At 48.0% G+C, this 72,089-nt stretch overlaps 2 protein-coding genes and 2 long non-coding RNA genes across 4 annotated transcripts; 1 reads left to right on the top strand and 3 right to left on the bottom strand.

The window, feature by feature from the left end:
* The first annotated feature begins 18,515 nt into the window (after window positions 1-18,515).
* On the top strand, window positions 18,516-21,645 carry LOC127327876 (strigolactone esterase D14-like). The gene is made up of 2 exons (XM_051354681.2): window positions 18,516-18,961; window positions 20,937-21,645. Exons 1-2 carry the CDS (start codon window positions 18,591-18,593, stop codon window positions 21,466-21,468), a joined length of 903 nt encoding a protein of 300 aa, XP_051210641.1. The 5' UTR covers window positions 18,516-18,590; the 3' UTR covers window positions 21,469-21,645.
* A 12,977-nt stretch (window positions 21,646-34,622) lies between these two features.
* LOC139835662 (uncharacterized) lies at window positions 34,623-35,126 on the bottom strand. Its single transcript, XR_011751216.1, has 3 exons — window positions 35,029-35,126; window positions 34,807-34,935; window positions 34,623-34,730 (listed from the first exon to the last, which is right to left on the bottom strand). It is a non-coding gene; the product is annotated as an uncharacterized lncRNA (long non-coding RNA).
* A 1,637-nt stretch (window positions 35,127-36,763) lies between these two features.
* LOC127327939 (uncharacterized) lies at window positions 36,764-37,897 on the bottom strand. The gene is made up of 2 exons (XM_051354770.2): window positions 37,302-37,897; window positions 36,764-37,039 (listed from the first exon to the last, which is right to left on the bottom strand). The coding sequence occupies exons 1-2, from the start codon at window positions 37,631-37,633 to the stop codon at window positions 37,036-37,038; spliced, it is 336 nt and encodes a 111-aa protein (XP_051210730.1). The 5' UTR covers window positions 37,634-37,897; the 3' UTR covers window positions 36,764-37,035.
* An 11-nt stretch (window positions 37,898-37,908) lies between these two features.
* Window positions 37,909-38,924, bottom strand: LOC139835060 (uncharacterized). The gene is made up of 3 exons (XR_011750803.1): window positions 38,409-38,924; window positions 38,219-38,336; window positions 37,909-38,113 (listed from the first exon to the last, which is right to left on the bottom strand). It is a non-coding gene; the product is annotated as an uncharacterized lncRNA (long non-coding RNA).
* Between the last annotated feature and the right edge of the window lie 33,165 nt (window positions 38,925-72,089).

Below are 72,089 nucleotides of genomic sequence, written 5' to 3'. Positions count from 1 at the left end.
GGAGGAGATCATCGCCGCCATCACCGCCAACGCCTCTACATCAACCAGCCATGTTTCCCCCATCCATGTGTGAGTAACTCCCCCGCTGTAGGCCGAAGGGGATGGTAGGGATTGGATGAGATTGGTCATGTAATAGCATAAGATTGTTAGGGCATAGTGCCTAGTGTCCGTAGTTGGTACTTTGATGATATTGTTGCAACTTGTTATGCTTAATGCTTGTCACTAGGGCCCGAGTGCCATGATCTCAGATCTGAACATGTTATTGTTTCATCAAGATAATCATTGTTTATGGTCTTACCTATAAGTTGTATACACATGTCGCTGTCCGGAACCGATGGCCCCGAAGTGACAGAAATCGGGACAACCGGAGGGAATGGTAGCGATGTGAGGATCACATGTGTTCACGGAGTGTTAATGCTTTGCTCCGGTACTCTATTAAAAGGAGTACCTTAATATCCAGTAGTTTCCCTTGAGGCCCGGCTGCCACCGGCTGGTAGGACAAAAGATGTTGTGCAAGTTTCTCATTGCGAGCACGCACGACTATATATGGAACACATGCCTATTGATTGCTTTGTACTTGGACACCGTTTTATTATTATCTGCAAATGCCCTGCTATGATTGTTACATGAGTTTCTCTCATCCATGCAACGCCCGTCATCCGTCCCCGTGCCTACAGTATTTTAATCCTGCTGTTTACTAAAATCACTACTGCTGTCTCTGTTACTCTGCTGCTATTATTTCACTACTGCTACTGCTATAAACCTGTTACTACTGATAAACCCTTGCGAGCAAGTCTGTTTCCAGTTGCAACTGAATTGACAACTCCGTTGTTAAGGCTTCCAAGTGTTCTTTGTCTCCCCTTGTGTCGAATCAATAAATTGGGTTTTACTTCCCTCGAAGACTGTTGCGATCCCCTATACTTGTGGGTCATCATGCGTCTGAAAACTTGCGAGCTCTTCAGTACAGTGTATGCTTACAGAGTCGACTATATTGTTTTCTAAGCGTAGAAACGCCGAAGCTGCGCCACGTTCCACGGGTTTGGCTCGTCCTTCTCTGTTTTCTTGTCCTTCAATCTGTATGCTCCTCCTGGAATTACTTCAGTGACGATATATGGCCTTATCCATGGAGACTCGAATTTTTCATGGCTATCTTGCGTGAGCCGAAGAACTAGGTCGTCAACTTGGAAGGATCTAGGTCGCAATCGTCGACTATGATAATTCTTGAGGTTCTACTGGTACTTGGTTACTCTGGACAATACTTCATCCCTTGCTTCATCAAGTGCATCGACATCATCTTCCAGTGCCTTTCTCGAAGTTTCTTCGTCATATTCTGTGACTCTTGGAGAATTATGCTCTATCTCTATCGGAAGTACCGCCTTAGCTCCATGGACCAAGAAGAACGGAGTTACTTGGGTTGCTGTGTTGGGTGTTGTTCGGATGCTCCATAACACGTGGGGTAACTCGTCAATCCAATTGTGCAACGCTTTTTCCAGCGGTGTTATCAACCGCTTCTTGATGCCATTGCAGATGACACCGTTTGCTTTCTCGACTTGACCATTAGTTTGCGGGTGTGCCACTGATGCGAAATGTAGTTTGATGCCTACTTCTGCGCAATACTCCTTGAATTCTCGAGAGGTGAAGTTGCTGCCATTGTCCGTAACTATGCTGTTAGGGATACCAAACCGAAAAATTATCCCCTTCACGAAGTTTACTGCTGATGTTGCGTCTGCTGAAGTTACTGGCGCTGCCTCTATCCACTTGGTGAATTTGTCGACAGCTACGAGTAAATACACGTGTCCTCCTGGCCAGGACTTGTGTAATTTTCCCACCATATCAAGCCCCCATTGCGTGAAAGGCCATGCCAATGGTATTGGCATCAGCTCTGCTGCCGGTGAATGAGGTTTTGCCGCAAATCTCTGACATGCATTGCACGTGCGTACTATGTCTTTGGCATCTTCAACTGTTGTCAGCCAATAAAATCCTGCCCGAACTCGACTGCTTGCGTGGTGGCCGCATACTCCCTCATGTATATCTTTTAATATAACCCGCCCTTCTTCGGGTGTGATGCACCGCTGCAGTACTCCTGAGATGTTCCTTTTGTATAATTCTCCCTTAACCATGGTGAACGCTTTAGATCGTCGAATAACTCGTCGTGCTTCTACCGGATCTTCGGGTATCTCTTTCCTTGTGATGTATGCCACGTAAACCTGCATCCATGGAACTTGTATCATCATAACCTCTTCAGGTTCCTCTTCATCTTCCGATGCGTTTGTTTCTTGAGCTGTTGGAGCCCCCGAGCCTTCCTTGGCCTTTTCTTTTTTCTTCGGCTGCTTTGGTTCTTTTTTCGCCTTAGTTGATCTTTCACTTATCTCCTCCCAGAAAACGCCAGGTGGTATTGGTAAGCATTGTGAACCGATGTTTGCCAGAACGGCGGCTTCGTCATTGCTAAGTATGCTGATGTGATTGACTTCGCAGCCATCAAAGAGTTTCTCGAGTTCATTATACACCTCCTTGTATGCTATCATGCTATCGTTGACCGCGTCGCACTTGTTCATCACCTGTTGAGCCACCAATTGGGAGTCGCCGAAGATTTTTAATCGAGTTGCGCCGCACGCCTTTGCCATCTTCATCCCGTGTATGAGGGCTTCATATTCTGCCTCATTATTGGACGCATTGGGGACCGTCATCCGCAGTATATATTTCATTTTGTCGCATTGGGGTGACACAAGTATCACGCCTGCTCCAACTCCTTCCAATCTCTTGGACCCATCAAAGTTCATATGCCAGGTACTCGACAAATCCGGGGGTCCCGTGTTTTGTAGCTCCATCCACTCTGCGACGAAGTCTGGCAGAATCTGCGACTTTATTGCCTTTCTTTTTTCATATGTGATGTCCCGAGGGGAAAGCTCGATTCCCCAAAGGGAGACACGTCATGTGGCTTCTGGATTGTTTAGGATGTTCGAGAGAGGTGCTTCATTGACTACTATTATCGGGTGTGCCAAAAAATATTGCCGTAACTTTCTTGCTGTTGTGAATACTCCATATGCGAGTTTCTGATAATGCGGGTAACGTTGCTTGGACGGTGATAGTACCTCGCTGATGAAGTATACTGGCCGCTGAACTCGATGAATCTTCCCTTCTTCTTCTTGTTCCACCACAAGAACTGTGCTGACCACCTGAGGTGTAGCCGCAATGTATAGCAGGAGTGGTTCTTTCTCCTTCGGAGCCACCAACACTGGAGGTGTCGAAATTGTGCGCTTCAGATGCTCGAAAGCTTTGTCTGCTTCTTCGTTCCACTCGAATTTTTCTCCTTGCTTGATGAGCGCGTAGAAAGGCAGCGCTTTTTCTCCTAGCCTGGCGACAAACCTGCTCAGAGCTGCGACACGACCCGTCAGCTGCTGTATCTCCTTGAGCTTGGTTGGCTTCCTCATCGTCACGATGGCCTGTATTTTCCCGGGATTTGCTTCGATTCCTCTGGCTGATACCAAGTACCCCAAGAGTTCTCCCGCAGGAACACCGAAGGAGCATTTCGTTGGGTTTAGCTTGAGGCGAAACTTGTCGAGGTTGTCGAAGGTTTCTCTAAGATCATCAATCAAAGATAATCCTTGCTTTGTTGTTATGACGATATCGTCGATGTATACTTGAATGTTCTTGCCAATCTGTGTGGCGAAACACTTATGCATCATCCTCTGATATGTAGCTCCCGCGTTTTTCAACCCGAAGGGCATTGTTCTGTAACAAAACACGCCATAGGGGGTCATAAAAGCTGTTTTGACTTCATCTTCTTCTTTTAGGCGGATCTGATTGTAACCAGAACATGCGTCCAGGAAGGAAAGACGTTCGCATCCTGCTGTGGAGTCGATAATTTGATCGATCCTCAGGAGGGGAAAGTGATCCTTTGGACAATGTTTATTGAGACACGTGAAGTCGACGCACATGCGAAGGACATCAGTGTTTTTGTTCGGGACCAGAACTGGGTTAGCGACCCATGTGGCCTCTGTATGTAGCTCCTTGATGAAATTTGCTTCTCAAAGTCGATTTATTTCTGATAGCATAGCTTTGCGGTTTGGCTCCGAAAAACGCCGCAATGGTTGTCGGATTGGCCTAGCCCTTGGATCTAAATTAAGGGGGTGCTCAGCAAGTTCCCTGGGTACTCCTGGCATATCAGCTGGACACCATGCGAAGATTTCCCAGCGCTCACGGAGGAACTCGACGAGCGTGCTTTCCTATGCGCTATCCATGTTTGTCGCGATAGCTGTCGTCTTCTTAGGATCCGTCGGGTGAATCTGCACTTCCTTGGAGTTCTTAGAGGTGTCGAAGGTTTGCTCCTTGAGTGGCCTTCCTCCGTCGGGTAGCACGTCGTAGTCGGTAGTGAATCGAGAAGCTGCATACTCAGCCTGCATCCCGAAAGTTTCGTAAAGCTTATGAAAATCCTTGTCACATTTATCTGCTAGAGCAAAACTTCCCTTCACTGTGATTGGACCTTTGGGACCAGGAATCCTCCATAGCAAGTATGTGTAATGCGGTACAGCCATGAATCTGGCATACGCGGGTCGTCCCAATATAGCGTGATACTGTGATGGAAAATCGATAACCTCAAACTCCAACTTCTCCCTTCTGTAATTTTCTCGAGTTCCAAATTGCACGTCGAGGTTGATCTTTCCCAAATGATAGTTCGGCTTTTCTGGTGTGATGCCATGAAAACGCGTATCCGTTGGAGTCAAATTTGCTAGGGAGATGTTCATCTTCCTCAAAGTGTCTGCGTATATGAGATTCAAGCTGCTCCCTCCATCTATGAATATACGCGAGATCTCTAATCCTGCGATCACTGCCGGTAAAATCATGGCTGCTTGTCATGGCCGTGGTACTTGGGGTGGATGATCCGCTTGAGTAAATCCTATGTCCTGCCCCGACCAATTAAGGTACTCGATGGTTGGTGGAGGCATCTTCTCCGCCATATATACCTGTCGCGAAATTACCTTTTGCGTCCTATTGGAGGGTCTCCCTTTCTGAATCATCGACACTGCTCCTGTTGTATCAATGTAAGGGCCGTTGTTTGTTGGAGCTGCCGCCAATTGCAACTGATGTTGATTTTCGCTAGTAATTGCGGGTGGAGGTGGCAAGTGAACCTCACTCCTTGGCCCCCTGTTTCCTGCTTGTGCATTTGCGTGCTGCGCATATCTATGCAGAGCTAGGAATGTTCAGCAGTCCTTCTGAAGGTGCCCTGAATGTCTTTTCCCATCACTGTCGATGAAAAAGTGCATCTGGCACGGCCCGTTCAGAAGATCCTCGGGTGATATATTGTATGGCCTCGGGAACCTTGGCCGATTATTTTGTTTGCTGGAGCTTGGCGCATCTCGATGATCATTGCGCTGCTCGTTATCTCTGTGGTGATCGTCCCGATGATTTCCTCCACTGTTTCCTCGGAAGCCAGCCGTCACTTGGCTGAGACCGTCGTAATCTGAGTACTGATGAGAATATCGTCGCCTATTTTGGATGTTGTTTCTGTTGCGATCTTCCTCGGGTGATTGGTGCCGTTTATTATGAACAGCATCTTCACCATCCGCCCAGCGATTCGCTATCTCCATGAGATCTGCTATTGTTCTTGGCCTGGATCTGCCCAAATCCTCGATTAAATCTCTTCTGCGGATCCCCGCAACAAATGCGTGGATTGCTCTTTCGACAGATATGTTTTCTGCCGAATTTTTTATGATGTTCCACCGCTGGATGTACATCCTCATTGGTTCATCATACTTCTGTTTACAGGCCCTCAACACCTCTATTGATGCTGGTTTTTTGCGCGTTGATCGGAAATTTTTCACGAACAAGTCCTCGAAGGTTTCCCAGTTGTCGATTGATCCTTCCGGTAACTTCTTTATCCACGATTTTGCGGCTCCGCTGAGGTGAACCTGGATACTCTGCATGGCAGTTGCTCGAGTTCCACCTGTTAACTTCACCGTTTCCAGGTAATCTACCAGCCAATCCTCTGGATCTTGCAAGCCATCGAACTTTTTGTAATTATCGGGTAACTTAAACCCAGAAGGAACCCGAGTTTTTCGGACTCTTCGAGTAAAACAAGGGAGCCCGCATATATCCTCTTCGTCGACTTCTGGTGACTACCGACGTTCTCTTCTCTCCTGCCGTGCTCTATCGACTCGAGCTTGTATCGTCGTGTCTCTTGGGTCCCCAGCTCGAGGAGGACCTCGCGCTGCCGAAGTAGGTTGCGGATTATTTTGCCTTAGTGCGCTCTCGGGTTGCGGTGCACTTGCTCCTTGTATCGCTGTCCCCATGACTCCGACTCCTGCCATAGCCATGTTGTACAATGCTTCCCTGGGATCTCCTGCAGGTGGCTTAGATGCTAATAGGAAAGCATGTGTCGCCATATACCCTGCTTCCGGTGTTTTAGGGATGATGTGCCCCCTTGTGTCTATCGACATAAAGGACATGTCGAGGTTCTGTATTAGATTCTCTCTTTCATGTTCAGGCACATTAGCTAGCCACGATCTTCTTCTTGCGCGTTCTGCCCGGTGACTATCTCCCGAGGTTCCTGAGTGTTGACTCAAAGCGGCCCTGCGCGCACTCGATGCGGAGGCTGCAGCTTTTCTTTGTTCGATTATTACTCTTTGTTTTTTGAGCTCTCGTTCGGCACGGGCAAGTCTATATTGGTACGTTTGCAGCTCTTCTGATGTTGTTGTGGTGGTCATTGGCTCTGTGCCGTTCATGGCTCTTGATGCTCTATCCCAAGCTGCTTGCGGAAGTTGCTTTTTCTCGCGTGGCGTAGTCCCAACGTACGTGTTTCCTAATCCACGCGTAAGATCCGCGGGATCGATGTATGAATTGCCCAAATCATCGAAAGCCTCTGACGCCTCATCCTCTTGGCGACCTGATTCACCAATTGCACACACTTGATGATATATTGTGTCTCTGCTCAAATCGGAGCGTGCAGATGACCCGAAGGACATGCCGCCGAATAGATCGGCGAGTTCTCTGCTGATGGCGGGCTTGGTGAAGCTTGGCGATGAAATCTCCTCGTCGCTTGACTCGAACGATGACGATGACCCCGAGAAGTCGGAATCGGCTACTAACGGTCCCGAAAAAATCGGTGCCGCGAGACGATGCGATCCTTCTTTTTCGACGCGGAAGTGGAAACTCCCGAACGTCATCTCCATTGGCTCCTCCAGATCGGCATATGCATCCAAACGGGCGGGAGGGTGAGGAACAAAATCAACGGGACTAGTTTTAATCTGTTTACCTCCATCCATCGCGTTGCTTGCTACCGACGATGTTGACGATGTTGTCGATGCCATCGAGATCAGCTCCTTGTCGCCTCCAATCCCCACAGACGGCGCCAATTGACAAGGTTCTAACTTGTCAATGCCTACAGATTGTAGACTAGGGTTTCGCGGAAAGTAGAGGGCAAGTAGATCTCGAAGGTTTCAGCCGAAAAGGTGCTCGACTGCTAAAAACTAGGGTTTATGTTGACAAAGATTCGATCCTTTCTTTCGCCCTCGGCTCCCCTTTATATAGGAGGTGGAGCCGAGGTTTTCGTATCATACAAGTTACAAAGTCTGGGAGACTTATTTGAGTCCTTCCCGTATTGATACAAGTCTTTTATTCCTATTCTACCTCTATTTTCCATATCGGTGCTTATTGGGCTTCCGAGCTTCATAAACTTCGGGTCGTGGACCTTCAATTATCCCCGGGTACCTTATTCGGCAGGCCCATCCGGGATGCCTATGTCAGCGTTGTTACAGATGATGGATGTAATTGATATCTTCACGATATTAATATATGCTCTTTAACGAAAAGAATGGATGTTGATAACTAGTTTGTGGTTTAATACTTTCTATCATACGTCGGCAGATTTTGAACCGGGCGATCCGTCCCACATTCACAGAGAATTGGAGAATTATTGGATGCGGAATCAGATGTGGATTTCCAACGGAGGTGGATCGGAAGGAGACAAATTTATCAAAAAAATATATACACATGAAACATAATTTTCCTTTATGCCAAATTTGAACTTGATCCATGCCAAACACAGGTCGGAGTGGAGAACGATTGAATTCAGATTCGATGTGGATTATCGGATTCAGATCAAAAGTAGAAACAATTTAAAAAATCATGCATCAAACATAATCTGATTTCCTCTATGCAAACAACATGCCAAAAAAGTTTTTCGAAGAGTGTAACACTAGATTTTGGCCAAAGCTGGACATCTGTTCCTACTACATCGGCCTAATCTAATTTCCTAATTTCGTTTGTTTTATCTGGCGCAACCGTATTTTTTTTTGGTTTGGTAGAACAAAAGAATAAGTACGTGGGCCCAATCTATTTTCAGTTTGTTTTATCTGGTGCAACCAAAATATGTAGTTGATGTAATTTTTAATTTCTTTCAGCAAAATACTTTTGTCGATCTAAAATCGTGAGCATTAGCAGGAAGAGACTTTTCGCAACCAGAGTAGAGAGCCCAGGAAAGCTCTGCGAAATTTAATTCGCCTCCCAGATGTGTATGCTCCAACATATTTTTACATGGGCTCTAAACTGAAACAAAGAAAAAACAAAGGAAAAAGGCTCATTGCTTTCTCGTTCTTCGGCCCTATAATTCCTCTACAGCCCACACACTACAATGAAATTGGCCCGCGCGCACACATCTTTTCTCTTCTTCTCATGAGTAGAGTCGGATTATATATGGTTCGTTTATTTGAACTCATCTTGTATGGTTGATGAATAGACAGTTTTGAGCATGTACGCGCACACACGAGCGTGCGTACGTGCGTGATAGCTCAATCGACAATAGCCAACGGAGTACTCTTACGCACGCAACCATCCTTCTCCCTCGGCGGAAGATAGAGTTGTTTCAACAGTATCTACAACTTTCGTGTAGAGATTTAGGTCTTTTTCTGAACGAGAGTTGGGTCTAGAGGGACCCACATGCTGCTTACAGGCCCGGGCCGACGGGAGTGCGGCCCGTGCGGCCGCACAGGGCCCCGAAATTTTGGGGGCCCAGAATTTCGAAATGGGCCTTCTATATAGAGTATAAAATTTTACTTCAGCAGAAATTGGTTGCCGCGGGACGAGCGACTGATCCCGGTTGCCCCAAAGAAGGATGAGGCACCAAGGCGAGTATGTGACTATATTATTGCCTCTTCAGCGGCTTGGGACTCGGACAAAATTGAGGAGTTCTTTCTGCCTATGGATGCGGAGATAATCCAAGGTATTCCGTTGTGCACACGGATTCAAGATGATTTTTGGGCGTGGCACTTCGAGAAGTCAGGCATTTTCTCAGTTCGTTCAGCATATCGCGCTTTGGTGAATGTGAAACGCACGAGGGAGAACTGGATTGAGGAACGGCCAGGATCTGCGAATGCAGTTTCAGAGGGGAAGATGTGGACTAAACTTTGGAAGTGCTCTGTTCCATCAAAAGTTAGAGTGTTTCTTTGGCGTTTGGCTCAATGCTCATTACCTACGGGGGATATCAGACATCACAGGGGCATGGCACCGTCTCCATCCTGCTCGATCTGTGGTATGGAGGATTCTTGGCGTCACTCTTTGATCGATTGCACCATGTCAAGGTGCATTTGGGCTCTCTCAACCCCAGTCATAGCGGAACATGTCAGTTTGTCTACTGAGCCGTCTGCCAGGCAGTGGCTGTTCTCTATGTTTGAATCAATGGACCATGATGATTTGACGAGGATGATCGTCACTCTCTGGTCAATCTGGCACGCTAGGAGGAAGCTGATCCATGAAGATATTCAGCAGAGTCCGGCGGCGACACATGCCTTTATAGACTCCTTCCTCCGTGACTTGGGGAGCACGTCTTCGGAGCCGAAGGAGAAGAAGGGCGGGTCCACTATCGAGAAGGTGAGGGGTTGGCTACCACCGCCTGCTGACATGTGCAAAGTTAATGTGGACGGCGCAGTTGCGAGGTCGCAGCAACGTGGTGCGGTTGGTGCCGTGTGTCGCTCGCGCAGTGGCGCCTTCCAGGGTGCATCTGCAGTGGTCTTCGAGGGCATCACCCATCCAGGTTGTTTGGAGGCCCTTGCATGCCGAGAAGGAGTTGCTCTAGCCACCGATCTGAACATGGGCGCGACCATGGTCGCGTCCGACTGTTTGGAGGTGGTGCAGGGATTGCGACAGGGGAAGAACCTGGGGCTGTTCAGCCATATTCTCCAAGAGACGGAAGCTATGGCTAAGAATCATGGGGGGACGAGCTTCTGCCATGAGGGCAGGCGCTTCAATGTCGACGCTCACAAATTAGCTAGGTTAGCTACTACCCTCCCCGTGGGTCGCCATGTTTGGTTTGGTACTCCTCCGGAGGGGTTAAATCTTCCTGTAAACATTGTTCCAATTGTTGAATAAATGGTTGGAGCTTGGCTCAAAAAAAAAAAAAAAAAAAAAAACTTCAGCAGATTACCACGAAACTAGCTCGGTTCAGTTTGTTGCACGCGTGCTAAGTTGTTAACCACGAGGTTCCAAGTTCTAATCGCGAACCAGCGCGCTTCCTGTTACTATCTTTTTCTATTCTGCTTGATGATTGATGCCTATGATATACAAATACTTAACTATTAATTTTATTAGCACTGAATATTAGAAAACCTGCGTTTATAAATCACACACTATACCTGCTAGGAGGTTGCACGTTCAAAGCTGCATTTATTTATATCCTCATTGATGATTGATGCCTATGATACAAATACTGTATTGTACTACTTTTGAAAAGCTGCATTTATAAATTAAACTATACCTACTTTTGAAATAAATTTCTAGTTCACGTCTTAAAGATGTCAGAAATTTTGTACTGCGATATAACAATTAACTACCCTGCAAAAAATATTGCGTTTTTAATTTATAGAGATTGACGTAAATTTGACATATGGCTTGTATTCCTCTCGTGGGGATAGATTTTAATAGGCTTATCTACATATACTTTTTTGGGATGGTTTTGCATGCATCAAAACCATTAGACGTAGGTCTTTTTTTAGGACCATCAGCCCGGTCCAGTTTTTAAACAATATGCTTACGTTTGAAACTATTTTTAAGATAGTATTATCAGGAGTTTAAATCTACGAGCGTCGAGAGTAGTTTTTCAGCTTGGATATCCACTTAAGACATATATATATGTTATAATTGTTCATTAGTTATATTTTCCCAGTGAGATAGGGCCCCATTTTAAAGTTTCGCACAGGGCCCCAGATTTTGCCGGCCCGGCCCTGGCTGCTTATATTCAGCGGTGGGAGTACAAGTAACAGAAAGGTCAGAAAAGAAAAGAAAGTACAAAGAAGACCTTCACTTTTACAGCAAGGACCCTGAAATGAAAATGAAACAAATCCAAATCCCTAGATCCTTCTCCACCACGATGGCATGGGAAACTCTACAGCCGGAGCAGCCGGGGAAAAACCACTTAGGGAAGCACCTCTATGTAATTTTCGGCTGGAGTTGACATCCTCCAAAGTGGCCTGTGGTCTGGAGGGTGAGCATCCATTAGATCGTGGCTGGGGAGGGCCGCCAACCAGGGACGGAGCTGCTTCATTGACCCTGGTGTCAGCTCACACCAGTAATTTTTGTAAACCCCCACTAAATCTGCACTAAGCACTCATTATTTTTGAAGATGACACCAACAAATGGTGAATTGACATCGTCGCATCAACTTTCCAGCTCCGTCCCTGCCGCCAACCGGCCAAATGAAGCAAAGGCAAGACGGTTGTCGTCGTTGCACACGTCCTCCGCTGACGAAATCCTAATGATAGCAACAAGAGAACATTGTCTAGCAAATTGACATGGAGCTTCTCCCCACCCGTTCGCTCCTCCATCACCTAGGTGGCTGGAGAGAATAAGATGGGAAGCACCAACCGAGCCACCTGCACCACCAACAACATTCAGATAGACCTAGAGAACCAACAACGGCCTTATTTGTGGAGATGCCGGTGGTACAGCCCCCCGCCTCCATCTCGAACCACTGGGGCACCACAGAGAAGAGGATGACCACCGGAAACTGCCGGACGGGGCCAAGCTCCGGCAAACTACTCCAAACTGACGGCATAGAGCCAACAACACAACCTAAAACTAGACCTAAAGTACTGATGTACATGGAGGTCACCTCGCCCTACTCGTCGTCATCCGCCGCCAGAGAGGAGAGGAAAGGGGCCGTTCGGCCCTGGATCTAGAGGTGAATGGAGGGAGGAGGTGTGGTTCAGGAGCGATGGGGAAAGAAAGGCCCTCTGTGTAGAGATTTAAGTGGGATCCCCCATATATCTCAATTAGGGCTTATTTACTTCTAGTGAATTTAAAGAATATTATTATTTCGAATTTTGAAAATCTCCAACATTTCGTTTAGCTATCCGGGTTAGGACAGGATGATCCCAAAATATTCCGCGAATATTATGATTTTTTTTCTAGATTAAGAACTCTCCATCATACTAGTACTCTTTAGGGAATGGTATTTGCAGAAATTGTGGAATATTGGGTGAACACTTAACCCGCTCCCATTCGGCCATCCCAAACCCCTTAACCCCTTGTTTACTTTCTTGTTTTATCACCCCCCCCCCCCCCCCCCCCCGCCCGAAGGGTTTGGGGATGAAAGGGAATTTGTTGTTCACCCAGTCCCCTCCAATCCCATTAAATATTGTTTCTCAAAATACACTAGTATGATGGAGAATTTTAATCTAGGCAAAAGTAAGATATTTTGCGAATATCTCGTCCAATCCCGGATAACTAAACAAACTATTGGAGATTTTTCGGGATTCGGATTAATCCCTCTGATACTATGAAATACACTAGAAGTAAATACACCCTAAGGGTGAAAATATGACAGAAATAAACAAGATCCTATATTTTGTTTTATCATTTGTAGTTTAAATTATTTTCTCCAAATTTGCACTAGAAATAACAAAATAAATTAAAGTGGGAGTTAGCGGACTCCCACCTACACTTTACTTCATGCTTGTCAAACCACCTCATCAGCATGCATGATTAAATCGTGAACCCATCTCCTCGCTCTAAATATAAATGTTCATATTATGGTGGTTGGGAGGATCCATGATCAACTTAACGCATTTCTTTGTCAAACTATAATACTCCTATATATGCTGTTTATGATTCTGACAAGTACAAGGCCGGCCGGGCCGGCCGGCGAGCACCATTTTAATGCACGAAAAGTTCAGTTTTGGACGAGCGTGCATCAGCTGGATAGGCGACGACAACAACTTGCCAACTTGTGTGGACTTGCTCGATCATATCTTCTCTTAGAAACATCGAGAGACTACAGCTTTCTGTGGCTGCGCGAGACTCCCCTCTCAACAAACAACAACTAACCAGCTAGCTATGTATCTCATGGATGCACATCTTTCTTTGTCGATCTGATGCGTCAATATCCCTTCTTCTTTCTCGATCTAATAGGTACAAGTAAGCGGGAGTGGTGTTTTGGAACATGGGGGCATATACTCCCTATATTTTAAAATGCATCTTACGTACATTTTAAATTTCAAAAAAATTGAAACAAAAAATTCGTACGTACATCTTCACGTGCTACACGCTCACAAAGTCGTTTCATAAAAAATCGACTTATCATGTGACGTGTGTAAAAAAGATAAAATTCAGTGCTAAAAATAATGCTTTTCACAAGGTAAAGTTTCTCCTTTTTACATAGACCACAAAATATATTGGTTTTTCGTGAAACTTGGCGAATGCACATACATTATGGAGATGTACATGTAGAATTTTTTATCCAAATTTTTTGACATTTCGAAATATGCTTTTTTGGTAGAGGGAGCATACGCATCCGGGAACCGAATTGAAATTCCTCAAGCATGTGAACGGTTACAAAGCACATGACAGTTTTAGTCATCACCGGTACAGAATGGGGTTTCGTGTGTGGTGCGAAAGATCCTTTGCGCAGCAAAAATCCGAACCATGTGCCTGCGGCTAGGCGGGCTTTGCACAACAAAGGCATAAAACAAACGTTAGTAAACTATGGAACATAGCCCACCAGAGTTCAAACCCCAGGTTTGACATCTGTATGTCTCATAAAAGCGGAATATTCATTTAGTGGGAGGCGATGTTCTCGTCGACAGCGAGGCGCCTGTGATGACTTCGTCAATTTCAAGATCCAATCCGCCGGCCTAGTCTTCCGGAGGTGCTCATAGGGGTAGAGTGTGCGTGTGTGCGTTCATAGGGGTGAGTGTATGCGCGTGTATGTGAACGTCAAAAAAAAAAGTTAGTTAACAAGAAACCGCCAGCATACTTCAAAATTACCGCGCACGATTTTCCATTTCTAAAGTTGTGTGCATTATATATTACCTATGGTTGGCAAATTTACCCCATTTGTGTAATTGGTGACATCTCAAACAGGCGGGAAACATTACTCGTGTGTAATGTGTTTCCCACCAAGTTGCATGTTGGATTTCCATTCAACATGTGTAGCATGTTCGCCTCCTCGGGTGAATGTTAGGCGTTGGTGACAAGGGATCTTTCTAAGACGCGTCTCCAAGAGCTATATAAAGCTCCGCATTGCGCCATTGCCTCCCTTTTGGCACAAAGCAGCTCTCTGGTAGATACATCACTAGTTTCGGTATGGCTCGCAGTAAGAAGACCGCTGGCCTCTCTCGCGTGTGATAGTCCCTGGTGCTGCATCGTGTTGATCATGTGTGTTTGGTTGGGGAGGAGGAGCACTGTCTCCCACTGTTGGACCACAACAGGGATTTCTCTTACCGATCAACACGATGTCTGCGCATTGCGCTATCAAGAGTTTTTCGTCGAAAGGTTTAACGAGATTACCCGGATTTGGAAAGCCGTTGCGGCCAGGCGTATGGCCTTAAATGACGCGGGGCATAGGGATGACAATGGGTCTGCTTCCAACGGGGGAGAGCCATCTCATCCACATCCCCATTTAATAACCCGATAGACCTTTTTTCCATCCCCATTCCCGTCGGGTTTGGGGCAGAGCTCGGTTCCTCATTAAAAAGCTAAATTCAAATGATCTTCTCATAATTTTATGATCTTACATGTTTTGCACATAAAAATAAGGACCTTTGTAATACATGCAGGGTAAAATGACAAAAAAAATTAGTATCATAAGTTTTGAATTTAATATGTCATGTACATTCATTTGACGCAACATCAGCCCTTTTTTTGTTTTTGCAAATTTCATCTAAATATCCTCATTCATCTTTCCTTGGAAATTAATAAGATGAACACCTTATAATTAAGTTGTTCCATGCAACCAAAATTATATCGATTAAGGCACGGCACAATGCAATATATGCTCGACTTGTTTTTTTTTGCGAAAAGTACACCGATCTATTCATAATCCTCAACAACAATACAACAAAACCCCAAAGTAATATTTTTTTTATAAAAAAGTCTTTGGACCACCTAGCGATGACTACAAGCACTCGGACAAGTTGAAGGTGCGCCCCGTCCTCGCCCATCCCTCATTTAAGACGGTCAAAGCTTATCATAGTAGAGCTTGTTTTGGTAGATAGACCAAAGGTCGTCATGGTAAAGCCAAAAAGGATGCATGAGAGAAGCAGTCATCTACGATGAAGAGAAGCGTAAATTAGAAGGAACACATACCAAATCCAGCGAGATCCACCGGAGACAAATTTCCACACGTCCTCCGACGACACTAGATGCATCACCGGAACGGAGGCTAGACATACAGGGATGACTTTATTCCATTAGGAAGACGCCACCACCACACCTATCTAAGTAGGACAAAAACTCTAAGCAGATTGAGGAAAAAAAAATGAAGCCCTCCCACCAACAAGAATCAGTATCCAACGCACCTCCATGGCTCTAAGGCCACAGGAGATAAGGCAGATAGGCGATGGTGCCGGCGGGAGGCAGGGAAACCTAAACGCCCCAGTGTTGCACAGACGTGCAGCTAGGCGTAGCATTAAGAAGATTAATTATGGGGAGGTGGGTCCCTTCTTTAGGAATAAGAGAGGGGTGCGGCAAGGGGATCCACTCTCGCCCTTGCTCTTTAACTTCATGGCGGAGGCCATCTCGTTCATCTTATCTTTGGCGGCTCAGGCATGCCATATTCAAGGGGTTGCGTCGCACTTGATTCCAGGGGGAATCACACACTTACAATACGCGGACGACACTCTGATACTGATCCAATACAATGAGCAACACATCGCCAACCTGAAGTTCTTGCTCATGTGCTTCGAGGACATGTCAGGCCTAAGGATCAACTATCATAAGAGCGAGGTTATAGTGATGGGACAGCCAGTTGAGGTGCAGCAGAGGGTGGCTGACATGCTGAATTGCAAGCTAGGGTCTTTCCTTTTTGTTTATTTAGGCTTACCAATCTCCGAACGCAAGCTCACCATCGATCAGTGGCTGTTCCTGGTTAGGAAGCTTGGCATTAAAGTGGAAACATGGCTAGGAAGACTGCTGTTCTCGGGTGGACGGCTTATCTTGTCAAACTCATGCCTTGCCAGCCTTCCAATGTTCGCAATGGGAATGTTCTTACTACAGGATGGGATCCATGCAAGATTTGACACCCTTAGAGCCAAGTTTTTCTGGGAGGGGACGGGCCCTAAACGGAAATACCACCTGGTTAACTGGCCGGGAGTGTGTAGACCTCGGGAAGTGGGAGGGCTGGGCCTTCTCAACTCCAAGAAGATGAACATCGCCTTGATGTTAAAATGGGTGTGGAAGTTGTATCAGGACGATGGAGCCATTTGGGCGAGGTTGATTAGGGAAAAATACACTGACACGGCAGATATCTTTGCGTGTACGGGCCAAGGGGGCTCGGCATTCTGGAAGAGCTTGCATCAGATCAAAGACCTTTTCAAGATCGGGGCTAAACACGAAGTCCATAATGGTCAGCGGACTCAATTCTGGTATGATAGATGGGCTGAGGGTGGGGGGGGGGGTGCTGAGGGAGCGCTTCCCTCTTATCTTTAGTATTTGTGAGAATCAGAGGATCTCGGTAGCTCATGCCTGTGAAGGACAGGACCACCTCAGACTTAGACGGACCCTTGATGGACAGGGTAGAGCGGAATGGGAACAGCTACAGGCCCTCCTAGACAACACACACCTCCTTCCTGGTCATGACAAGGTCTCCTGGACGCTTGATCCCTCTGGAGTGTACACGGTTATCTCGATGTACAATGCGCTGTCTCGCGGAGCTTCGGTGGCCCACTTTAGGGACATGTGGGCTGCCAAGATCCCGCTAAAAGTCCGTATTTTCACCTGGCAGTTAGCTTTGGACAGAGTGCCGACTAGAGAGTTGATTGCACACCGTAGAGGGCCATCGAATGGGCGATGCGCACTATGCGGAGTAGAGGAAACTACCAGCCATATCTTCTTCGGCTGCTCTTTGGCAAAGGTCGGGTGGAGTGTGATTCGACAGATGCTGGGGTGCAGATGGAATCCCACTTCTTTCCCGCAGTTTTTTGACATTCTCTCTAGTTTTGCCGGCAGGGCCCGCCGTTTGCTTTGGTCTCTGTTTTCAGCGCGGTGTTGGTCGCTCTGGCATGTTCGCAATAGACATATCTTCCAAGCTAAGGTGCTTCGACATCCAGCTGACCTTTTATATAAATGCTCCATTTTCTTGCAGCTGTGGAAGCCTCTGGCAAAGACCCAGGACAGGGAAGGGCTGGAGTGGCTGGGGGAAAGGCTAAGGCAGGCAGGCGCGGAGCTCATCGCAAGTGACGACCTCGCTGCTCATTCGCCCGGATGATTCTCGCTCGCTCGGATGATGTTATCGTAGCTGTCGTGCTTCTTCTGTTGTTCTAGGAGTTATGTTCCGTGTTGCCTAAGCTGTATGCCGCAGCATGTATCGAATCTTGGCTACCGTAAGAGCTTTATTAATTTAAAGTCGGGCAAGTCGTTGCCTTTTATCTAAAAAAAATGTGATCCTGGTTAGAGATTAGTCCCTGGACTTTTCAACTTTAGTTGTACTTGATAATCAGGCGTCACTTTCTCAGTTGGTTAACTAGGCACATCGAGCTTTTGAAATTTAAGCGGCAACTCACCTACACACACAAGCGCTGTGGTGAATCAATCAATCAGTTGACAACTCCAAATCCGTCAGCAGTGCACGGCCGGCGGCATTTAATTATCTCTCTGGTGTATTCCCTGATTAGTAGATAGATTCGCGATGCATGTCGATCGAGTGACCATGACATGTAGCAGGAGAGAGTGACCTCGCACCAACCGATGATCACCATTGGAGCCAGTGGGTAGACGACAAGGCCGCACTTTCCAGCGGAAGCAACGGAATCTCTCTCCATTTTGTCCTCCTTCTGGATGGATGGACGCTGTGCGTGCCGTGTTCTGTTGGTTCGATCGGCCGCCGGACATGAATGCCTGCCGGTCGGATCTTACACACACACACACACACACACACACACACACATACACACACACACTTGCACACATGTTGACATTGGACAGCTTGCAAAAGTCTAAGTGATTAACACGGTGATTGTGACGTGGTGACCCGTGACCTGCACGCCCCTATAAAGTGCACGCACGGCATCAAGCTGCTTCTCACACGCACATACATTTCGCACCGCCACAAAGCACGCACGCACGAGCCAAAGTTGATTTCTCAAGTTCAGTCCGACGAACCGAGGATGCGGCGGTGGTGCACGAACGCTCGGGAGGTGGTCGTCGGCGATGGGGGCGTCACGGTGGTGCTCGCCCACGGCTACGGCGTGACCCAGGCGTCCTGGGACAAGATCCTCCCCTCCATCTCCAAAGCTGACAAGGTGCTCCTCTTCGACTGGGACTTCACCACCTCCGATCACGCCGGCGTCGACGACGAAGATGTGGGGAGGTACACGTTCGGCAGGTTTGCGGACGACCTAATCGCGCTGATGGACGAGCGGCAGGTTCGTGGCGCCGTCTTCGTGGGGCACTCCATGTCGGCCATGGTCGGCTGCATCGCCTCCGCACGGAGGCCGGACCTTTTCGCCCACCTCATGCTCCTCTGCGCATCCCCAAGGTACGTACGTCCCGTCCCGGCCATGAACCATGACGAACTCTCTTCCTCCGCCGGCGATGCATGCATGTCGCCATCCAGCGTCTGTCAATTTGATTTTGGTTGTCAACCTGCCTGCGGGCACCATCTCTCTGCGTATATGTCCTCCTCCAATAATCCTAACCCTACAAAAACTATCCTACGGAATGAGCTTACGGTCTGGCGTGGTGGCTGATGTTTGGTTCTGGTTTTTTCCATCCCTTAAATTGTGGAGCACATACTGATCTGGTGTGACTGGAGGTGGTTGTCCGTAACAATTTTTTGTAGGTGCCGTCCGTAGATGTAGCATTGTTGGTCCTCCTCAGCTATCGTACATGCACTGGTCGGTCGGTCGCGGTCGCCCTATGCCACCGGGAAATCTATCCCTCGACCTCGTCTCGATCCCGTGGGAGCCAAACGTCATATCTGGATGACTGGATCATCCCCCTGCCGTCCAATAAGAGCATCCACAATGTGTAGCTAAAAGTAGCTCTATTTGTGCATTTTGGCTTTTGGAACCGGAAATCTGTAGTAGAGCAGGTGCGCAAAGCGCACCTTTCCACTTTTTGATTTTTTCTTTTTTATATCTCGTGAATGATTAAATATTATGATTTGATTTTTTGGCAAGTCACTCAAAAATAACAAATAGAATAGGGGAAAATAGTTTGGTTTTTTTTGCAATTTAAAATTTCAAATTATTTTAAAATTCAAAATAAATTCTTGAAAAAAATATATATGTAATGACATAAAAAATTCAAAATATTTTTCCCAAATTCTAGTTGTTATTTTTATGTGATCTGCAAAATTCCAAGTTCAAAGATTGTTTGGTGTGAGAGATACAAAAATGAGAAGTTGTTTGAGAGGGAGAAAATAAAAGGTAGCACGAATCTTGATGCAATATAGATGGTACGGATACGGGTGCGCGCTGAGCACCTGCTCTAAAAGTCCACTCTCTTTTGGAACTAGTTCCCTACATTGTGGAGATAGTTCCAAAGCTAGGAAAACTAGGAACCGAAGCAACTACTTGCTCCGATGCCATCTCCCCCCCTCACAATAAAATATTCATTTATTTGTGATACTACTGACGCCATCACAATTGCACGTGCACACATATATTTGGTTGTCATAAATAAAGTTAGTTTTTTTTTGCTGGGAATAAATAAATAATAAATATAAAGTTAGTTGGGATGTTCTTATATCCGAATCGTATCCTGAACCGCAATGGAGGGATTTTTATCCCTGGTATGCGCATGCATGAGGAAAAGATATTTTCTACTCCAACCGTTCCAATAAATAGAGATGTTTTTTTTCAAAAGTGAAGCAAAATAAACTTTAACCTATTAGAATAAAATATTAACAAGTGTAATATTATGTAAATATCGTATGAGAATATATTACATGATGTATTTAACGATATTGATTTTTCTATTGTATAGGTTAATAATTTATTATATAAGCATGATCAAACTTTACATAGTTTAACTTTTTTAAATAAAATATAAGCCTAGTTCATTGGTAGGGAGGTAGTATAGACTACTCGAAACTTTTCATTTAACAAGCGGGGGCGACTAGACAATATTATGGAATATAGCCAAATTCATGGAATTGTAGTTTGCCCCCACTTGCACATTATTACACACTAATTGAAAAATAAGATGCTAAGAATTCTATTATTGTAATGTGTGTCCATATTTATTCAAACCTTTTACTTGTTGCATGATTTTTTATTTCTTAGTTTTTATTTAAAATACGTCGATACTTTTTATTTTTCCGTGCAGTGAAACATTTTTTATTAAGATGGTTGCACTTTCGATGTTATGCAACTACCATTTTATGATGTCAATTTGTGATTTTTTTTAAAAAAAATCTGAATTCAACCTTTTGTTCCTCGATTTTTCAATTGGCCAGTAGATTTTGAAAAACCCGATGCCTCACATGAAGACATTTTGGATTCAACTAGGTACATTGACTCAGAGGATGAAGGGTACGTTGGAGGATTCAAGGATGCATCCATCCATGCCATGTTGGGTGCCATGGAGTCCAACTTCCAAGCATGGGTAAAGGGTTTTGTCCCTAATGCAGCTGGCTCGGGAGCCGTGGAGGAGCACATCATGCAGAGCTTCTTGGCCATGGACCCCGATGTGGCACTCGGGGTGGCCAGGATGATCTTCTTCGGCGATGAGAGAGAGGCCCTCGATGTCGTTCCCACGTCGTGTACAATTGTCCAGGCGCGCCATGACTTCGCGGCACCACCAATCGTGGCGGAATACATGCAGGGGAGGATGGCATCTGCGGGCACCGGGGTTACCATGGAGATAGTCGAGTCTACCGGGCACTTCCCACAGCTCGTCACGTCGGCTCGTGTGGCTGAAATTCTTGACGGCGTTCTGCTCTGCTTACGTGACAAGGGTGCCTATGACGCCGTCGGGGCACCTGTGCATCCCGCATCGGACGTGGAGGTTGATGGTGGCGCCATTGACGTCATGACATAGAGCCTATATACAAGATGTACAAAGTACAGAAGTGAATGTGTATTGTATTTTTTGTTTTGTTTTGCTTTTGACATGTGTTCGCTTGTGTTGGTGCATAGGACTCTTTGTCTGCAATATGTATGTCCCTGCATGTTTGAACCTTGACATTGCAATGAAAAGATCGTTTTCTGGACATGGATATAACTTGCTCTACTTGTTTTTAAACGTGTGCGATGGCCGGATCTGCAATGATGCTAACAGAGGCTAAAATCGTTATGATAAGGCTTGCCATTGTTTACGTGGGTGTACATGTTAGATCAAAAAAGAATAGAAGCATATGCCAATAATATACTATATATTAAAGCTGACCCATTTTGCTTTAACCATATTAATCTGGATACTGTTCAATTCACCTTTTCATCCAATCAAATTTCGTCACGTAACCCTTTTGCCCTCTAGATGATATACTTCTTTACTACTCTTCACTCCTGCCATTTTGTAGTGCAGTTCTGTGACATGGTGTATAAAGGAATGATGACACGTATAGACACGTCAGGATACGATACACAACTTTTGCTCTTGCCTCAAGCATTTGAGCACTGGTTACTTACATGAACAGTGCACTTTTTCTTTTGGATTTTTTAAAAAATTCATACTATTTTCAAAAGAATCTTATGGTAACTTTTTGCAGTAGATCACCGGTATTCCTAATAATATGTCGCGTGAACAATATTTAAAAACTCAGTTTCTAATTTCTTACAGTAGATCGTCGGTTGAAATAGTTAGCTTTCGTAATAATTAGTCACGTTAACAATATAGTTAGTTTTTTTTTTGCCAGGCGGTTACTATCTATAATTTCCTCAAAAAAATTCTCGATGCAATCCTTAAATGTCAACGGTAATTTTTCGGTGTCAGCTACGAAATAGGTCATTGATTACCTAATATTTAATTATTTGAGGGCGCATATTCTAGCGACGATAATTTCTCAACAGTGCAACAATGTGGTACTTTCAACCTCAAGTTTACTTACGGCAGTAATTTTTTCGCGAGGTGGCAAGTACCTATAATTTTGTAGGAAGCAATTTTTCAGTAGACATCTTGAACACGCCGTTAACTACCTACTATTAATTATTTAAGGTCACATATTTCTCTGCCGGTCATTTTTAAACGACGCACAAGGGTAGTAATTATTACACGAATCTTCAACCTCAACCGTTGTTCTGGATAGTAATTACCCGCTGATATTTATTTAGTAGTGCATAATTTTTCAAAGATGATTTTAAAAAAAACCCAACATCCACCACCATTTTTACTCGGGGAAAATAATGTTGTTTTCTTCTACGGTAACATTGAAAAATATATACTTACTCCACCATCCATCACATTTTCACCTGGAATGACCTTCTTCTATGGTAACTTTACAAAGATTGATTTAGTCTATCACCCGTTGCCTCTGTCGGTCAGAGAAATACTACCATTTCCTTTTGTGGAAACACGGAAAACTAAAGCACTCCACCATCCACTGCCTATTTCAACACTTCCGCGGTATTTTAGCAACTCGGATATTGTTTTATTTTTACAATATTTTAACCAACGATCTATAAACAAAAGCACTCCACCGTCCGCCACCTATTTCACTGGCACTTCCAAGGTACTTCAGCAGCCCAGATATTATATTATTTCCACAAAATTGTAACCAACGATCTTGCTTCCCCGGTACACCAGCAACCCAAATATTATATTATTTTCACAAAATTGTAACCAACAATCTTCATACCAAGGACGCGGTTAAGTTTTAGATGTTTCTTCAGCTGTTTTTGAAAAGGAATCCCGCACTCTTAAGCCTGAAAATGTCATTTTTTAAAAATAATGCCGCACCGTAGACAACACGGGCGCGGCGTGCGCCGCGCCGCAAACTTCCTAGTATCAATAGATAGCTGATTAGTTGTTGTGTGTTGAGATGGGGTTCTCATGTACAGTCGGTCACAAAAGACTGCACTCTCTCTCGATCTTTCTCGTGGGTACATAGTTGGAGACTGAATTGGAGGTGAGAGCATGCGAGAGAAAATGATCTCGCAAGTTGGCAAGCTGTTGTCGTCATCTATCAGCGATGCCTGCTCGTCCAAAGCTGATCTTTTGCTACATTAAAGTGGTGCCAGCTGGCCGGCCGGCCTTATAAGTCACAGTCATAAGCAGTCACATACTTTCGCCATCATCAAATAAGTGTATTTTCAATTTTTTTTCTTAAGTTAGTTCAGTTAAACTCTTACTAATTTTGTTGAAAAGAGTAACAAAATTTATAACATCAAATCGACATAATACAAAACTAAAATTTAATACCAAAAGTAATATGAAATTAGTACTGTTACCTCTCCAATAAAATTGATCAAAATTTAAAATATTTAGCTTAGAACGATAGCTAAAAATACACTTATTTGTGGATTTTTTTTCGAAATGGGGGTATCCCGGTCTCTGCATCGGTTGATGCACACAGCTTTTTATTAATAAAACGAATATTCAAGAGTTACAATCACGGATCAACGAGGGTCGATACAAAAATCAACCATCTAAAAATAAGAAACATGCTAAGCAGCATCTTCCAATCTCTTAACAGGCCAGCAAGTAGTCTGGTAGAAAATATCCTATAAACATAGCTTATTTGTGGATGGAGAGAACATAGCTTAACAATGAAATGTAATAGTGGTAAGTTGATCATTCATCCTCCCAACCATGCACCCATGGCCGGGGCCATTTCAATTAAAGGGGTATTCAAATGCATACAAAAAAATAGCCGGAGTATTTTTATTAAAAAACAAAAACTAGTCATATAAATACATAATTCTATGCAAATTTGTTTGTCCTATAAACATCTACTATGTATGATTTTTTAAACATATTTATATTTTTTATAAACTGGTTTTCAGTGTGAAAACCTAGGTTTTTTATAACAAATATCAACCTGTAGCAAGGCACACGCATAATTTTCTGGTTTTTGTGCGCTTTAATCGATTTCTGGGGCGGACGACCCAAATAGTAAGGGCTTCTTTGTATTCTTTAAATTTAGAGCCCATATAAAGGTCTATAAAGTTTATGTGTATTTCGGTCGTGGCAAACAGCAAGGCTCACGATTTCAGGTCCAAGCTGAGTACTACCTTCGTTTTAAGGAATAAGACGTCCTCATTTTACGTGTTTTTTGTTTGACTAAGATTACTTCAAATAGATTAACATTGTTTGTATGAAATTAGTATGATTGAAAAGTTCTTTTTAATACGAATCTAACGATTTTAATTACATATAATATAATCAAGATTTTGTTGCTCAATTTTTATGGTCAAAATTCATCTTGAAATACGCGTGCGTCTTATTCTTTGAAACCGAGGTAGTAGCAAAAATAGAGGACTGAAAGGGCAAACCAAGCACTGCAATCTATACCCTATACCCGAGAAAAGGACCTAGCATCGAACCCTAACTCTAGCTGCCTCCCGATCCTGATCAATCCGGTTATTGGCGGTATGGCGCTGCGCTACCTCGCCTGGAAGTTGAGGCTCCCCCTCGCCGCCGCTCTCCGGCGGGCGGAAGGATCTCGCGGCGTAAGGACGCCTGCGTTCCTCTCAAGTTCGCCCTTCCTGCCCATGCCGTCGTAACGCCAACACGTACGCATACGTACCGTTAGTCCATTAGAGAAATCAAACATCTGGATTCTCCTGGTACCATTTGGCCTCGACGAATCTTCTAGCTGTTTGGATCATCACCGATCGTACAAGAACATGTAATATCTGTTGAACAGAACCTTGGCACTTTCCAACTGTACCAATTCTTTATGCTTGCAGAATTCACGTGTTCCCAACAGGAACTGTAGCTGAAATTTTTGTTTCTTATAGATACAAGAACATATAATATCTGTTAAAAAATGAAAGGTTAGAGTTTTAGAAATCCATAATTAAGAAATGTAAGATTAGTAACTCAATTGTAGGGTGAAAATACAATAAAGCAAGACCTACTGAATTTTGATTACATAAATAACCTATGGGGTTAAGTGAGTGCAACGGACTGACGCGGATCTTCTAGCCTTCCGTGATGTTCAGGATAAAATCCCTAGGGGTGAAAACTAATAGTGGATAGTCCATATGATTTGACATTCAAGTTCGAGAGATAGAAAATGGAAGTGGTAATATTCGAATCTGGACATCCGTAAAAATAGATATAGTAAATATTGGAATTCGTTTTACAAAAATACATACAAATGTGGTATTGAATTCTGAAGCAATTGTGAATGTGGAAATGGATATACCTGCATCCGAATAAGATTATGTTAGCAAACTTTAGTAATCCGACCCCGACATGCCAATTATCTAACCTGGAGAATAACAAATCGATCAAATATTCTTTTATGTTATTCAACTTGAAACTACTATGCATTTTGTCAGTATATTTATCTCTCCACCATTTTATATATAGTTGGCTCATTATAAGACATGAATCTATTATTTTCTTATATTCTTGTCCGCTCCAAATTGAGAAAACATCCGATCCATACTCGTATCCGAGTAAAAATCCGCTCCGCATTCGTATTCGTATTCGGTAATATCCATATCCGTATCCGTTTTAGAAATATGTAAACATATACGGGAAAGACACTATCCAATCCGCATCCGCATTCATTTCCACACCTAAGGGCATGTACAGCGATGGCCTCCTTCATAGGCGCTTAAGTAATCAGTTACTGCATAGAGATAAGCACCGGCCACTTGGTGGACGAGTTTTGCACTTGCTTCCCTACCGCCAGATTCTTAATTACGCGTCGACGCAAGGAAAATGGCGGGCGCTAGCCGTCGGTCGGCTGATGCGGTGCCAAAAAATTGGTTGCTTTCAGGACAGTTGGATCATGATCGTACGCAGGCAATTAGTCCATCTCTCCTAACGTCGCTTTCCTCCCTGCTGTGCTACAGTAGGTCTCTGCTTTGCTTTTCCCGTGAAAGTCATGGGCTGTTGCCTGTTGGGCATCTGGTGGAGCCTACGGTGATTACTGCTGAGTAAACAATGATTTCAATAGAAAGATAATTTTATAGCTTTACAATAAAATTGCTGGTGTATTTACAACAATAATTAAATATAAATACAACAAAAAAGTTAGGTGTTCACAAAAAATCATAAACAATGATTTCAATGATAAAGGCAACAATTTCATATCTTTACAACAAACCATTAATGTATTTACAACAACAATTCAAAACAAATTCCACATAAAATTTAGGTGTTTACAACAAATAGTAAACAATAATTTCAACAAAAAAATCTCAAATTAATATTTCTTGTGCCAAGATATTTTTACAACAAATCACTAATGTATTTACAACAACATTTAAAAACAAAATCCACATAAATTTAGGTGTTTACAACAAATGGTAAACAATAATTTCAACAGAAAAATCTCAAACTAATATTTCTGTTTTCATGATATTATAACAAATCACTATTATATTTATAACAACATTAAAAACAAATTCCACATAAAATTTAGGTGTTTACAACAAATAGTAAACTATAATTTCAATAAAATAATTTAGCAGCCAGCTAGCTATATATACCGCAGCAACAGAGCCAGTAAGGTAGGAGTATTAACATATGCATGCAGCTCCATTTATTAGCTAGTTTAACCAGCCACCTAGGCCATGGGCGATGCAGCAGCAGGTTGCATGCATGCTAGCCAAGCGCGCGAGGCTGGCCGGTGGCGTGCGGCTGCTCCAGTTTGCGCAGTGCATGCCGGGATGGCGTGGGCGGATAGATTAGGTAATACATGCGCTGAGGTTGGAGCGACCCGATCGAGCGACGCAATCGGTCGGCCGATGTGAAGGGTTTTCCAAAGAAAATCGCCGGGAATGGGGCAAAACAGTCAGGAATTAATTAATCCCTGGTGCCTCGCGTAAGCGCCGCGCTGTACATGCCCTGATAATCCCACACACCACCTGCATACCACGTCAGCCCGTAGCTATGAATCCGTAGAAAAGGGTCCATATGTGTAGCATTGCTCGTGAATCTATAATGTCCACAGAGTACATTTTATTTATATAATACGTACAGATAAATGCCATGTCATAATTAATTAGAATGAGAGACATCAGACATCTTGAATACTAATATAGTAGGATGGGAACTCTTAGTTCAGACTCACTAGGTGTCTCCAATCCAAACATTCGTTTTCCCCGAACGGAAAATAGGCGATGAAAACGCCAAAACGGACCTATACTTTTTGAGGAGCGAATCAGCCAGGATTGTCAAAACAAGTTACTCCGTATTAGGGCATCCCAGCGGCGCGACGCTGAGCGACCGTTTGCGTCCGCTTTGACCGAAAATGCGTCTGGCACCCTCTACAGCGGCGCGGTGCAAAGTGATCGGGCCATCAGCGGAGACGTAAACCTGGCCCAAATATGCGCCAGGTTTGCGCCTCTGCGGACGAAACGCGGACGCGCAAAGTGTCCGCTCGCGTCTCTACCGGGCCCGCCTGGCAGCGAGCCTGCACCGAGGGCACCGCTTCGGCGGTCAGCGCTTCCGCACCTGCGCCGCAGTCTTCGCTATCAATGGCGCGGCTGCCTGTTCTGCGTGCGCACTGGCGGGCGGTGGCTGGGCTTCTGCGCCGCCTTCAATGACATCGTATCCCGCGCGCGGCCGCCCTTAAAGTCCACCGGCCGCGTCGCTCCTTCGCCCACACCACACCTCCACTCGCACCACCACCGCCACAACGCCATGGGGAAGAAAAACGACTTCGAGGCCTCCGGCAGCGGCACCAAGAAGATCCCGCTCCCCATCACGGTGGGGAGGCTCATGCACGGCAAATGGATGTCGTGCGACGTTGCCTGGTCCGGCGTGCAGCTGCCGCCGGGTGCCCATCCCTCCAGTACCTGCGCGTGAGCCTGAGCGAACCGCGGAGATCCGACGTAGGAGGCGGTATCTGTCGGCGGACCTCCGCGCCGAACCGGCGTACGCTATCGACTCGGAGCTTTGGCATACGTACTTGTCCACGGAGACGGACAGGAGACGAAGGGCAGGCTTCATGGGCGACAGGGATTATCTCTTCGGCCCTGCACCGCCGGCTCGTCGACAGCAGGAGCCGACGCGACGTGAGCAGGCGCTGACGCGACGTCAGCAGACGCAGCACAACGACGCCGATGACCGTGAGGACGACGACGACGACGAAGCCTACGCCGCGTACGACGACGACGACGACTACGTCGAGCGCTCGCGTACCATAGCGAGGAGGTGAAGGACGACAACGACGACTACGTCGCTGTCGTCTTCCACGAACGGCAGCAGGCCAATGCGGAGGGCCGGAACTTCGACTTCCCGGAGAACATTACGGATGACGAGATGGCGAAGGTCGCCGTCCTCGTCTCCGAGTACGACGCACCTGTGCAGCCGCCGCTAGGCCACCGCTGTCATGCCGCCGGGCCTGTCGGCGGATGAAGCACTTCGACAGGTGCTACTGGAGTCGGCGGCGCCTCCTCCACCGCCGCCACAGCCTTATGTCTGGGCGCCTCCTCCACCGCCGCCACAGCCTTATCCCTGGGCGCCTCCTCCACCGCCGCCACAGCCTTATCCCTGGGCGCCTCCTCCACCGCCGCCACAGACTTGGGCGCCTCAACCGCCGCCACAGCCGCAGCCCTGGGCGCCTCCACCGCCGCCACAGCCGCAGCCTCCTCAACCTCGAGCACCGGCGGCGCGCCCGGCGTACGCTCCCCCGGATGGCAACTGTCCGTGGGTCATACCGGAGCTCATCCTGATCAACAGCGACGAGGAGCAGCACATCGACGATGAGCAGCAGTAGGCGTTTAGGTTTTTTTAAAATGTTTTAAGTATGTAAATTATGTTTCATGTTTTAAAAAATGATTCGTCCTAAAAAAAATACGCCGTGCCGTTGGAGCCACCCCGATGCAAACAGACGGGCGGTCGATTTTGACCAAAAGGGCCGACGCAAACGGACGCGCGCGGACACTAAAATGTGTCGCGCCGCTGGAGATGCCCTTAGCAACAATCTGCGGAAAACAAATCGGAAACATGCTCTCTCACGGTCGTCTAGTTAGATATAAACAGAGGCAAGCACTACCTATATCAAGCAAGCACGTACTACGTACGTCGCGGCATACGGCACGAGTCCATAACTATTGGGTCCGCGCCGATTTCGTTCAATCCAATGTCGTCCCTGTGGGTGCTCCCGATGGATATCCTGCTGGAGATCTCGGCGCGCTCCGACCCGGTCACCCTGGTGCGCTCCGCCGCCACGTGCAAGGACCTCCGCCGCCACATCGCCGATCCAGCCTTCCACCGGCGCCTCCGCCTCCGCCATGCAGATCGGTTTGTGCCCAAGCTCCTCCGCGGCTTCTTCATCCAGAACCTTGACATGGAGGTTAACGAGCACCCGCGTTTCCTCGACACCCACCACCGCGAGTCCCCGGAGCCGTTCACCTCCTTCCTGTCAGAGTACGACACGCTCTTCCACTTCTACCGCCCCGACCTGGCGGCCAGCCACGGCCACATCGCCCTCCGCGCCGACTCCGAGATCTGTGGCATGTGCGTGTTCAACCCCATGACGGGCTACCTGCACATGTTTGGGCCGCCGCCCGCGATCAACGTCCCGTCGTACGCCCTGCTCACCGGCGACGGCCACGGACTGTACCGCCTGCTCGCCGCGGAGCTAGCACCGGGCCGTCTTAGGACCCAGGTCTTCTCGCAGGCGTTCGACAAGTGGCTGGCCGTCGAGGAAACCACCGTCGCTCCCTGCCCTCAGGACGCCTCGCTCTTGGGCCGTCCTCTCGTGCTCCAGGGCGACATCCACTGGCTCTGCAGGTCCAGCGAGTACCACTTCATCCTGAGCTTCTCCCCCACGCAGGCGGCAGTGTCCGTGATGAAGTTGGATGGCAGCTGCGGCGAGATGCTCATCGGGCGCAGACCGCAGGAGCTCCTGCTGGTGTCGGACGGTCGTCATGGGAGGCAGCCGCGGCTGCTGGTCGCCGCCGGGCTACAAATATCGCTATGGACGTTGTCTGACTCCGACGACTCCGGTGAGGCCAGCTGGTCCATGCAGGTGCTGGTTGAACCGCAGAGGATCCGGCGCCCTGCAGAGTCGTGGAGCGAGAGGCTCGAGCTGCGGTGGTTCGGCGACAAGAGTGGCTTCGTGTTCATGCGGATGGCTGGTGCGGAGGAACGCTCCCCGTCGTGGTATTTCGCGCTTGACCTGGCGACTAAGAAGGTCCGCAGTGTCTGCACGGGCGCACACCACGACGTGATCTGCTTTCCCTATGAGGTGGATCTCTCGTTTTGGCAACCAAGTTTCCCTCGTCAACTGCTATCGGCCTAGATCATCGTCATAGCGGTGAACCAGTACCTACCGTCAATTTGTGGCATGTATGAAACATCTACTCCTTTTGGTCATAAATACTTGTCGCAGAGTTAAGTAAAATGTAGGCTACAAATTGTCTAGAGTTACTGAATCTGCCACAAATATTTAGGGCTAGAGGGAGTACCAATTTTCGTTACACGGATTTTTTTTTATCCCGGACACGAATCTTAGGGCTTCGTAGTGTCGTCTCATTGCTTTCAGTTAAGCACCAGAATCTCTAAAGAGTTCTAAGCTCCCAGCCTTTTGAGAGCCTGTGGTTGATTTGGGGCCCACGATACAATAAGCCGGTTATCTGACCGAGTACGGCAACGTCGATGCCTAGAAATTGATATGGCGGTTCGTCCCCGCCCCATCCATACGGTCGTGACAGCAATACCGCCTCCATCCTCCCCGGTAGATCGAACCCTGCCGCTGCTCATGCCGAGCAGCGTCGACACCGACGCCTGACTCCGCATCACGCTCCACCACGACTTCCAGGCGGAGGTGCACCCCTGGAGCGGCGACAAGGACATGGAGGAGACATTGCTGCAGTCTGCAGCCCTTCGACTGCAAGCTGGGCTCGCTGCTGGTGGTCGCCGCCAAGGACGGCATGCCGCTCGGTGCCTCTATCTGCACCAGAACGTGGTAAGTCTGGTGTTCCTTACTCCTTAGTCTGCTCTTCCTCTACTGGCTTGGTGTTGTGACTTAGGGAAGGTGTTCGCCCGTGCTACCTCCTAATGTTTTCCCCAAATTTGATTTCGCTATGCTGCAAATATATTGTCGAATAGGTGATTGCAGGAGTGTTTAAAAAAAATTGCATCACTCTTTTATATCATCCTAAAGGGAACATGCGCAACAGAAATTAGATTTTGACAAATTTTTACAAGAATGTAAATTTTAGGTCCCTGGTCTAAAATGCGTGGGATTTGTAATCTTATTTATGTCTTTAGGGCATCTCCATCGGCGCGACGCATTTCGGACGCCCAAAATGTCCGCTGGCGTCCGTTTGCGTCGCCTGGCGGACGCCAAAATGATCGCGAGGGGCGAAATGTCCGTTTGCATCGGGGGCTACCTCCAGCGGTCCGACGCATTTTGGACATGCAAGTGTTTTTTTTTTTTTTTTGCTACTTCTTTTCATTTTTGTTGAATGAGCAAGTTAAACGCGAAAAAGTAGTACTCATCAATGATGTCATGTTGCTCCAATCGAATAGATTATAGCCTAAACAATTAACCGGATACTTCAATCGAATAGATTCAAACATATTTAACATACAAAGAAGAACAAATTGAAAAACATATAAACAAAAACTAATTTTTGGCCTTCTTGTTAGAAGGCCCTGCCTCGTTGTCCAAACTCCTGCGCCTCTTGCTTGTCACCTCCTCGAAGGAAGAGAAACTGGAGGACGACGCGCCCGTCGAGGAGTTGAAACTGGAAGAAATGGCGTCTTCGTTGCCGTCGTCGGTGAACGGACAACGACGACGACGCGCCGCCCGCGCCCTTGCCCGGGCCCTGGACTTCCTCCTTGCCGCCGCATTGTCGTCCGCCGCCTCCTGCGCCTCCAACCGGGCGAACTTGGTGTCGGAGTCCTCCTCCTCCTCCTCCTGCCCTTCCTCGTCCTCGGCGTCGCTGCCAGCGCCGCCTCCATCCTCCTCCTGGCCTTCGCGGGCATTGCCGCCTCCGTCCTCCTCCTCCTCCTCACTCAGCGTGGAGGCAGGGTAGCTGGGCGTGGAGCCCGGATCGCTTGGCGTCGCAGGGGATTCCCACCAATGCAGAAATTCGGGCGACTTGCCCTCGCTGTCCGAGTCGGACGACAGCGTGTAGTCGCTCATGGCGTGCCGGTGTTGGAGAAGAAGAAGAAGAGGAGGAAGAAGGAGGCGGTTGAACTTGAATTACCGTAGACGCAGGGGTTATAATCTGCGGGAATTAACGGCAGCGCGTATAACGAAGAGGCCGGCGGTTGCTCTTCCGCGGCGGTTCGGTGCTCCATTGCGGCGGTTGATCGGCGCGTTGTGAATTCGAGGCCGATCGAACCTGGGTCGCTGCCATGAGGGCCCGTGGGGAAGCGAGCGGACGCTAGGCGCGACCGCGGAGCGTCCGCGGAGACGCAAACCTGGCGCATATTTGGGCCAGGTTTGCGTCTCCGCGGACGGCCCGGTCACTTTGCGTCACCCCGCTGGAGAGGATGCCAGACGCATTTTCGGTCCGCGCGGACGCAAATGGTCGCTCAACGTCCGTTTGCGTCGCGCCGCTGGAGATGCCCTTGCTTCCCCTGAAGAGAGTCATGAACAACAGACATTGAGCTGTATGAATTATTTTCTCTATTTATATTCAGAGGCCTTGATCAATACAGTACGAGGTATTTTTTATTACACTGTTTTGGACATGGTGGCATTGCAGAATTGACTTTGTTCTTGTGTAAATAGGAATATGCTATCGTGAAAAATTGATTAAATAAGAAATGCTCGACTGGCAGAAAACACGTCCTGTTCTCAATAACATGCTTATGAGACATGCCCATTGATACATTGCCTACATTTGGCCAGGCCGTCCATTAATCATCATTCCTAGGACTACTTATGCGTGCAAACGATAGATAACTAATAATCGCGATACATTGCCTTTTTTGAACACGAGAAGGCCCGGCCACTTGATACATTGCCTACATTTGGCCCGTCCATTAATCATCATTCCTTGACTACTTGGGCACAATCAAATTAAGCATTAAACATTCGATACTGCCAGATCTGCATCAGCCTATATAAGCACCACCAAAGATTGAACATTCTACACCAAATCAGAACAGTCCGTATATCCCCTCTACCTCCTCATGGCAGTCTACACGAAGAACATGGTTGCCTTGTGCCTGGGAGCTCTCGTTCTCATGCACTACGGGAACCAGCGGAGGGGCCGACGGCCGGCGGCCGTCGGCACAGCATCATCTGCCGTCGGCCCACGTCTGTGCCGACGGCCGCCGTCGGCACACCGCCGTCGGCACAGTATCGCCTCGGCACAGACTGGCTCGCCGTCGGCCCAGCCTTTGCCGTCGGCACAGACTCCAGCCCGACGGTCAAACGACGCCGTCGGCACAGTAGCCGTCGGCACAGTCAACGTGGGGCCCGCGGAGCGTCTAACGGCCGTTAGGTCAAGGGAGGTACTGTGCCGACGGCCAAGCCGTCGGCCTAGACACTGCCATCGGAGGACCAGAGGCTGCCACGCGTCCACGCCCTCGTCGCTGTGCCGACGGCCAAGCCGTCGGCCCGTATGCTGCCATCGGAGGACCGAGAGGCTGCCACGCGTCCACGCCCACGATCTGTGCCGACGGCCAAGCCGTCGGCCCAGTCCTTCGGCCCGAGACGCGCTGCCGCCGCTCGCGCTGCCGCTGGCGCACCCTTCCCGTGCCGACGGCATAGCCGTCGGCACCCCCCCAGCCATTTGGCACGTCCAGGGGGCTGTGCCGACGGCTATGCCGTCGGCACAGACCAAACCATTTTGTTTCCCGCTGCATTTCCTGGCCCAGCACAGCACGCACAGCATATATAGCAGTAATATACATTCAAATGCATCACAAATGTTGCACAACACATAATCATCATCAAATGTAGCAACAACATCATCGTGATACAAATATGTGTCATGTAGCACACACAATCATCATACATCGTCGACACATGGCACACACGATCGACGCACACCCGCTAGACACCTAGCTAAGGGAAACTAAGATCAGGGGGTCCGACTCGTAAATTCAGGCGTCCGGCCTTTGTCGAGGTAGACCGAAGTAGAACCATGGCACGAACCATCGCCAGCAGGTGAAAACCCTGAAGCACCGGGAGAATGGCGGCCGGGGTGCATCGGTGTGCCCTCGCGCGACGAACCAGGAGAGGGTCGGTTCCGCGAACTTCCCGTGCCCTACATGTTTGACAAGAGTTAGCATCTTACACATGGGAAAGGAAAGCGGTGAGAACTGGTTAGGCACAGGACTTACCGGAGTCCGTGCGTAGTATGTGGCCGCGAAAGCTTCCCTCGATGGGCACACTGGAGTCGGCCCCGGCCTAGGTGGCTCCTCTTCCGGAAGTGCGATCCTCTCTCCAGTCTGGAAGAACGTCCTGACCGCCTGCAAGATAGTTTAGATGTCAAGCGCCGCAGATATAAAAAAAGGGGAGGTGGGACTTGTCATGTCTTCGAACCATAAAAGATTGGAACTTACACGACTCGTCGCCTCCTGGTACTCTTCCCAAGCCGCTCTCTTGAGGTCCCACTCTGCTACAACCGTCAAATAGTTCTCATAAGCGGCCGCGTAGGCGGCATCAAAGTGAGCCTACAATTTCCAAGAAAAGGAGTCATGTCACTTTAGCCATTCAGGGATGAATGTTGGAAAGAAGATGGAAATGAGAAAACTTACATCCGTACGACGGTGTCGAGGAGGCGCGACCGGTGGGTCGCCGGCGGTGAGGGTAGACCTGATCTGCGTGAGGGTCCTCTGCGGCTTGATCACCCCACTAAGAAGCTTCGTGCGGCCATGCTCCGAGCCGCTCCCCGCCACCATAATCGCCGTCAAGTCGGTCTCCTGCTCAATAGGATCATCCACCTCCGGATGAAGACCCTTGAACACCGAGCAGTACTTGTCCAACTCCTCTTCGGCAAAGCCGTAGTACTCGGGCAGCGGGGGCGGAGGCTGGCTCAGATCGGGCTGCTTCAGCTTCATCTTCTGCCACCCTCCCACCTCGGTGAGAGGCTCCCGAGTTCCGCCTCCTGCACAAAGAAGATAAATGTTATGTGTATCAAGTAGTAATATGAGGGAAATAAATGCAAGTTGTTCCATGTAGATATGTACCTTGTGCTTCCTTTAGCGCTCGGTCTGCGGCTTCCCGCACTGTGTGTTCCTCCAGTGCCCCGGTTTGCCTTGTTGCGCGCGCTCTTGGCGTTGAAGTCGGCGTCTTCGCCAACCCACCTCGCTACCAAGGCCTCAAATGCGTCTTCCTTATTCTCGCACCATAGGGGCATAACCTGAAAAACCAAAACTCATTTGAAGAACACATAATGCAATCCCAACTATGCAGCAACATAGAGTCTCATTGAATATTTACTTACCTTGAAGTAATCTTCCTTTGTCATCTGAGGATCGTCCCTGATATTGTCAGCTTTCTTGACCCTCGTGCCCTGCTCAGCCTTGAAGTGCCCGATGCAGGTATGCTTCTGATTGTACCACTGTTGCCTTGTCAACCTCTGACAAGCCCTAGTCAGTACCGCCTTCCCTAGCTCAACCATATCATCAGGCACCTTATAATGGGTCTGCAATCATGCATAAGAATAATTGTGAGAGAGACATGAGTTAGCATAGTGTGGTCATCAACTATGAAGTAAACTCGAGAAGCATGCTTTACCCAAAACTTGGTGTACACGGCGTCAGAAGCTGTCCCAAAGCCCGGGCAAGGAGCTGCCTCATAGTCCGCCCAAGTCTCGGCTAGCTTCTTCTCGCCGCCGGGGACCGGAGTGTAAAAGCCCGGCCAGTACTGCCTAATAAGAGCTCCAATCATGCTCGACGGCTGGCGAACCCCCTTGTCATATGTCCAATTGCTGCACAATAATCAAAACATTAGTATGCCAATCAGTTATGCACAATAATGAAAACATTAGTACATAGCAAAATGAATCTAAATGTTCAAAATTAAACTTACTCTTTTTCGTTCGGGATGATGAGGGCTTTCGCATCCTGGCTAGTAGGCTCCCTCCTCTCATCAGGGACTTGCGCTTCACCACGAATGCGCAACTTCTTCGGCGCCATCTCCCTCTCCGCCTCCTCGTCCTGCCCCTCCACCTCCATCTCCACCTCCATCTCCACCTCCATCTCCCCCTCAGTGGACTGTGTGTGAGCGGACTGGGAAGCCACGTCGCCAGAAGCAGAGGGTATGTCACCAAGGAAAGGTCCACCTCCACCTCGTCCTCGTCCTCCACCTCCACCTCGTCCTCGTCCTCCACCTCCGCCTCCGCCTCGTCCTCCAGCTCGTCCTCCACCTCCACCTCGTCCTCCACCTCCACCACGTCCTCCACCTCCACCTACACCTCCACCTCCAACTCCACCCGTGTCATCGTCCGCGTAACGCGAGCTGGCACGCGTTGGTCTTCCACTTCTAGTGGTCCCGGTGAACTTCTGTTGGCTCATACTCTTCAAAATGGAGTTCATGGATTGCTTGCTTCCGCTCATATTGATCAATCACCTGCATTGACAAAGAGTAAACAAGTAAGCATTCATGCCTTAATAAAATGTAGACACTAAGCAAAAAATAGATACTAAGCATAAGAAGCATATTGAAAAATAGATACTAAGCATAAGAAGCATATTGAAAAATAGATACTAAGCATAAGAAGCATATTGAAAAATAGATACTAAGCATAAGAAGCATATTGAAAAATAAATACTAAGTATAAGAAGCATATGGAAAAATAGATACTAAGCATAAAGGCATAAAGGACCCTCACCTCGAATCATCACTATCATAATGAGGCATTGGGTTCTCATAACGAGGCATTGGGTTCTCATTTTCACTATCACTATCAGTATCATGTGAGTAATGAGGTTGGGTGGGAATGTCCGGTGGAGTCTCATCATTGAACCCATTGCCCTCATGTAACTTGGTGAGCATTTGTATGTCCTTTAGGTCCACCACTGTTTCACCATGAAGATGTGCCTCGTTCTCGAGGTCCTCAAGACCAATTTCTATTTCGAAATCCCCAAAGTTCTCTTGCTCTTGATAAAAAATTCCCTCGTATGTTACAGGGTCAATGTTGTTGTAATCCTCGTCGGAGGGCATGGGTAGCTTACCATGTGGTGATACCTTGAACACGACTTCCCAGCCTTTGAGGTACTCCTTTTGACATGGGTAGGGCAAATAATAAACTTGCTTGGCTTGGTGAGCCACAACAAAGACATCGGCTCCGCTATAGCAGGTTGAAGGCCTAACTTCCACTAACCCAATGGAAGGAGTGCTTCTCTGTCCAACTTGTGGGTCGAACCAGTGGCATTTGAACACAACGAGATTGAGTTGTATGTTTGTCCTATTGAATGTCAGCTCGTATACATTCTCTAACCTTCCGTAGTATTCTATGTCATCGGATCCTTTGGTGAAGACCCCAGTATTTATAGTTTTTGGGTTAGGCCGATTCTTCTGGTGATACTCTGTATGGAAGCGATACCCATTCACATCGTACTTCTCATACATTGAGATTCTACGGTTGCAACCCTGGGAAACACATCTCAGCTCATCCGTCATCTCAACGTTGGGATCACCTCCCTACAAATTCAGTTCAAATTGTTTCTTTGCATTAGTTACGTGTAATAAGAGGGACAAGTCACGGATTGCAAAAGTATTGGATAAAAGGGACTTGTTAGAAATTACTTTTTCGTAGAACCAATCCAGGAATTTTTTCTTTCCGGGACGACTCTCTTTCAAAAGAATCTCCATCTCCGCATCAGAGGGATCCGTCGATCTCGTCCAATATTCATCCTTGTATTGGCTAAAAGGAAGAAAAAACGTATTAGACCAAAATCGAGTTACTAATAGCAAAGTAATTTGTTCACCATTTTACCTTATGAATTTGAGCACTTCTTGCATGTTCGTAACCACATAAAACATTATGCAATCTTTCTCTTCCTTTGTCAAGATGCCCTTTTTAGAGGCACCAGCCTTGCCACCGTGACATTTGAAGAGGAGGAGCTTGGGGTCATGCTTGGGCTCGTCGATATTGTACCGAGATATCGGGTTATGCATAGTGGGAACATCATCCGCATAGTACGTTGTCGTGGCGTCTGCCATCTCCCGGAGGATAGTTGCCTCAGCTATGCATGCTTCAATCTTATTTTTGTTGCCACATTTGTTTCGAATATACTTGAACTCTCTCTCAATGCAAAACTGCCAACGATACTGCACCGGTCCACCCAAGAGTGCCTCGTTCGCAAGATGCACAATGAGATGTAACATCGGAGTAAAGAAACCTGGTGGAAAGATCATCTCTAACTTGCATAACAACTCCGGCACTTGATCATGCAACTTCGCAATCACCGACTCACATATCTGCTTAGCACAGACCGTGCGGAAGAAATGGCTCAACTCCGCAAGCACTCGCTGAGACATGCTCGTGGAGATACCCTCGAACCATCACCGGCATCAGTCGCTCAATCCATATATGATAGTCGTGACTCTTGAGCCCGTTTACTTTTCCTGTTGTAAGATTGACTCCCTTACTCATATTCGAACAATAGCCATCTGGGAACATAACGGCGTATTTCAGCCACATCATTGCCTCCTTCTTATGGAGACTATCAAGCACGTAGTTGGCATGCGGCTTGACCCAATTTTTTCTATTGCCCTCGGAGGATGCATGTGTAGTCTTTGCCTGTCTACGTATTCTCAACATCGACTCTAGCCTTGACATGATCCTGTGTCTTGTCAGGAATGTTCAGGACGGTGTTAAAAACGGACTCCCCCACATTCTTTTCGGTGTGCATCATATCGATGTTATGGGGAAGTTCGAGATCCTTGTAATACTCGAGCTGCGTTAAGCCTGGCACGTGAGTCCAGTTGTGTGTCTCACCATATCCCACATATGTTTTGCCGGGTTCTTTACTACGCTGGAGAGCACGTAGCTCACCATCAACAGTTTCACCATTGAACTTTGGTATCGTTTCTTCTTCACGCACAACTTTGCCCTTTGTGAAGTTCTTTTTGTCTCCTCTGAACCGATGCCCTCTTTTGAGGTACTTTCGATGTTTGTCAAATGCGACATATTTGCGACCCGCATTCAGCCAAATGAACTCCAATCGGTGCCTGCACACTGGGCATGGAAACCTACCAGCTGTACAATGCCCGCAAAATAGAGCGTACCCAGGTAGGTCGTGCATGGAATATTGGAACCAAACTTTCATGACAAAGTTTGTCTTCGTTGCTCGGTCGTATGTCAAGGTCCCATGGTGCCAAGAGTGGTGCAAATCATCCACAAGCGGTTGCATGAATACACTCAAATTCTTCCCCGGGTAATCAGGCCCAGGAATGATCATCGACAGAATATGGTCTTCCTTTGCATAAGGACTCCGGAGGGAGATTGAGCGGAATAACAAACACGGGCCAACAGCTGTACGCGGATGCTGACATACCATATGGATTGAATCCATCGGTTGCTATCGCAATTCTGACATTCCGAGCATCATTTGCCTTATCAGGGTGTTTTGCATCGAAGTTCTGCCATGCTTTACCATCAGATGGGTGCCCCATGTTTAGTCGTCCCTCCGCGTCCTTGAATCTCAACCCGTTCTTATGCCACGTCATCTGTTTGGCTGACTCCTCGGACATGTAAAGCCGTTGGATTCTTTTTATGAACGGGAGATAACGAAGAATCTTCACGGCGACTTTTGTCTGCACCTTCTCACCATTAGCTCTGGTTATCTCATGATACCTAGAGGACCCACACTTGCTACAATATTTGTCATCCGCAAACTCTTTCCAAAACAAAAGACAGTTTTTGGGACAACAATCATACTTCACATAATCCATGCTGAGCGCTTTCAACATTTTCTTTGCTGCATACATGGTTTTAGGCAGACAATGGCCTTCGGGCAACATGTTAACAACAGTTACCAAATTTTTTTCAAAGCATGCACGGGTCTTTGTCGAACTGGGCCTTGTCGTCTAGTACTTGCGCGATGGCATCGAGCTGAGAAATTTTTGCACCCTCGTATAGAGGCCTCTTAGCCGCAGCCATCATATCATAGAAGGCCTTTGCGGTAGGCTCGGGTTCCTCCGGTTAGCGGTTCCTCCGGTTCGCGGTCCCTCGGCGGTTCCTCCTGTTCGCGATTACGGCATGTAGGCATCGTGGAGATCATCTAGCAAGTATCTAATCCCATCGTCCTCATTGCCATCGATTCGCTGCCTCATCACCTCACCTCTGTCACGTTCGTACTGAGCAAAGTCGACACACGTGACGTAATCAGGCATATACCCATTCAACCAAAGATGTTTAGTCATATCATCCTTTCCGTGACGATGACGCCTCTTGCAACGAGCGCAAGGGCAACTTGGACGAACGCCTGACTTTGAACCACGCGCTAACTCCTTCACTAATAAATTGGTCTTCCATACCCACTCTTCTGTCATTTCAGTCGAACTAGCACGGCCACTGTACATCCACCCATTATCAGCCATCCTCTGCTTGATTGGGAGACAAACAACAAATAGTACCATGAAATTAAATGCATCATATTTTTATTTTACCGGGCGAAACGCATGCATCAACCTACATCTCTACTAGGTGGGCTCCTAGCAGCCGCCGGATCCGTAGTTGGCTACGTTCTCCATGCTCTACCCCGGTCCAAGTCAGAATTTCGGCAGCACCTCCCCGCTGCTCTCCCGATACACGTCTCGGCAAAAAACCGAGAGGATGTGCATCCGGAGAACAATGGGGAGGCGCCGCCGAAATCCTGACTCGGACCGGAGTAGAACATGGAAAACGTAGACAACTACGCATCCGCCGACTGTCCCGTAAATGCCGCAAGCGTTACGGTTGAAAATATGCCGACCACTAATGCATATTTATCCGCGTAACGCTCGCGGACGGGAAGTGACACCTAGGTTACGCAACTTTACTTGAAAAATGAATCTAGTGATGTAAAAAATATGGAGGAGGTGGAGTTTTAGCTCACCCTCGGCGATGTCGGCGACCGTCTCGAATCGTGTCAAGCAGTAGGGACCCGGGGTCGTCACGCCATCGGCCTAGTTTAGACAAATTCATTGTCAAGTTCAATACATATATCAAATGTGCACAATCACAATACAAATAGTTCAAAACTTGAAAAGTCTTACGTGATAGAACATAGCATAATTAGAAAATTACATCATTTCTTCAATCTACGGTTTCGCATTGCCATGAAAGCTTCAACAATGACATCACCACTTACATTAAGAGAACATGTGCCGAACTACACAAAGTAAACGCCCCAAATGGGGATCTGTTACGGCGCAACGAGCTGGCAATCGATCTCCCCGCTTGCTCAGCTCCTCACGGACACCACGGTGCCCCTCGAATCCCCACTTGCCGGCGGCGCTGATCGAAGCTCGGAACCTAGATTTAGCGGGAGGAAGAGCCGAATCGACCGCCGCGTGCGTACACGAACGTGAACTCGTAAATAATAATAATAATCTACCCTAATCGTATGGCCAAAGGTCCGGGTGCACCCAAAATTACTAGAGCTGCGCGAGCTTCTAGGGCCGTCATGAAATCGCCGCCGCCAAAAAATTGGTCGCCGAGGAAGGGGATTTGCTCACCTCGTAGCGGAGCGGAGAGCGGAGCCGCGAGTCGCCCGCCCGATCGATCGAAGGTGGGGGAGAGGTAGCACCGGGGAAGCCGGGGCCGGGGCTAATTCGCCATGGGGGGAAGGACGGAAGGCGGCCGGCGGAGCAGGGAGGAGGAGGCGGCGACGGTGAGGTGGAGGCGACGGCGGGGTTGGCGCAGCGGCGGCGGCGGGCGGGGTTGGTGGAGGCGGCGGCGGCGGGCGGGGTTGGTGGAGGCGGCGGCGGCGGCGGGTCGGTGGAGGCGGGGGCGGCGGCGGGCGGGGTTGGCGGCGGCGGCGGGCGGCGCGCGAGGTTGGCGGCGGCGGCGGGCGCGGGTTGGAGGAGGCAGTGGCGGCACGGGTTGGAGGAGGCAGTGGCGTGCGGGGTCGGTCGGAACGGCACTAAACTAACCACTTGTCGACGGCTAGCCGTCGGCACACTTTTTTTTTTTTTCTTTTTATTTCTATTTCTATTTTTGTTTTTCTTTTTCTTTTTCCTTTCTATTTCTTTATTTACTTTTGTAGTGGTTGCTAGGAGCTGAGCGCGCGGGTGGAGGAGCTGAGGGTGGCGACACATAAAATGACTCCGACACATAAAATGACGCCCCCCAAAAAACGGGCCGCCGGGACATGCGGTATCCCAGTTCCGTCTTTTGCAGTGGTTACTAGGACACATAAAATGACGCCACGCGGCTCCGCTCGATTTTTTGGCTCCGTTTGCTTTGCCAACTGCGCAAAACGGGGCCGCCGGGACATGCGGTATGGCCGTACCGGGCGCGCGGTTGCACCCGTCCGCCAACGCGCGAAACGGAAAACATTTAGCACATAAAATGACGCGTCCTAGACCTAAAACCATTTTTCCCTCCATTTATTGAGCAAAGGAAAGTGTCGCCCCAGTTCAAATCCGGCCAGTTTCCAGCGGATTCGGCGGGGCACCGCAGGAAGCGGGTGGGATTCCCAGATGGCTTCCGCGCGCATATGGCATGTGATAGGTGGTGCGTAGGAGGTATCCTACCGCTGCGCGGAGGTCCCGCGCGATCTTGAAATGCGCACCATGTAGCCGCTTCACAAAAAAGCCCTTCCGGCACCCGAAAATGGAAAAACCGTCGCCGGTGGTTCGGATTGGAAATCCGCGACCGGGCCTTGCTTCCCATCCTAGGGCCCACGCACGTGCCAAATATGGCCTCGTTCCGACAAACTATGTGGTGAAACGGGCCGTTTCCTACTCATTTCCCCTAAAAGCCATAGAACTCCGGACGAGATAGCCCTGTTCGTGAAGGGTTCTCCAAGATAATTGCCGTATCCCAGTTCCGTCTTTTGCAGTGGTTACTAGGACACATAAAATGACGCCACGCGGCTCCGCTCGATTTTTTGGCTCCGTTTGCTTTGCCAACTGCGCAAAACGGGGCCGCCGGGACATGCGGTATGGCCGTACCGGACGCGCGGTTGCACCCGTCCGCCAACGCGCGAAACGGAAAACATTTAGCACATAAAATGACGCGTCCTAGACCTAAAACCATTTTTCCCTCCATTTATTGAGCAAAGGAAAGTGTCGCGATTCAAATCCGGCCGGTTTCCGGCGGATTCGGCGGGGCACCGCAGAAGCGGGTGGGATTCCCGGATGGCTTCCGCGCGCATATGGCATGTGATAGGTGGTGCGTAGGAGGTATCCTACCGCTGCGCGCGGAGGTCCCGCGCGATACTGAAATGCGCACCATGTAGCCGCTTCACAAAAAAAGCCCTTCCGGCACCCCGAAAATGGAAAAACCGTCGCCCGTGGTTCGGATTGGAAATCCGCGACCGGGCCTTGCTTCCCATCCTAGGGCCCACGCACGTGCCAAATATGGCCTCGTTCCGATCAAACTATGTGGTGAAACGGGCCGTTTCCTACTCATTTCCCCTAAAAGCCATAGAACTCCGGACGAGATAGCCCTGTTCGTGAAGGGTTCTCCAAGATAATTGCCGTATCCCGATTCCGTCTTTTGCGGTGGTTACTAGGACACATAAAATGACGCCACGCGGCTCCGCTCGATTTTTGGCTCCGTTTGCTTTGCCAACCGCGCAAAACGGGCCGCCGGGACATGCGGTATGGCCGCACCGGCGCGCGGTTGCACCCGTCCGCCAACGCGCGAAACGGAAAACATTTAGCACATAAAATGACGCGTCCTAGACCTAAAACCATTTTTCCCTCCATTTATTGAGCGAAGGAAAGTGTCGCCCCAGTTCAAATCCGGCCAGTTTCCAGCGGATTCGGCGGGGCACCGCAGGAAGCGGGTGGGATTCCCAGATGGCTTCCGCGCGCATATGGCATGTGATAGGTGGTGCGTAGGAGGTATCCTACCGCTGCGCGGAGGTCCCGCGCGATACTGAAATGCGCACCATGTAGCTGCTTCACAAAAAAAGCCCTTAGGCACCCCGAAAATGGAAAAACCGTCGCCCGTGGTTCGGATTGGAAATCCGCGACCGGGGCCTTGCTTCCCATCCTAGGGCCCACGCACGTGCCAAATATGGCCTCGTTCCGACAAACTATGTGGTGAAACGGGCCGTTTCCTACTCATTTCCCCTAAAAGCCATAGAACTCCGGACGAGATAGCCCTGTTCGTGAAGGGTTCTCCAAGATAATTGCCGTATCCCAGTTCCGTCTTTTGCAGTGGTTACTAGGACACATAAAATGACGCCACGCGGCTCCGCTCGATTTTTTGGCTCCGTTTGCTTTGCCAACTGCGCAAAACGGGGCCGCCGGGACATGCGGTATGGCCGTACCGGGCGCGCGGTTGCACCCGTCCGCCAACGCGCGAAACGGAAAACATTTAGCACATAAAATGACACGTCCTAGACCTAAAACCATTTTTCCCTCCATTTATTGAGCAAAGGAAAGTGTCGCGGTTCAAATCCGGCCGGTTTCCGGCGGATTCGGCGGGGCACCGCGAGAAGCGGGTGGGATTCCCGGATGGCTTCCGCGCGCATATGGCATGTGATAGGTGGTGCGTAGGAGGTATCCTACCGCTGCGCGGAGGTCCCGCGCGATCTTGAAATGCGCACCATGTAGCTGCTTCACAAAAAAGCCCTTAGGCACCCGAAAATGGAAAAACCGTCGCCCGTGGTTCGGATTGGAAATCCGCGACCGGGGCCTTGCTTCCCATCCTAGGGCCCACGCACGTGCCAAATATGGCCTCGTTCCGACAAACTATGTGGTGAAACGGGCCGTTTCCTACTCATTTCCCCTAAAAGCCATAGAACTCCTGGACGAGATAGCCCTGTTCGTGAAGGGTTCTCCAAGATAATTGCCGTATCCAGTTCCGTCTTTTGCGGTGGTTACTAGGACACATAAAATGACGCCACGCGGCTCCGCTCGATTTTTGGCTCCGTTTGCTTTGCCAACTGCGCAAAACGGGGCCGGGACATGCGGTATGGCCGTACCGGGCGCGCGCGGTTGCACCCGTCCGCCAACGCGCGAAACGGAAAACATTTAGCACATAAAATGACGCGTCCTAGACATAAAACCATTTTTCCCTCCATTTATTGAGCAAAGGAAAGTGTCGCCCCGGTTCAAATCCGGCCGGTTTCCGGCGGATTCGCGGGGCACCGCAGAAGCGGGTGGGATTCCCGGATGGCTTCCGCGCGCATATGGCATGTGATAGGTGGTGCGTAGGAGGTATCCTACCGCTGCGCGGAGGTCCCGCGCGATACTGAAATGCGCACCATGTAGCCGCTTCACAAAAAAAGCCCTTCCGGCACCCGAAAATGGAAAAACCGTCGCCCGTGGTTCGGATTGGAAATCCGCGACCGGGGCCTTGCTTCCCATCCTAGGGCCCACGCACGTGCCAAATATGGCCTCGTTCCGACAAACTATGTGGTGAAACGGGCCGTTTCTACTCATTTCCCCTAAAAGCCATAGAACTCCGGACGAGATAGCCCTGTTCGTGAAGGGTTCTCCAAGATAATTGCCGTATCCAGTTCCGTCTTTTGCGGTGGTTACTAGGACACATAAAATGACGCCACGCGGCTCCGCTCGATTTTTGGCTCCGTTTGCTTTGCCAATCGCTAGCAAAACGGGGCCGCCGGGACATGCGGTATGGCCGTACCGGGCGCGCGGTTGCACCCGTCCGCCAACGTGCGAAACGGAAAACATTTAGCACATAAAATGACGCGTCCTAGACCTAAAACCATTTTTCCCTCCATTTATTGAGCAAAGGAAAGTGTCGCCCCAGTTCAAATCCGGCCAGTTTCCAGCGGATTCGGCGGGGCACCGCAGGAAGCGGGTGGGATTCCCAGATGGCTTCCGCGCGCATATGGCATGTGATAGGTGGTGCGTAGGAGGTATCCTACCGCTGCGCGGAGGTCCCGCGCGATACTGAAATGCGCACCATGTAGCTGCTTCACAAAAAAAAGCCCTTCCGGCACCCCGAAAATGGAAAAACCGTCGCCAGTGGTTCGGATTGGAAATCCGCGACCGGGGCCTTGCTTCCCATCCTAGGGCCCACGCACGTGCCAAATATGGCCTCGTTCCGACAAACTATGTGGTGAAACGGGCCGTTTCCTACTCATTTCCCCTAAAAGCCATAGAACTCCGGACGAGATAGCCCTGTTCGTGAAGGGTTCTCCAAGATAATTGCCGTATCCCAGTTCCGTCTTTAAGCGGTTCCGACGCTCCGCTGATCTGTATCTTCGGAAACCCTAGGGCGGGGACCCCGCAGATCTACCCCTATAGCTTTCTCCGTGTGACGGTGTAACAATGGATTTTTTTATTTGCTTTGGTTTGTTTAGGATATATGTACATGGGAAACCATAGGTTGGGCTTACTTTACCATAAAATAGGCTCCATTTTAGCCGTACCAGGAGTTTGCACATACAGATCCTGGATTTTCACCAAGTGCTGGCCCATGTCTGCGAAAATCGTCAACGCCGGGTACATGCAAGGTTAGCCAAACCCTACATCACACTTGTGCACATATGCTAGGGACATATGCAAGTTTTTAAGCGGTTCCGACGCTCCGCTGATCTGTATCTTCGGAAACCCTAGGGCGGGGACCCCGCAGATCTACCCCTATAGCTTTCTCCGTGTGACGGTGTAACAATGGATTTTTTTATTTGCTTTGGTTTGTTTAGGACATATGTACATGGGAAACCATAGGTTGGGCTTACCAGGAGTTTCCACATACAGATCCTGGATTTTACCCCTATAGTCTATAATCTGCCTGAGTTTTGGGACCATTCCCACCCTCCGATGCTCGATTTCTGATGACACACAATAATGATACACTTAAGAACTTGAGACCCACACACGTAACTAGACCCACACACAAACCAAAAGACTTAAAGAACTAGACCACACACAAACCAAAGCACTTAAAGAACTACACCCACACACGAAGCAAAGCACTTAAAAACTACACTACTAACACACAAACCAAAACACTTAAAAAACTAAACCCACACACGAACAAAGCACTTAACACTGGGTCGACACATGACCCGTTAGACACATGGACTCGACACACACACATACTAATCAGTTCTCGAAATCTTCGTCCTCGCTAGGGGTGTCCTCTGAAGCGGTACTTGAGAGGTACGAAAACCACCGTTCATCATTTTCCCCCCATGTCGACGCCTCTCCTTTGGCGTACTCCGCGTCATATTCGGCCCTCCTCTGCCGCTTTCCCGCCCTCCTCTCTCTCCTGTACGCTGCTTCTCCTTCCCGGAATGCGCGCGTGGCCGCGACGTCTCGGGATGGTCTGCGCCACCGTGCCATGAACTGCTCGTCCGCCTCGGTGGTATCAATCCGCCGCTGGCCATCTCTGAACATTGCGCTTCACCCTACGAGCGAAGTAGCGGCTCGATGAAGAGACTCTCGGCTTCCGCCGAGACCTGACCTCCGGGAAGTTCAATTCGTGGCGCGACCGGCCAAACCTCCAAGCCGCAACGTCGTATGCGCGGGCAGCAGCCTCCTTCGTGTAGAAGGTGCCGAGCCACACACGCACACCACCGGCGGAGATTTCGGACGCGAAATGGCCCGCAGCCCGCTGGCGAACGCCGATGAAGCCCGTGTTGCTACGGCGACGAGGAGCCATCTCGACGGCAGCTGAGCTCAGAGGATTCTGTGGTGTTTTTTGGATGAGAGAGTTGATGAGGAGAGAAATGTTGCTGCTGATGTTAGTGTTGAGAAGACATGGCTATATATAGGACGACGAGGGCTGAAACGGCGGGAATAATTGGCGGGAGAGAATGGGCGCGAGAAGAATGGCGGGAGGGAAGGAGGGGGAAAAATGGCGGGAACCTGTGCCGACGGCCTGGCCGTCGGCCTACATAGGAAGTGGCGCGAAAAAATGGCGCGAATAAGGGCGGGAAGAAGGAAAATTTGGCGGGGAAGCTGTGCCGACGGCCTGGCCGTCGGCCCACTTCACGCCGTTTGCCACCTGCTGACGCCGTTGTCGGTGGCTGTCTGTGGCCCCACCATATGACCATGTGCCGACGGCTAGGCTACGTGCCGTCGGCACAGACAGTGTTTGTGCCGACGGCCAAAGTGTGCCGACGGCGGCCGTCGGTCCTGGTGGTTCTGTGCCGACGGCCAGGCTGTGCCGACGGCTACTTTGCTGGGCTGACGGCGAGCGAGGCTGTGCCGACGGCGGCCGTCGGGACAGATTCTGGCCGTCGGCACGTCGGCGGGTTCCCGTAGTGATGGCTACCCTTATCTCTTCCCAGGCTGGAGAAGGTGTCTATGGTACGTATGCACGCTTCCCTCTATCAGTTAGCATCAAGATAAAATCAACTAATGGCGAGTTGAAGAGTATGTTGTAAACATATGTGATAATTTTTTTTATGCAGTTGGATGTTTCGAGCCCCACCAGAACTGCTTCCCTGACGACTGCCAGAAACATTGCGAGGAAGGTCTTGGAAAAGATGTGACGGGCACGTGTCAGCTGGACAAGATCCTGAACCCCTACAACCAGTTCGCATGTTGCTGCTATCGGAACTCACCCTAATGCATGACGTACTGTAGTGACGGTGAGATGCATCCACCTATTCGTAGATCTAACTCATAATGGTCTTATGGTTATGGAAACATATTTCATAAGAATTTGAGCTATTGCCATGAGATGGGCGGTGTTGTCATCGATTATTATATTATACCATGTTTTTTAGTTTGATCAGTTTTCCATTATAGCATATTCTCATTTGCATAACCACATCATAGTCAATTCTGAAGTGCCACCATGTCTATAAGTACTGAACTGATAAGGTCGATCTCCGAATAGAAATAACGAAAAAAAATGCCCTAAAAAATATAGCGAAAAAATCATTCAGCTGACAATTAGCAAGCTCATAGAGTAATTAAGAGAATGTCGTGATCTAAATAAGACAGATATAAGTTGGTACATGCTACTCAAAGGATGGCCTTAACTAGTCGAGATAGGCACAATTTGCTTCTCCGTCGGGCAAGATGTTGACTTGGTATTGTCATCCGGTTGCTCTTTTCCGCACATATAACCAGAATGCCAGATAGCTGCAACCCAAACACACGCGAGCGTCACATGTATTCGGCGATCCCAGCGCCTGCGGGTCGAACAGACGAGGTAAGAAAATCATCAAGTTTTATAGGGGAAAGAACGAAGAAGAGCCACGCATATATATAGGTGTGTGTAACATCTGGATATACAGTATATAGGTACCATGCGCGGTCGTCGGGTCTAACATCAACGTGTAGAGAAAGTAGCTCCTGTAGCCGATTGTTCTGGCTTCGAGTATACCAAAAGGGGTGCCTGTACTTGGAGTTCCCCGTCACCTTCCTCAGCAGATTGTACAGCTCCTCTTTCTTCTGGTCGAGTTGCATCAGGACACGCGATGCATCATCCTGACGTCATAAAACATGCACAATACTATCAAACAACATATCCTGATCAGGTATATATTTCTGCGTTGGTCGATGTACTTCAAGAGTTCAAGTTAGGGTTTATACGTACATCCATATGTTTGTATCTGTTTGGTACACCAGAGGAGGAGGAGGAGCCGAACATGCGAGAGGAAGAGACAGTCGCCGGCGAGCCGCCGGGGATGAGCCGCGGGAACAGCTCCGCCGCCTGCGTTCGCTGGAGCGTGCGGCCGCCGAGCGTCCTCGCCGCGTTCTGCAGAGCTGCCGCCATCGCTCTGGATTCGTCCCTTGCTATGTTTTTACGTACGTGCTTAAATCGATCTGCAAAGGAAGATGTAGTATGGGCATGTTTGTTGATTTCCGTCAGAGTTTATATATAACTTGAAGGCATCCGAACTTTGGACACAGACTCCATGGAATTAATGGAGCCCAATTCTTATTTCTCTCTATCACGCACCTGGTCGTGAGGCCCACATCCACCGATCCACCAGGTGGGTGCCCCCCGCACGGGTGTGGGCCTAGCCCAGGTAGGTTTATTTCCTTTTTTTTCGTTTTTCGTTTTTTTATTTTTAAGATTTGAATAATATAAAAATTATAAAATATTCAAATTTTAAAATTGTTTAAAAAGAGTTTGAGTTCGAAAATTGTTTAAACTTGAAAAATATTCAAATTTGAAAAATATTCAATCTTGAAAATTCTTCCCCGTGCCCGCCTATGTTTCCCCGCAGCCGCATGCTACGCACCCACCGATTGTCGCCGTTCGCGCCGCCGCCCAGCCGAAGTATCGTTGGATCAACCTGCCACGCCTCTACCGTATCGCGCGTCCCCGTTATCGCCCCGCTTCACTGCTGTGAGGATATCGCTGCGCCGCCTCCCGCACTTCTCCGCCGGCTACTTCGGCGTCCATCCGCGGAGCTCACCGTCGACCGCATGTGGTGGTGGATCCGCACCTTCGACACACTAGAGTTCTATCTATCGTTCATGTCCAAGTCGAAGTTCTATCTATGGTTCATTGTCGAATTGGCAGGCCTATCTATGGTGGAGTCGATTTTATGTGTGTTAAACCATTGAAATGAATTATATGCCTTTTTTTTACAGATCACCGGGGAGAGCGAAAAGCTCTCGCCTGAATTTTCCATTTCATCAAGAGATCGGGGTGGAGCCCCATTTTGTTTCGACAACATTTTTACATGGGGGAGGGAGACATCACCCGATGCAACGAGGGGGCGAGCTCAATAACAAAATACAAAGAGGGGCCAGAGTTACGGCCGCTCAGGGAGGAAATAGGTGAGCCACAGGTCGACGTCAGCTCGCTGGCCTAGCGTGCCATAGAGTGGCATCAAATCTGCAGCGTTTGCACAGCAGTGAGAGGGAGGGAGCTTCTCGAAGACGACCCCGTTCCTGTGCTTCCACAGGTGCCAGAGGCAGAGGAGGCGCAGCGTAGCAGCCGTGGCCGGTGGTTTAGATGGAGGAAGAGCGCACCGAGCAGCGTCGACCACAGGGAGAGCAGGGTCCAAACGAGCACCCATGGCGTCCCAAAATCGCTGAGCAAAGGGGCAGCTGAACATGATATGGGCGACGGTCTCCAAAGGAGCGGGGCAGAGAGGGCAGCCGCTCGCTGGCAGGTCCAAGATCCCTTTCCGATGGAGGTTGGCGCGACACTGGATGCGCCCGCGGACAAGGAGCCAGGCGAAGAAGCGGACTCTAGACAGCGCCCGATTCCGCCAGACGAACTCAAGCGTCCCGCACTCCTCCAAAGACGCAGAGCTTGTAGAGGTCGGAGGTGCGAAGGGCATCATCACCTTTGGCACAGAGAGGGAGGGATCATCTGTCCGGCGAGCCATTGAGCTGGATGTCGTGGAGCACGAGCTGAAGCGGGACACCAGGCTGCTGTCGAGCCCGCTGGTGACCATATGGCGAACAGTGGCACAAGGAGTCATGCAATGGGAGAACAGCTCGGGCATTGCCGTCGCAAGAGGGCGTGCCGACGACCACGCGTCCAGCCAAAACGCAGTGCGGGCTCCGTCGTTGATCTTGACCCGTGATATGCTGCGGTAGAGCGGGAGAAGCTGGAGGAGGGAGGACCAGTGGGAGCCGTTGAGGAGGGCATTGCGTCCCAACGAGTCGAGGGACACGTCACCAACAGCGGACCAGACCCAACGCGGCCATGACGCGCCCGGCGTGGAGTGAAGCCGATGAAGGAGCTTGATCTGGAGGCAAGTGTTCTGCTCCCACAGAGAGTGCAGGCCCAGGCCCCCCTCTTCTTTAGCCCTACACACCAGGTCCCACGCAACGAGGCACTGGGCTCCAGACACATGATCCGATCCCGCCTAGAGGAAGGCGCGACGGAGACGATCCAGAGCAGCGACCACACCCAGGGGCAGCGTAAGGGCACCCATGGCGAAGGTGGGGAGAGCATCGAGGACGGCCTTCAGGAGGACCAACCGGCCACCAGAGGAGAAGAGGAGAGCCTGCCATCCCGAGAGGTACTTGTCCGCTTTGGAGATGAGCGGAGCAAACGCGGCGAGGCGGAGCTTTTCGGCGGAGAGAGGCAGGGAAACCCTCGACGCGGCACTGGAGCACCTCATGGATACCGTCGATGACCTCGGGTGCCACATGCATGGGGACGATGGTGCTCTTCGAGTAGTTGATGCAAAGCCTGGTGGCGCGCTCCAATTGGCGGAGAAGATGACGAAGCCGCTGCGCCGCCCCAACCTCAGCCCGGAGGATAATCAATGATGCGTGTGGTTGACACGTCCGTTGGGAACCCCAAGAGGAAGGTGTGATGCGCACAGCGGCAAGTTTCCCTCAGTAAGAAACCAAGGTTTAATCGAACCAGTAGGAGTCAAGAAGCACGTTGAAGGTTGATGGCGGCGGGATGTAGTGCGGCGCAACACCAGAGATTCCGGCGCCAACGTGGAACCTGCACAACACAACCAAAGTACTTTGCCCCAACGAAACAGTGAGGTTGTCAATCTCACCGGCTTGCTGTAACAAAGGATTAACCGTATTGTGTGGAAGATGATTGTTTGCAGAAAACAGTAGAACAAGTATTGCAGTAGATTGTATTTCAGTATAGAGAATTGGACCGGGGTCCACAGTTCACTAGAGGTGTCTCTCCCATAAGATAAATAGTATGTTGGGTGAACAAATTACAGTTGGGCAATTGACAAATAAAGAGGGCATGACCATGCACATACATATTATGATGAGTATAGTGAGATTTAATTGGGCATTACGACAAAGTACATAGACCGCCATCCAGCATGCATCTATGCCTAAAAAGTCCACCTTCAGGTTATCATCCGAACCCCCTCCAGTATTAAGTTGCAAAGCAACAGACAATTGCATTAAGTATGGTGCGTAATGTAATCAACAACTACATCCTTAGACATAGCATCAATGTTTTATCCCTAGTGGCAACAGCACAACACAACCTTAGAACTTTCTGTCACTTGTCCCTGTGTCAATGCAGGCATGAACCCACTATCGAGCATAAATACTCCCTCTTGGAGTTACAAGCATCTACTTGGCCAGAGCATCTACTAGTAACGGAGAGCATGCAAGATCATAAACAACACATAGACATAACTTTGATAATCAACATAACAAGTATTCTCTATTCATCGGATCCCAATAAACGCAACATATAGAATTACAGATAGATGATCTTGATCATGTTAGGCAGCTCAAAAGATCCGACAATGAAGCACAATGGGGAGAAGACAACCATCTAGCTACTGCTATGGACCCATAGTCCAGGGGTAGACTACTCACACATCACTCCGGAGGCGACCATGGCGGCGTAGAGTCCTCCGGGAGATGAATCCCCTCTCCGGCAGGGTGCCGGAGGCGATCTCCTGGATCCCCCGAGATGGGATCGGCGGCGGCGTCGTCTCTGGAAGGTTTTCCGTATCGTCGCTCTCGGTACTGGGGGTTTCGCAACGGAGGCTTTAAGTAGGCGGAAGGGCAGGTCAAGAGGCGGCACGAGGGCCCCACACCACAGGGCCGCGCGGCCACGGGGGGGGGGGGGGGGGGGCCGCGCCGCCCTAGGGTGTGGCCACCTCGTGGCCCCACTTCGTCTCCTCTTCGGACGTCTGGAAGCTGCGTGGCAAAATAGGACCACAGGCGTTGATTTCGTCCAATTCCGAGAATATTTCGTTACTAGGATTTCTGAAACCAAAAACAGCAGAAAATAGCAACTGGCACTTCGGCATCTTGTTAATAGGTTAGTTCCAGAAAATGCACGAATATGACATAAAATGTGCATAAAACATGTAGATAACATCAATAATGTGGCATGGAACATAAGAAATTATCGATACGTCGGAGACGTATCAGCATCCCCAAGCTTAGTTCTGCTCGTCCCGAGCAGGTAAAACGATAACACAGATAATTTCTGGAGTGACATGCCATCATAACCTTGATCATACTATTTGTAAAGCATATGTAGTGAATGCAGCGATCAAAACAATGTATATGACATGAGTAAACAAGTGAATCATAAAGCAAAGACTTTTCATGAATAGCACTTCAAGACAAGCATCAATAAGTCTTGCATAAGAGTTAACTCATAAAGCAATAATTCAAAGTAAAGGTATTGAAGCAACACAAAGGAAGATTAAGTTTCAGCGGTTGCTTTCAACTTATAACATGTATATCTCATGGATATTGTCAACATAGAGTAATATAATAAGTGCAATAAGCAAGTATGTAGGAATCAATGCACAGTTCACACAAGTGTTTGCTTCTTGAGGTGGAGAGAAATAGGTGAACTGACTCAACATTGAAAGTAAAAGAATTGTCCTCCATAGAGGAAAAGCATCGATTGCTATATTTGTGCTAGAGCTTTGATTTTGAAAACATGAAACAATTTTGTCAACGGTAGTAATAAAGCATATGTATCATGTAAATTATATCTTATAAGTTGCAAGCCTCATGCATAGTATACTAATAGTGTCCGCACCTTGTCCTAATTAGCTTGGACTACCGGATCATCACAATGCACATGTTTTAACCAAGTGTCACAAAGGGGTACCTCTATGCACTTTGTACAAAGGTCTAAGGAGAAAGCTCGCATTGGATTTCTCGCTATTGATTATTCTCAACTTAGACATCCATACCGGGACAACATAGACAACAGATAATGGACTCCTCTTTTATGCATAAGCATGTAACAACAATTAATAATTTTCTCATTTGAGATTGAGGATATATGTCCAAAACTGAAACTTCCACCATGGATCATGGCTTTAGTTAGCGGCCCAATGTTCTTCTCTAACAATATGCATGCTTAACTTTTTGACACCTTTACCGTAGGGGAAGCCCCTACGGTGTCGATTTTCTATATATCAGGAGTACCAACTTTACATAGTTTTTCGGAACTAAAGAGAGTACATCAGGGTGGGTAGAAATGAAGAAAAGGTAGCAAAAACATTACACAAAAATAGAAAGCAGCCAGTCAATAAGGGGTTGAACTAAGGCCGCCTTGACTCGGAATCTATGTAAGAGAAGATCCTTCTGGAAACCTACTTTCCAACGGTTGATCGAAGCCGGGATGTTATTGAAGACTAGTTCGTTCCTGACCTTCCAAATATTCCAAGCAGAACAAGCAACGACTTCCATGAAGCAAGGACCCTGGAATCCTGATTTAGCTACCATATACCTCTGTGAGAGGGGCAAAGTAACATCCCAATGAATATGAATGAAATCCCAGCAGAGAGTGGCAAACTCACAACTAAAGAATAAATGGTCCCTGAATTCCAGCGGGGCGTCCGTGCATAATAAGCAGTCTGGACCAGAATCAACGTGCCAATTTTTACGGAGCATAATGTCTCTGGTATTCAGCCGATCAAGCATAAGAAGCCACATAAAAACTTTAAGTTTAGGGAGAGCCTTTGAAGACCAGATCGCATTTAGAGCAGCGTCCTTAGGTACCTGCTCAAAAAGGAATCTGTAATATCTAGCAGGTGAATATTTCTCTCCCCAAACAAAAACCCTCCGGTCGGTAGCCATGCTCATAATCTGGGTAGCATCAAGAATCGAAGATAGATGCTGAAATTCCTCGAAAGCCTCGACAGAGAGAGGTAGAGAAAACGCAGAGAAACGGTCATCCGCCAAAACCAAAGAGGCTACGGATGCATCTTCATCAAGAGCATAGGAGAATAATCTAGGAAATTTGTCACATAAAAGTTCACCATTAACCCAGAAGTCTTTCCAGAACAGAACGGATGTACCACTGCCCACTTTGCACTGCGACACACTTCTATAATCATCTGCTAGACTGAAAATGTCTCGCCACCAGAACGAACCCCGTCTAGATTTAGTATGTGGCACACTATCTCCGTATAAAGACCATACAAGTTTCACCCAAGGGACATCGGCCTTAGAGTAGAACTTATGTAACTGTTTCATCAGCAAGGCTCTGTTTTGCAGCTCAAGGTTCAGAACCCCTAGACCTCCATGTTGCTTTGGCCTACAAACCAAGGACCAAGCTGCCAATGCATTAACCGAAGTAGAATCCTCCTCTTTTGCCCATAAACAATGTCTTTGGGCTCTGTTGCAAATGTTAATCACTGTTTTTTGAATTTTGAGAGAACACATATAGAAAGACGGCAATGTGGACAACACTGATCTCACAAACTCCAATCTACCCTCATAGCCTAGGAATCGAGCACTGGCATTAAGTCTTCTTTCCACCAAACCAACCAGGGGTGAAAGGTCTTGGATTGTAGGTTTAGTGACACCCAAAGGTAGCCCCAAATAGGTGAACGGAAGTTGACCAACAACACAACCAAACGTGGCAGCCAGAGAAAGAAGATGATCATCACTCACATTTATAGGGATAAGGCAAGATTTGGCATAGTTTACTCTAAGACCTGTCGCCTGAGCAAACTCATCCAGAAGATCCCTTAGAGCAGCGAGTTGAACAGGACAAGCTTGCAGAATAAGAAGAGTGTCGTCCGCATATTGTACAATAGTATGCATGCTTAACCATAAGGTGGTAGATCGCTCTTACTTCAGACAAGACGAACATGCATAGCAACTCACATGAAATTCAACAAAGAGTAGTTGATGGCGTCCCCAGTGATCATGGTTATCGCACAACAAGCAACTTAATAAGAGATAAAGTGCATAATTACATATTCAATACCACAATAGTTTTTAAGCTATTTGTCCCATGAGCTATATATTGCAAAGGTGAATGATGGAATTTTAAAGGTAGCACTCAAGCAATTTACTTTGGAATGGCAGAAAATACCATGTAGTAGGTAGGTATGGTGGACACAAATGGCATAGTGGTTGGCTCAAGTATTTTGGATGCATGAGAAGTATTCCCTCTCGATACAAGGTTTAGGCTAGCAAGGCTTATTTGAAACAAACACAAGGATGAACCGGTGCAGCAAAACTCACATAAAAGACATATTGTAAACATTATAAGACTCTACACCGTCTTCCTTGTTGTTCAAACTCAATACTAGAAATTATCTAGACCTTAGAGAAACCAAATATGCAAACCAAATTTTAGCATGCTCTATGTATTTCTTCATTAATGGGTGCAAAGCATATGATGCAAGAGCAACATGAGAACAACAATTGCCAAGTATCACATTACCCAAGACATTATAGCAATTTACTACATGTATCATTTTCCAATTCCAACCATATAACAATTTAACGAAGAAGAAACTTCGCCATGAATACTATGAGTAGAAACTAAGGACATACTTGTCCATATGCTACAGCGGAGCGTGTCTCTCTCCCATAAAGTGAATGCTAGGATCCATTTTATTCAAACAAAACAAAAAACAAAAACAAACCGACGCTCCAAGCAAAGCACATAAGATGTGATGGAATAAAAATATAGTTTCAGGAGAGGAACCTGATAATGTTGTCGATGAAGAAGGGGATGCCTTGGGCATCCCCAAGCTTAGACGCTTGAGTCTTCTTGATATATGCAGGGGTGAACCACCGGGGCATCCCCAAGCTTAGAGCTTTCACTCTCCTTGATCATGTTGCATCATACTCCTCTCTTGATCCTTGAAAACTTCCTCCACACCAAACTTAGAACAACTCATTAGAGGGTTAGTGCCAATAAAAATTAACATGTTCAGAGGTGACACAATCATTCTTAACACTTCTGGACATTGCATAAAGCTACTGGACATTAATGGATCAAAGAAATTCATCCAACATAGCAAAAGAGGCAATGCGAAATAAAAGACAGAATCTGTCAAAACAGAACAGTTCGTATTGACGAATTTTATCGAGGCACCAGACTTGCTCAAATGAAAATGCTCAAATTGAATAAAAGTTGCGTACATATCTGAGGATCACGCACGTAAATTGGCATAATTTTCTGAGCTATCTACAGGGAGGCAGGTCGGAATTCGTGACAGCAAAGAAATCTGAAACTGCGCAGTAATCCAAATCTAGTATGAACTTTTCTATCAACGACTTTACTTGGCACAACAAAACACTAAACTAAGATAAGGAGAGGTTGCTACAGTAGTAAACAACTTCCAAGACACAAAATAGAAACAAAGTACTGTAGGTAAAAACATGGGTTGTCTCCCATAAGCGCTTTTCTTTAACGCCTTTCAGCTAGGCGTAGAAAGTGTGTATCAAGTATTATCAAGAGACGAAGTGTCAACATCATAATTTGTTCTCATAATAGAATCAAAAGGTAACTTCATTCTCTTTCTAGGGAAGTGTTCCATACCTTTCTTGAGAGGAAATTGATATTTTATATTACCTTCCTTCATATCAATGATAGCACCAACAGTTCGAAGAAAAGGTCTTCCCAATATAATGGGACAAGATGCATTGCATTCAATATCCAAGACAACAAAATCAACGGGGACAAGGTTATTGTTAACGGTAATGCGAACATTATCAACTTTCCCCAAAGGTTTCTTTGTAGAATGATCAGCAAGATTAACATCCAAATAACAATTTTTCAGCGGTGGCAAGTCAAGCATATCATAAATTTTCTTAGGCATAACAGAAATACTTGCACCAAGATCACATAAAGCATTACAATCAAAATCTTTAACCTTCATCTTAATGATGGGCTCCCAACCATCCTCTAGTTTTTTAGGAATAGAGGCTTCACGCTCTAGTTTCTCTTCTCTAGCTTTTATCAGAGCATTTGTAATATGTTGCGTGAAAGCCAAATTTATAGCACTAGCATTAGGACTTTTAGCAAGTTTTTGCAAGAACTTTATAACTTCAGAGATGTGGCAATCATCAAAATTCAAACCATTATAATCTAAAGCAATGGGATCATCATCCCCAATGTTGGAAAAAATTTCAGCAACTTTATCACAGGCAGTTTCAGCGATTTTAGCGATTTCAGCAGTTTCTCGCGCTTTGCATTAGAAGTGAAAACATTGCTAACACCAATTATTTTATTATTAATAGTAGGAGGTGCAGTAACATGTGTAGCATTAGCATTACTAGTGGTGGTAATAGTCCAAACTTTAGCTACATTCTTCTCTTTAGCTAGTTTTTCATTTTCTTCTCTATCCCACCTAGCACGCAGTTCAGCCATTAATCTTATATTCTCATTAATTCTAACTTGGATGGCATTTGCTGTAGTAACAATTTTATTATGATGATTTTCATTAGTCATAATTTTCGATTTCAAAAGATCAACATCAGCAGCAAGACTATCGACTTTAGAAGCAAGTATATCAATTTTCCCAAGCTTTTCTTCAACAGATTTGTTAAAAGCAGTTTGTGTACTAATAAATTCTTTAAGCATGGCTTCAAGTCCAGGGGGTGTGTTCCTATTATTGTTGTAAGAATTCCCATAAGAATTACCATAGCCGTTGCCATTATTATAAGGATATGGCCTATAGTTGTTACTAGAATTGTTCCGGTAAGCATTGTTGTTGAAATTATTATTTTTAATGAAGTTCACATCAACATGTTCTTCTTGTGCAACCAATGAAGCTAATGGAACATTATTAGGATCAATATTAGTCCTATCATTCACAAGCATAGACATAATAGCATCAATCTTATCACTCAAGGAAGAGGTTTCTTCGACAGAATTTACCTTCTTACCTTGTGGAGCTCTTTCCGTGTGCCATTCAGAGTAGTTGATCATCATATTATCAAGAAGCTTTGTTGCTTCACCAAGAGTGATGGACATAAAGGTACCTCCAGTAGCTGAATCCAATAAATTCCGCGAAGAAAAATTTAGTCATGCATAGAAGGTTTGGATGATCATCCAAGTAGTCAGTCCATGTGTTGGGCAATTTTTAACCAAAGATTTCATTCTTTTCCAAGCTTGAGCAACATGTTCAGTATCTAATTGTTTAAAATTCATTATGCTACTCCTCAAAGATATAATTTTAGCAGGGGGATAATATCTACCAATAAAAGCATCCTTGCATTTAGTCCATGAATCAATACTATTCTTAGGCAGAGATAGCAACCAATCTTTAGCTCTTCCTCTTAATGAGAAAGGGAACAATTTTAATTTTATAATATCACCATCTACATCCTTATACTTTTGCATTTCACATAATTCAACAAAATTATTGAGATGGGCAGCAGCATCATCAGAACTAACACCAGAAAATTGCTCTCGCATAACAAGATTCAGTAAAGCAGGTTTAATTTCAAAGAATTCTGCTGTAGTAGCAGGTGGAGCAATAGGTGTGCATAAGAAATCATTATTATTTGTGGTTGTGAAGTCACACAACTTAGTATTTTCAGGGTTGGCCGTTTTAGCAACAGTAAGTAAAGCAAACTAGATAAAGTAAATGCAAGTAACTAATTTTTTTGTGTTTTTGATATAGCAAACAAGATAGCAAATAAAGTAAAACTAGCAACTAATTTTTTTGTATTTTGATTTAGTGCAGCAAACAAAGTAGTAAATAAAACTAAGCAAGACAAAAACAAAGTAAAGAGATTGGGATGTGGAGACTCCCCTTGCAGCGTGTCTTGATCTCAAACAACGGCGCAGAAATTTGCTTGATGCGTGTGGTTGACACGTCCGTTGGGAACCCCAAGAGGAAGGTGTGATGCGCACAGCGGCAAGTTTCCCTCAGTAAGAAACCAAGGTTTAATCGAACCAGTAGGAGTCAAGAAGCACGTTGAAGGTTGATGGCGGCGGGATGTAGTGCGGCGCAACACCAGAGATTCCGGCGCCAACGTGGAACCTGCACAACATAAACAAAGTACTTTGCCCCAACGAAACAGTGAGGTTGTCAATCTCACCGGCTTGCTGTAACAAAGGATTAACCGTATTGTGTGGAAGATGATTGTTTGCAGAAAACAGTAGAACAAGTATTGCAGTAGATTGTATTTCAGTATAGAGAATTGGACCAGGGTCCACAGTTCACTAGAGGTGTCTCTCCCATAAGATAAATAGCATGTTGGGTGAACAAATTACAGTTGGGCAATTGACAAATAAAGAGGGCATGACCATGCACATACATATTATGATGAGTATAGTGAGATTTAATTGGGCATTACGACAAAGTACATAGACCGCCATCCAGCATGCATCTATGCCTAAAAAGTCCACCTTCAGGTTATCATCCGAACCCCTCCGATTATTAAGTTGCAAAGCAACAGACAATTGCATTAAGTATGGTGCGTAATGTAATCAACAACTACATCCTTAGACATAGCATCAATGTTTTATCCCTAGTGGCAACAGCACAACACAACCTTAGAACTTTCACATCGTCCCCGAGATGTCAATGCAGGCATGAACCCACTATCGAGCATAAATACTCCCTCTTGGAGTTACAAGCATCTACTTGGCCAGAGCATCTACTAGTAACGGAGAGCATGCAAGATCATAAACAACACATAGACATAACTTTGATAATCAACATAACAAGTATTCTCTATTCATCGGATCCCAACAAACGCAACATATAGAATTACAGATAGATGATCTTGATCATGTTAGGCAGCTCATAAGATCCGACAATGAAGCACAATGGGGAGAAGACAACCATCTAGCTACTGCTATGGACCCATAGTCCAGGGGTAGACTACTCACACATCACTCCGGAGGCGACCATGGCGGCGTAGAGTCCTCCGGGAGATGAATCCCCTCTCCGGCAGGGTGCCGGAGGCGATCTCCTGGATCCCCCGAGATGGGATCGGCGGCGGCGGCGTCTCTGGAAGGTTTTCCGTATCGTCGCTCTCGGTACTGGGGGTTTCGCAACGGAGGCTTTAAGTAGGCGGAAGGGCAGGTCAAGAGGCGGCACGAGGGCCCCACACCACAGGGCCGCGCGGCCAAGGGGGGGCCGCGCCGCCCTAGGGTGTGGCCACCTCGTGGCCCCACTTCGTCTCCTCTTCGGACTTCTGGAAGCTTCGTGGCAAAATAGGACCCTGGGCGTCGATTTCGTCCAATTCCGAGAATATTTCGTTACTAGGATTTCTGAAACCAAAAACAGCAGAAAACAGCAACTGGCACTTCGGCATCTTGTTAATAGGTTAGTTCCAGAAAATGCACGAATATGACATAAAGTGTGCATAAAACATGTAGATAACATCAATAATGTGGCATGGAACATAAGAAATTATCGATACGTCGGAGACGTATCAATCAACGTGTCGTCGAGATACTCGAGCACGGGGCACGGGGCTCCGTCAACGAGAGGGTGCTGGAGCACATCGTCACGGCGGATAAGACGTTGGAGAACATCCGTCGTGATGAGGAAGAGGTATGGAGAGAGGGGGTCGCCCTGCCGCAGCCCTCGCATGCAGGGGACCCACTTTCCTGGGACGGCATTGAGGAGGACGACCGAGCGCGAGGATGAAAATATGTCATCAATCCAATCACACCACAGAACGGGGAAGCCGCGGGCGAGCATGATGTGCCGCAGACTAGCATTGACCGAATCGAAGGCCTTGGCGAAGTCCAGCTTGAGGATGATACACAGAGCGCGGCGGCGGTAGCATGTCTGAACAAGCTCGGTGGCGTAGACAAAATTCAACGATATGTTCCGGCCGGAGAGGAAGCCGGTCTGGTCCACGTCAATGATGGTGTCGATCCGTCGCTGCAGCCGGGAGGTGAGGGCCTTGCAAATGCTTTTGACGGAGCAGTTATGCAAGGACATCGGCCGGAACGAGGCAGGGGCAAGGACGCCGGCGAGCTTGGGGAGGAGGACAATGTGCGCCATGTTGATGCGGAGGAGATCAGTAACGCGGGAGTGAAATTGTTCAAAAAGGTGAAGTAGGGTCGACCCGACGCTGTTCGAAGCGGCACGAGCGCTCGCGCGGTCAAGAGAGTTGATGGCCACCGCCACTTCTTGGGCCGTGAACGGCTCAACAAGGCTTGCACCATCGATATTGGGGCAGTTGCAGTAGAGTTCGTCAATGTCGAAGTCCCAGGAGTCCACCGTCCGCCACCCCAGGGGATTGTTGTAGAAGGAGAAAAGGGTGGCAGCCTTGGCCTCGTGAGTGGCAATGGCCACGCCGTCCACCTCGAGCGTGCGAATGGAATTGCGGCGGAGGCGTTGGTAGGCTCGGGCGTGGAAGAAACGGGAGTTTTCATCCCCTTCTTTGATCGCCCAAAATTTCCCCCGCTGCTTCCAGTAAGCGGCACGTTGAAGCACCAGGCGCTCGAGCGTCATCCTGCACAAGACACGCAATTTGAGCTCGTCCACAGAGAGCGGGCGAGACTCCTCAAACAGATCAAGCATATTGATAAGGAAGGAGCAGTTATTCTCAAACTTAGGATTGAAACGGTGCAAGCGTATCCCAACCTTGGCGGCCGAGCGAAAGGACTTGAGGCAAGCCGCGATGTCGCCCGCCACATGGATCCGAGCTGCAGGTCTAGACCAAATAGGAAGGGTGGTGGGGAGAAAAAGGGGATCCAAGAGCCAAGCATAATAGAAACGAAAGCCAGAAGTTCGAGGGATGGTGGTGGAGGTGGTGACAAGGAGAGGAACGTGGTCAGAAGTAGGGCGAGGGAGGGAGGAAAGGGAAGAGTTAGAGAGGGCTTGGTTCCAAGCTTAGTTAAAAAGAGCTCGATCGAGACGAGCGAGGACGTGCGAGTCCTGTTTGTTAGACCACGTAAAGCGATGATCCAGCAAGGGAAGCTCGAAAAGGGCAAGGTTTCTAATGGAGTCGTTGAAAGCCGAGGCCAGCGTGAGATCGAAGTTGTCGTTGTTTTATCACGTTGGTCACGGACGAGATTGAAATCGCCAATGACTAACCAGGGGATGGGGAAGGGAGGGCCAAGGGACTCAAGCTCAGAAAGAAACGCAAGCGTGAGGGAGTGATCAGTGGGGGCGTAGACATTCGTAACTACCAGGGCTAGGTCGGGGAGGGAGGATTTCAGAGAAGTAGAGAGGGAGAAGCGGTCGCGACGGACGGCAGTCAGCGAGAACTGATGAGGATCCCATGTTGTGAAAATCCCACCGGAGCTGCCGATGGCGTCGAGGGTCTTGAAGGAGGAGAGGTTTTGGGGAAGGATGGAGGCGGCTATGAAGCTATCCATGGAGCTAAGTTTGGTTTCTTGGACACATACAATCGAGGGGGCAGTAGAGGAAATCGCGTCACGCACAATTGGTCGTTTTTCAGACAACCTAAACCCTGAGTGTTCCACGATTCAATCTTAACATCACGAAGGCGTTTTATCATCGGAACGATCAACACCGAGAGAGGTACAGGGGTTACAAGGAGGAGCATACGCACGCACGCACAAAGACATAAACCAAGAGAGATACACGGGGTAGGGGACACGAGGATGAGCGGCAGCACACTCCGTCCATGGACGGCAGCGACGGCACCGAGACAGAGAGCTGAGGAGCCGTCTAATCATCAGCACCTGAGGGCACCGATGTGGAGCAGATGGTGGCAGCGAAAGCGTCCACCGCGCGTTTGCGGAGGGGCTTGGTCACAACACCAAGGGCGCCATGCTTCTTCACTTGCTTCTGCAGGGCGACAGTGCAACCGCCAAGGGCGTCCTTGAGGCCACGGAGCTTGACGGTGCGCGCCACGATCGGCTCGTAAAGCTGGGGCTCCTTGGAGGCCAAACGAGAGCTGCGCTTTACCGGGGCTGCCACGGCTTGGCCAGGAGGCGTGTGGACAGCCGCAGTGGGCACGGTGACGAAGGACACATCGTCGAGGGTGGCGTCGATGATCTCCGTGATCACCACGCCACGACGCACAGAAAGACCCAGGGGAGGGCCAGAGCTCAGCTCCCGGGACACCGCCTGACGAGGGAACACCTCGGCAATGCCTACGTATTGTAGACTTGGGTTTCAGGAGAGAGCAACGATGGAGATTCCGGGAGCGAGATTAGGCACACGACGTACCCAGCTTCGGGTCCCCTCGGTGGAGGATCCCTACGTGCTGCTAGCAATCCAGTATATGATCATAGATGTGTTTACAGGGTGCCGCCGTAGGCGGAACTATGTTGTCTATATTCTGTCTATCTGTTCGCCTCCTTCTATCGGGTACCCTCGCTGGCTTTATGTATGCAACCAGCCTAGGGTTTTTACAAGAGTCCTAGTCGACTACTTCTTCGGGTTGCCTTGTTGGGCCTTCTCCATATTGGGCCGAGCCGATCCAGGTATACTAATAATGGGTACCCGAAGGGTATACCCATGTCAGTAGCCCCCGAGTGTCTAGGGAAGTCGAAGACTTGCGTAGAGACTCCAAGCATAATCATCTCCAAAGGCGAGGTCCATGTCGTAGATCATGTGTAGCATAAATGATGTCGACGATTCTCGAAGTTATTTTTCTATCGGGTGCGCGACAGCGCTCCCGATGGGAGTAGCCCCCGAGTCTATGGGTAAGTGCTTGCACTTAGGCATAGACTCAAGCTGTACTACTCGATGAAGAACTTAACTATATTTCTGGAGGACTTTATGAAATCCATGTGCTCCCGATGGGAGTAGGCTCCACTCGAGTCGTAGAATCGAGTTGAGTCTACAAACCTTGATTGTCATACATGATGTCGAAGTTATTTTTTTATCGGGTGCGCGGCCAGCGCTCCCGGTGGGAGTAGCCCCCGAGGCTACAGCCAAGTGTTTGCACTTGGGTGTAGGCTCAACTTGCTTTTAATCGACACCACAATTTTTCCTCTTTCTTGTATCTTATCGGGAGGGTGAACAACACTCTCGATAAGAGTAGCCCCCGAGCCTATGCGCAGGTGCTTGCACCTGGGCATAGACTCAAGTTGTACTACTCGATAAAGAACTTGACTATATTTCTGGGCGCAGCCCCTCGTTCTATTGACTCTAGACCGTTGCTATCTATGTTGTCCAGGGATAATGGTAAATGGGGCTGGTTCATCTGACGGATCAGGTACCAGTTAACTGCTCTTGTGGCAATCCCGCAAGAACCTACTTCAAGATCACGTCCCTGGACATGATCTCGGGACCTGGCGTAATTCGTCACGTGCCGCTTAAGGACTTACCATGATCCGAATTTCAGTAATGTTATTGGGTCCACAGCGCGTCCACCGGGATATTTCTTCACATTTGTTGATGTGGAAAAAAGTAGCAGAGCGCAGTCTTTGGCGATGCCACGCCACACAGGACGGATCTCGGGGTCTTACCTTCGCAGAGTTTTGCGGCATTCAGAGATTATTCGCGACTTTGGCGCTCTGAGAATATTTTGTCAAGTGCCTTGTTCGGCTGATGCAATGACCCATTTTGCGGGTTCATCTATTTTTCTCTCGGGCTTGATGAGACAGCCGAATATATTGGTTCTTCTATATTATCGGGTACATCACCGATGCTCTTGCTCGGAACAATATGACGAGTCAATGACCCCGAAGATTTGTCCACCTTTTATTTTTGTTCCTCCTTGATGAAAATTTCGTAGAGTTCCTCCTTCAGGAAAATTTCTTTGGGTCCTCTTTGAGGACAATTCTTCGGGTCCTCTTTGAAGATAATTCTTCGAGACCTCCTTGAGGATAATTCTTCGGGACCTCCTTGAAGATAATTTTTCGGGACCTCCTTGAAGATAATTCTTCGGGACCTCCTTGAAGATAATTTTTCGGGACCTCCTTGAAGATAATTCTTCGGGTCCTGTTCTTTCTTGAAGATAATTTCGTCGAGTTCTCCCTGTAGACAATTTCGTCGGGTTCTCTCTTATATACTTTGAATTTTGCTTTCTCCTGCACAAATAAACAAAATTTTTCTATCTTTCCCTTGACTCTCTTTTTCGCATGCGGTGTCAGATGCTCAGATTCGATGATATGTAAAGTGAATATATGCTGCGCAGCCCCCCAACTGTCAGGTGCGACGAAAGTAAACGATAATCAACTTTGTGCAAAATAAAAGAACACTTAGCTTTTTGGACACGACGAAGTCGATGCGTGATGAAGTCTTTGAGTGTAGATAAGAAGTATAGCCGAAGTAAAAACCACCAAATAGAGAAAATAGATGCCGCCAAATTGTTGATGAAGAAATAGCCGAGCCCCCGAGCGCTGCTGGGGTGATATCATGATTGTTGCTTAGGTGCCATGTCATAGTTGTGACCCGCGGCGAAGTTGTTGTCGAGCCCCCGAGTGTTAGCCGTGACGTCTTAAGAAATTAACGGAGTCGCGGCGTCATTTAAGGTGAAGCCATTTAGGATGAAGCCATTGTCGACAATATAATATGAATCCGCGAAGATGAATCCAAGATGAAGTATTTGATATGAATCCACATTAAATATGAAGCATATATTGAAGATGAATCCGCCGATATCATAGAGGATGAATCCATTGACCCGAAGAATCCAGTAATAACCATAGAAGATGAATCCGCTGATATCATAGAGGATGAATCCATTGACCCGCAAAAAATAGTTCCAGTAATAACCATAGAAGATGAATCCATTGACCCGGAAACGCATCGGATAATATTCTATTAGAATGAACCAGTAATATCCATATAGATGAATCCGAATAAATTCACTGACCCGAAGAAATAAATCCAGTAGTAACCATCGATTATAAATCCACTGTCCCGGAAATCCGCCCGGTAGTACTATATTAGAGAAAACCAATGATAACCCGAAGAAAATCAATCCAGTAAGCCGAAGAAAATAAATCCTCTGAGCCGAAGAAATCCACTAAGCCGAAGAAAATAATTTCACTGGTGCCGGAGAAAATAATTCCACCGAGCCAGAGAAGATATATCCATAACCGAAGAAAATAACTTCACCAAGTAACCGAGTATATTTGTGGTAAGGCACAACCCCCAGTGTTGGGTGAATTTGCTCTAATGATGTAATGGTACAGCCCCCGAGTATTCGGGTGTGGCCAAAGTAAATAATAATTGACTATCGGAAGAGGAACACTTAGCTTTTTTATCGGGTGCGGCGGAATCGGCGTGGAAGTAGGTCGTCCGGTAGACGCAGTCGAAGCGGTGGACGTAATAGATGTGGCGGATCCTCGATGGATGAGCCCCCAAGCGTAGTGAGTGCCATGGCGAGCTGATAGTTTTGTATCGGATGGTCGGACCCATGTAGTAGTAGTCGATGAAGTGATGGGTCCGCACCGGGTAAGCTCCCGAATATATTGAGTCCGCGATGTGACAAGCGAGCCCCCGAGTATGGCAACTATACGCGGCGAAGTAATCGGAGCTTGTTCCGATCTGAAGTTGTGTTGAAGCGTGGAAATCTACGCGCAAATAATAGCACAAAACGCAAAAATATTTGGCCCAATAAATTCTGCGAATAGTAATTAACTAGAAATATAGCACCTGATTGTTGTGTCGGATGACTTGCGGCATAAACACGTTGTCGGCTTTCCGAAGATGGCGTTTCACAATGGCGAGCGGAACGTGTGACTGCATGCAACGAAGTAGTCACAGTTGTTTGAACTCATGATTAGGCATAAGTATATACAAAATAAATGTGTGCGGAGATTAGATTCAAACGAGTCAAATGATAGAATAGTCAAGAAGAGAGATTAAATAGGAAAGAAAAAACCGATCAGGGAACATAGCCACGCGGTGACGTTTTGTTGGTGCGACTTGCCTCCTGCCCGATCAAGCACTTTTTCCTTGGGACTTGATTCACGTGAGTAAGTGTGTAGAGAGATATACTTAGCTTAGATGCAATCTGGGATTCGATGAAGACCACAAAGAGCACTGCCTCGGTCCCGTGTTGCATATGCATGCCCACTATCAGCGATGAATTTGCCTCGCGAAAAGCTGGTTCGCCGACTTGGGTCACGGGTGTCACGCGATGAACGCGGCGACTTTAGGTCTTCAGTGCGCGGAGAGAAAAAAAATCCGATCATCCGCCAGATTGATTCGTCGATGATGAACTTGACGATCTTCTATCTAGATGGATCTAGATGTTGTCGATGATGAGGGATCCCGCCCGGATGACGAAATCCAGTCGTCGCAATCCCCACGGTCGGCGCCAATTGACGAGGGAACACCTCGGCAATGCCTACGTATTGTAGACTTGGGTTTCGGGAGAGAGCGACGATGGAGATTCCGGGAGCGAGATTAGGCACACGACGTACCCAGCTTCGGGTCCCCTCGGTGGAGGATCTCTACGTGCTGCTAGCAATCCAGTATATGATCATAGATGTGTTTACAGGGTGCCGCCGTTGGCGGAACTATGTTGTCTATATTCTGTCTATCTGTTCGCCTCCTTCTATCGGGTACCCTCGCTGGCTTTATATATGCAACCAGCCTAGGGTTTTTACAAGAGTCCTAGTCGACTACTTCTTCGGGTTGCCTTGTTGGGCCTTCTCCATATTGGGCCGAGCCGATCCAGGTATACTAATAATGGGTACCCGAAGGGTATACCCATGTCACCGCCGGGGAGCCGACACCCGCATCCCACGTGAGCGTGAGCGACGAGCGGGATGAGTCAGAGGAGCCTCTGGAGGGAGCAGAGCATTGAGGAGAGCTCTTCACGCTATCCAGGAAGGCGAGCATCGCGTCATGAGGAAGGAGAGCACCATCGATGTTGCCGATGTCGCGATCACCGTGTGAGTCGTTGTCCGCTCCAGGGGCGGGAGGGAGGCGAGCAGGCACCAGCGGTAGTCGTCCAAGCCTACGGTTGAACCGAGGCGGCGGTGGAGGGCTGAAGAAAGGCGCATACTCCCCTTCGCTGTTGTAGGAATCCTTGACGCGCCACACACGGACTTTGCGAAGCGTGATCAGATGAGAGCCCCAGGGCTCGCGAGTGAGCAGGATCTCCGCGGGGACAAACTGTGCGTGGCGCAGGTGCACAACGGCACAAACAATAGCACAGTCCGTGCTAGTGAGGGAAGCAGCGTCGACCTCCAGGGTTTCACCGAAACAGTTGAACGCGGCCACGACGTTGACGTGGATCAGGTGCTCGACAGGAACACGATGAGCGAGGACGAGGGCAACCCACTTGAGGTTGCAGGGGATGCGGTCAGCAACCTTCTCGCGCACGAGGCGAAAGGTGGCGCCGTCGTTGTGGAAGGGCTGGTGGAGGGTGGCCAACTCCCTGTCCTCCTCAGAAAGGAAGCGGGCGTAGATGTCGCCGATGGAGGAGGCCACTGATAACCCACAAGTATAGGGGATCGCAACAGTCTTCGAGGGAAGTAAAACCCAAATTTATTGATTCGACACAAGGGGAAGCAAAGAATACTTATAAGCCTTAACAACTGAGTTGTCAATTCAGCTGCACCTGGAAAAGCACTAGTAACAGGGGTGATGTGAAAGCAGCAGTAATATGAGGGCAATAGTAACAGTAACACACCAGCAGTAACAGTAACACAGAGGCAATGGCACCAGAAAATAGTTGATACTACTTCCAATGACATATAGGACCGAGTGAGTATTTGATGATGAAAGATGGACCGGGATTCCCAGCTATCTACACTAGTGGTAACTCTCCAATAACAAGTGACAAGTGTTGGGTGAACAAATTACAGTTGGGCAATTGATAGGATTGAAATAGCATTAAGACAGAACATCAAGTCTATTAATCATGTAGGCATGTTTTCCATATATAGTCATACGTGCTCGCAATGAGAAACTTGCATAACATCTTTTGTCCTACCAGCCGGTGGCAGCCGGGCCTCAAGGGAATCTACTAGTAATTAAGGTACTCCTTTTAATAGAGCACCGGAGCAAAGCATTAACACTTGGTGAAAACATGTGATCCTCATATCTAAGCCTTCCCCTCTAGTTATCCCAGTTGTTGTCACTCTGGGGCCTCGGGTTCCGGACATAGACATGTGCAAACAACTTGTAGATACAATCTAAGCAATAATTATAGAGCTTAAATCTAAGATCATGCCACTCGTGCACTAGTGACAAGCATTAAACACAACAAGGTTGCAGCAACAATAACTTCACAAACTTATATAGATAGACTGATCATAATGTAACAATTCATCGGATCCCAACAAACACAACACCGATTACATCAGATGGATCTCAATCATGTAAGGCAGCTCATGAGATCATTGTATTGAAGAACATGGGAGAGAGAGTACCAACTAGCTACAGCTAGAACCCGTAGTCCATGGGGGAACTACTCACGGAGCATGATGGAGGCGGTGGCGTCGATGGAGAAGGCTTCCGGGGGCACTTCCCCATCCCGGCGGCGTGCCGGAACAGAGATTATGTCCCCCGAAACGGAGTTTCGCGATGGCGGCGGCGCCCCTGGAGTCTTTCTGGAATATGGTTTATTGTTGTAGGGTTTTCGCGTCGCGAGGGATTATATAGGCGAAGAGGCGGCGCGAGGGGGTGCTAGAGGGGTCCACACCCTAGGGGGCGCCCCCCCACTTGGCCGCGCCACCAGGTGGTGTGGGGCCCCCCTGGCCCTTCTCCGTCTCTCCTTCGGTGTTATGGGTCCGTCTCGATAAAATAGGAGGTTTGGCTTTTGTTTCGTCGAATTCCGAGAATATTGCCCGAACATCATTTCTGGAACCAAAAACAGCAAAAAACAAGAACTGGCACTTCGGCATCTTGTTAATAGGTTAGTCCCGGAAAATGCATAAAAACATTATAAAGTGTGAGCAAAATATGTAGGTATTGTCATAAAACTAGCATGGAACATCAGAAATTATAGATACGTTGGAGACGTATCAAGCATCCCCAAGCTTAGTTTCTACTCGCCCTCGAGTAGGTAAACGATAAAAAGAATAATTTCTGAA

This window comes from Lolium perenne, chromosome 1, assembly GCF_019359855.2.
Source record: "Lolium perenne isolate Kyuss_39 chromosome 1, Kyuss_2.0, whole genome shotgun sequence".
Taxonomy (NCBI): Eukaryota; Viridiplantae; Streptophyta; class Magnoliopsida; order Poales; family Poaceae; genus Lolium; species Lolium perenne.
Note: the sequence above shows the minus strand (reverse complement) of the source record. Positions and strands in the feature narration are given on the sequence as shown.

What these genes read in the sequence shown, in the direction of transcription:
- LOC127327939 (XM_051354770.2), bottom strand. Translation starts at nt 37,633, where the DNA reads ATGCCCTCCGACGAGGATTACAACAACATTGACCCTGTAACATACGAG.
- LOC127327876 (XM_051354681.2), top strand. Translation starts at nt 18,591, where the DNA reads ATGCGGCGGTGGTGCACGAACGCTCGGGAGGTGGTCGTCGGCGATGGG. An exon ending in CTCCTCTGCGCATCCCCAAG is followed by an intron (nt 18,962 to 20,936) that starts GTACGTACGTCC and finishes GGATTCAACTAG; the next exon opens with GTACATTGACTCAGAGGATG.